Source organism: Strongylocentrotus purpuratus, unplaced genomic scaffold (genome assembly GCF_000002235.5).
Source record: "Strongylocentrotus purpuratus isolate Spur 01 unplaced genomic scaffold, Spur_5.0 spur5_scaffold_15, whole genome shotgun sequence".
In the NCBI taxonomy this organism is placed as follows: Eukaryota; Metazoa; Echinodermata; class Echinoidea; order Camarodonta; family Strongylocentrotidae; genus Strongylocentrotus; species Strongylocentrotus purpuratus.
The window spans coordinates 5,328,131-5,400,219 of record NW_022145600.1 but is presented as its reverse complement, the minus strand read 5'-3'; the positions used below and the strand labels follow the sequence as shown (position 1 = coordinate 5,400,219).

Below are 72,089 nucleotides of genomic sequence, written 5' to 3'. Positions count from 1 at the left end.
CCTAGTGTTAAGAATGCAGGTAATACAGAGTGTTTGTCAGGGTCTTTTCTTATTTGGTACATCGTTAAGTATTAGAATAGGCCTAAATCATTTATCGATTGCTGTAAGGCCTTTTTCATTCGTGATATACTCACAATTAACTAAAATCTTCTAAGAATTACCACTTTTTACCACAACAAAATTGGTAGAGGAATGATTTATAATAATGGTCATATGAGACATAAAAATTGACGGTAGTGGCCTATTTAGAATAGTGAAACCAATCCGCTAGTAACAGAAGGTTTGTATATTCACAATAAACAAATACTAACAAAAAATTACAATACAATAGTTATTACTTACAGACCGATATTCTAAAAATGAATATTAATCAAAATACAAGGCAAGGAGTACAAGTATCAATATATTTATCATTTTATGTGAAAAGATGTTATAATAGTGTAGGAAAATGCTAAGTTGAATTTTTGTTTATTTGAATTATCCAAGGGAAGCGCATCTTGAATATTATCATGTAATGAATTATTGTCATTAGCTCAGGCATCTTGTAAGAATGATCGTGGTGTTTAGTTTTGAGGGGAATTACATCCAGAGAATTAGCATTGCCTAATTGGATCCAGATATATTAAAATATCCATCTGTTACATAAGCAGGTAGAGGCAAGTAAGACGGATACTTATTAACCAAAAACAAAAAGTGATAATTATGCAGGGTAACCAAGGTAATTTTTCTGTAAATTGGAAGGTTTAAAACAAAATACAAATCAAGGCTATATGTGCGCTCGCAAGTTTAGTGACCTTAAAGCTATGGTCACATCTCAGAGCGGCGACCGACCAATTTGTAAACTGTTCGGTCGCCGCTGGGATTTTTTGAAAAGTCGAGTAGGTTGTAGAGCCCCAGCGATGCCTGGGCAGTGCATTGTCGATTTCTCGTCGGTCGCCGGTCGATTTTAGGTCAAAACTGCGCAAAATTGGGAAGCTTCTCCGTGCGGCGTCCCGAAAGTGACGGACTGGTTTACCCACCGAATCACCACCGGCTGATTTTAAAGAAATTGCCCGGCGGCCGGCCGGTGATCGGCGGGACACCAAAATACGCTCGGTGACCTAGCGGCTTCGATTTTTGACCTATATCGCTCGACGGCCAGCGCCGATTAGGTTGGTACCCAGGCAGCGACCGTACGGTCACCAAGCGTATTTCGGGCGTCGAGTGAAAAGTAAGCAGGCGCCGCCGAATTTTAACTCCGCGCTAAAACTTCAGCGGCGACCGGGCGATGCCTTAAAAACAAGCGGTGCTCGGGCGGCCGCCGTTCGGTGCCTGGGCAAAATTGGCTAAAAACTCGCCGCCCGGCCGCCGACCAGGTTACTTTATGGGGTTGTTACCATAGCTTAAGACGCTGTGCCTTTTTCGCCGCGATTAGCTCACGGTCAGTGAATACATTTAAAGATAGTCGGATGAGTTTACCTTCAATTTTCACTGATTCGTTTGATTAGATTTATTTGGAGATTTTGAGGAAACTTACTTGTGGAATGAAATATAAAGGAATGTCATGTAAGAACGAATTATGTTTTTCACTGCAGTCAGTGAAAGTGGATAGTGGATCTATTTAGGATTTTTCAGTGGATGACATTCATTAATTACGTTCTCTTAAAAATAATAGTAAAGGAATTATTGTAATTCGCTCGTAGCTTCTTACCTCATCTGTATCATCATCATAGCGAATCGGATGGGAGAAGGTAGTCGATGCACATGGCGTATTTTAATTATACCTCATAATTCTTTCAGTTTTGTGAACAAATGACCGCCAGATGACATTAATTTTCTTCTTCAGTTCATCGTTAATGGTAGGACACTGTTTCTAGTCGCAATATCAACATACATACAATTTCTTTTTCTATGTCAGAAATTGTTCAAATTATTTGTTTTTTAAGATGCATCATGTTTTACGTTTTTACACTTATTTGTCACTATGAAGGTTTGCAAAGTGTAAGTTATGAAATAAGTCACTAACATCACACCACAGTACAACCTTTGACGATGCAAATGACTACTAATAATCAAACTTCGAAATGCCTATATAAGGGACTTTGGGCTAGATCTTAGCCGGATATATAGTAGTTACTAAACTCTTTGAAGGTTACTCGTTCATGAATTTCCAAAGCGGGTAAACAAAATAAATAATAGGATATCATCTCTCGAGTGACATTGATAATGACAATGAAATTTATTCTTCTGTCACCCATAATCAATGTATTGGAGAATACAATCACATATGTACATGTACAAATAAATATTATTGTAAATAAATAAATAAATTACGTAGAATTTGAAGTACATCATTAGTGAACATGTACAAAGAAAAAATGAAACAAAGTCAAACAAGCAGATAGACAAACAGTCTATTATTAAATGATTGTGTAGTTTAAGAGAGAGAAAAAAGGATTGAATGAATGAATTAATAAAGAATTCATGAATAATTGAAGAAATGAATGAATCATGAACAAAATGAATAAATAAACAAATAAATTATTTAAAAAACAGCATCAATCAACCAAATAAATTAAAAATATTAAAAACAAGGTGAATAATGGCGTGAACATAATTTGCTGTTATATTGCAAGAAACTTTACTTATAATGGGTTTTTAAAAAAAATGCTTCGACTATAGTCTTTAAAAAATAATTTGAAAACGATGTTAATTTTCCTACGGATTTTTATAAGGACGGGGCGATTTGTTTAATCGTTGAAAGAGATAATTTATTTAAAGGGTATTTGGCCGTTCAGTGTAGTTTTTTAAAGATTGATTTTCTTTCTTTAGCAAGGAAGGGAGAAATTAAATAAATATTAAAACCCATCACCAATTTATTTTATGTTACATAATAAACAAGATCTCATTTTTCGTTCATATTGTTCAGATCTACCTGAGACTCTTGGTAGTCGATGAGTTCCACAACAACATTTACAAAAAGCAATTCGATCTTGTTTTATTTAAATTGAAAATATATATTTCTTGGCAAAGATTGTTTTTAAATATTCTATAATTATATTTATTGTGAGTAAATGTAACAAAGATATATGGTCAACTCATACAAGACCTTTGTGTGCACGTTTTTCATGTTCAGTGTTCCAAGAAAATAATTAATAATAAATTTTACTATAGGACTCAACATTCAGTTGAAAAAAAGGTATGTTTCTAACGAAAACGATTTTATAAAGATGATATATTCCTACATGAATCAGGCAAGAGCTCGCAATCCAAGCAGATCTTTTTTTATTGCATACAAATGGTTTGATTCGAAGACATAAATATTTTATCAGAATTGCGATTGAATGAAAAGGCATAACTTTACATGATGGTGAATTTCAATGATTTCTGTAGTGGCAAGGCGCGGGTCTAGACATTGTGGGGGACTGATACTGTATGCATATTGCTCCGATTGTCTCATTTTCGCTCGCTCGATCACTGCAGCACAAACATAGCTCGTTCGACGACACTACCAAACTAGCCGATCAGCTGTCAATGACGTCATATTGAATGCGGCGGCAAATGTATTTTGTGAAATTATCGAGAAATTGACTATTTCTAATTGCAAACTAGTTTTATTTTTGGATGGAAAAGCAGCCATTGTTATCTTGACATTCATTGAAGTAATCAGAATAGGGTAAGTTACTTCTCAGATGATTCAAGAGGTCCATTTTGTAGATAATTTTTTAATTTCTTAGAATGTTCCACTGTGTTGCAGGGTACCGGGTGTATGCCATTGGGTGTGATGTGTTCGCGCGCTATAAGTACAGGCCACCGCGCCGTCGGGTGTATTCTCGTACTGATGTAGGTGCAAAGCTAGAATGGCTACCACGCCCACTTCCCTCTCTATGCCTTTCTGAACATTCCTTTCCTTCTCAATACAATAACTTTCACCTGCCTAAGTTATTCAAACCATACCGCCTCGCCACTTCCATTACGTAATCATTAAAAGGATCCGCATATACAACATTTTCCTGCTTTAATACGTTGTACTGCAGGAAAACACAAATCTCTCTGGTATACCTTACAGTCCAAACGATAAATACGTGCCTTTAACGAAGCAGGCGACAATCGGCGTAGCAGACGACACTTGATAGTAATTTTGTATGTGAGATTGCTTTGCTAAATATAAATTACTTTGTTAATAAATATCAACTAAAATTTATTTTACATTTCTTTAAACCATCATTGATATTTAATAGTTCATGAGTGAGTAAAAGAAACATACCAAAACTATATAATTATATGAAATACTTGGTGGCAATTAGGGGAGTTTGACGTGATGACCGATTGCACCCCTTTGTTAATAACCGACTAGTCCATGGTGTGTCATGAATATTCATGTTTTTGCTTACCTCGGCTAAATGTTTGCTTTTACTAAATTGAAAAATTACGGTGGGGGTTGGATGAAATAGACATAATGAAATAGGCAGAAGCATGGGTGTCGACGTAATACCTATTCATCAGGGGGATGAATGAATAGATCATCCCCCCCTGATGAATAGGTATCAGTTACGGATCGACACCCATGGGCAGAAGTGATCTATGATAATTCATGCTTTTTATGTTTCGTGTGCTCGACCTATAATCTTCAAATCGCTTGGCAATCTGAGTCCAAAGTTAGACTTGTTTCACATGTGTATTATAGGCAATGACGAGCTTGCAACCTATTTCGAAAAATTACGGTGGGTGAACTTTCAAAAGTCAATGAGACATGAGGGCTCGAATGAAAGAGCTAGTGATAACGTACGTCGGGGAGGATGTGCTTTTCGTTTCAACAAAAATGAATTTTTAACGATTTTTTAAAAAAACGTCCATAGGCTAACATGTTAGGCTGCTAAATCTGACCATGCTCTGACGATAGGGGGCGTTGTGAAATAAGACTAAACGGAGCAATATGCGTATGTGGCACATGTGCGTATGTGTGCGTGTGTGTGTGTATGTGCATGTATGTTTGGTGTTGGGGAGGGGGCGACACCGGTCTTACTCGATGAATAAAATGCACATTTTAAAAGCCATTAATTGGCGAGAAGGAGTAGTAGGGGATCGTAACATTTTCTTTTCCTTTCCCTTTCCTTTGCCTCTCTTGTTCCTGCGCCCCTACTGTGTAAATCGTTTGCTAATGGCTCGGCGAAGATTCTATGAAGCTCTAACTTTACATGCAATGAACCCGACGCGCATTATATTTCCGGTCGCAGATTCATCCTACTGTGATATAATTGATTCATGGCTACCAATCTTGAAACGTCATAAATCGATCAGTTGGTAACAACTGATTTAGATTTAATTGACAAGTAGAATGACATTCAGAATCTATCATCTTCAAAAAGTCAACGAGTTTTAAAAAGTTCATGATAATCAATGTGGCAAAAAGAATAGAGATAATATAAATGCTGACTTGATCAACTGCATTTCCCAGTTGTTGTATCGGCTACTGATCACGTACATTTTCTGCGATTCCAAGCAATGTCCGAATAACATAAACTACGCTTTCTATCTCTAAAAGACGCCTTCAATATTTTGGACAACTCCAAGATAACACCATCAACCATCAAGCTAATAAGAAGTTTTAAACCGGAAAAATTGTCTAATAACAAATGGATATATTGAATTAATAACGTCAAAATCCCACAAGTCTTATTTTAATTCGCCAACGATGAAAGGAAGCACACAATCTCCTGTAGAAGCGCCAATTATAGCTTTCCATCATCGAGTTATAGCTGCATCAGTCCTAGCGGGATTAGCAATTATCGGCCTCTTTGGCAATGCTCTTGTTATCTTCACCGTCATCACCACGAAAGAGCTTCGTACGGTCACCAACATCTTAGTGGTCAATCTCGCGATCGCTGACATTTTTTTACATGTTCTAGCTTACCATTCCAGATCGCCGGTCTTCTAAGTCAAACGGGAAGGTACCCGATTCCCGAGATCATCTGTGCAATTGTGGCTGGAGTAACGTCCGTCAGCGTATAAGCCATCTCCTTCTCCACCATTTCGACCTTTCCATCAGACATACCACGCACGTTCCACCTGGCTACATTGATATGTTTCCTTAGAGGGGTGATGTTCCTTTCCATCATGGGACCTTCATGATCAGAACTTCCTACAAGAGGCTTTGATCCTGATCCGTCATCACCCGCAAGCGTACTACGAGCAGTAACAATAACCAATAACAAAATAAATAAATAAATACGAAATATCATAAAAGGTTTCCTCGGCATTAATGTTACAACTAATTCTGTACTATTTAACACAAGGAGAACAATGGCGTCTAATTAATGTTATAATGCATAGAAACTTTACTAGTAATTGGTTCAAAATGTAGAAATGTTTCGTATGTATAAAAAAAAGGGTTTAGAATGAAAATGGACAATCTTTTACATTATTTTACAAGGTTGTTTTTTCTTCTTTCCTTGTACATTTAAAGAGTGGATTCATGTTAGGGGTATCTGGCCGTTCACTGTACTTTTTTTGAAGATCTTGGTTCATTCCTTCAGCAAAGAAGGCACTAATTTATATACCTGTTTGAATTTATATACACCTGTCAGGGCATTGAATTCAGCCAGTGATCCTCTCTGTCTCACATATTCAGTTACCGCACATTGGCCGGTGATAGGACAATTACTGTATCTGCTTCAAAATACTGGAATGATCTACCACTTAGAATTAGGCAGTCTACATTACATTTTACCTTCAGAAAGGCATACAAAATACATCTCTTTTGATGTTTGTAGATGTAATAGTTCTTAATATAGGTATTTATGTAATAATAAATAATAATAATTTAATAAATCTTGAAATTCACCACCAATTGAATGTATGTCACATAGTGAATAAGGTTTCATGTTTCTTTCACGTGGTTCAGATCTACCTGAGACCACTGGTAGTCGAATAATTCCTCAACAAGATCCATAAAGAGAAAATCGATCTTTGTTATTTAAATCGGTAAAGTAACTTTGTTGGCAAAGAATTTTTTTTAATATTCTATAATTTATACATTCTGGTTATATGTGCCGAAGAAAAATGTTCAACTCATACAATAGGCTTGTAAAGCCATCGGTGCGCACGTTTTCATGTAAAGTGTTTCAATACAATGACTTTAAAAAATGTTACTATAGAACTGAACATTCAGTTGAAAAAGAATGTAAGTTTGAAAGGGAAAACGATTTTTAAATATAATATATTGCTACCTGAATCAGGCAAGAATTTCACAACCCAAAGAGATCTTGTTATTGAATACACGATGGTTTGATACGAAGACATAAAGAGTTTTTATCTGAATCGCGATTGAATAAAAGAATGTGTATGCCGGTTGCAATCATAATGGCACAGTTTTACATGATGCTTGACTTCACTGGTTTCTGTAGTGGCATAGCGCGGGTCTAGAATAAGTGGGGGCACTGGAAGTGTATGTGTGCGTTGTGTCTGTGTGCGTGTGTGAGTATGTGTGTTTTTGCGTGCGCGCGCGTGTGTGTGTGTGTGTATGTATGTGTGTGTCCACTTGCGTTCGTGTGTGTATATGTATGAGTGGTGATGGGGGGGGGGCGACACCGGCCTTACTCGATGAATAAAATGCACATTTTAAAAGCCATTAATTGGCGAGAGGGAGTAGCAGGGGGTCGAAGCATCTTCTTTTCCCTTCCCTTTCCTTTGCCCCTCTTGTTTCTGCGCCCCTATTGTGTATATTGTTTGCTAATGGCTCGGTGGAGATTCTATGAAGCTCTAACTTTACATGCAATGAACCCGACACACAACATATTTCCGGTCGCAGATTCATCCTACTGTGATATCATTGAATCATGTCTACCAATCTTAAAAAGTCATTAATCGATCAGTTGGTAACAACTGATTTAGATTTAATTGAAAAGTAGAATGACATTTAGAATCTACATCTTCAAAAAGTCAACGAGTTTTAAAAAGTTCATGATAATCAATGTGGCAAAAAGAATAAAGATAATATAAATGCTGACTTGATCAACTGCATTTCCCAGTTGTTGTATCGGCTACTGACCACGTACATTTTCTGCGATTCCCATCAATGTCCGAATGACATCAACTAAATCTATCAATACAAGACGCCTTCAATATTTTGGACAACTCCAAGATAACACCATCAGCCATCAAGCTAATAAGAAGTTTTAAACCGCAAAAATTGTCCAATAACAGATGGACATATTGAATTAATAACGTCAAAATCCCACAAGTCTCATTTTAATTCGCCAACGATGGAAGCAAGTCCGCAATCTCCTGTAGAAGCGCCAACTATAGCTTTCCATCATCGAGTTATCGTTGCATCAGTCCTAGCGGGATTAGCAATTATAGGCCTCTTTGGCAATGCTCTTGTTATCTTCTCCGTCATCACCACGAAAAAGCTTCGAACGGTCACTAACGTCTTGGTGGTCAATCTCGCTGTCGCTGACATTTTGACGTGTTCCAGCTTACCATTCCAGATGGCCGGTCTCCTACGTCAAACGGCAAGGTACCCGATTCCCGAGATCATCTGTGCAATTGTGGCTGGAGTTGGGTTCACCAGTGTATGCTGTAGCGCATCTACTTTAGTCGCTATCGGTTTCGTCCGCTGGTACGTCATCACCAGATCTATACGTGGTCATCAAGGTCTCAATACTCCGAAGAACATTGCGAAAGTCGTGCTGATCATCTGGATGGTGTCACTTGCACTCATGAACATACCACCTGCTCTAGGAGTAGGGACTTTCGGTTATTACAGATACTACGGCTTATGCACTTTGTCTGATTCAAATCCACTGGCCTACGTGTATGTCATGTTTCAGGGCACGGTCATCATTACTGCCATGGTACTCACCCTGACGTTTTACGGACTGATTTTGCGCCACGTTTTGCAACATAATAAGCAGTTCCGAGACAAGTTTGCAGATGATAAAGCTACCGGTTCTAGCTCAGCAGAGGCACAAAAGAATATGGCATCTCCATCTACATCCCAAGATTCTCGTTCACCCATGATCAAAGCCATCAACCAAAAGGAGATCGAGATCACAAAGAATGTTTTCATTGTTGTCTGCCTCTTCATGATTTGCTTTGTAGGGACAAGCGTGAACTTCGTAATTCCTGGTGCAAGCCTGTCCACCTTATATGGCTACATGATCTTGATGGCGAACAGCGTGGTCAATCCGATCATTTATGGTCTGAAGCATCCTAACTTTCAAGAGGGTTTCAAGAGAATCCTTTGCCGTCGTCGCAGACCTCTCGAGCATGTCTCAAACTGATTACAAAGAATTCCAATTGCAGGTAATACAGAGTGTTTGTCAGGGTCTTTTCTTATTTGGTACATCGTTAAGTATTAGCATAGGCCTAAATCATTTATCGATTGCTGTAAGGCCTTTCTTATTCGTAAATTCTTACAATTAACAAAACATTTCTAAGAAATACCACTATTTTAGATCAAAACTGTACAGGATGGAGTTGTACCTTTGGTGATCTTCATGCAATCGTTATCATACACTTTCGATTTTTTTCAATCGATTATTAATTAAACACTTTAGGACAAATCACATGGAATTTATTGATTTTTCTTTTGTCACAATAGGAACGATCAAATAAGAACTAGGCAAACAGGCTTTAAATATATGATCGGGTAATTGAAGAAAAAAGGATTGGATGAATGAATTAATATAGACATTCATAATGAATAGATAACTCAATAAATTACTTTCCAAAAATGAACAAAAACCAATGTCTGAAAAAGAAAAAAAAGTATCATAAAAGTTTTCATCTGCATTAATGATACAACTAATTCTGTAGTATTTAAAACAAGGAGAACAATGGCGTCCAAGTAATGTTATATTGCACAGAAACTTTATTAGTAATTTGTTTAAAATAAAATGCTGCGAATGCGGAAAATGGGTTTAAAAGAAAAGGGACAATTTTCTTACATAATTTTCCAAGGTGGGAACGAGTGTTCTAGTGTTTTTTTCTCTTCTTGTACATTTAAAGAGTCGTTCAGTGTAGTTGTTTTGAAGATCGTATGTTCTTTCTTTAGCAAAGAAGGCACTAAGTGAATAAACCTTGAAATTCATCACCAATTGATAGTATGTCACATAGTGAATAAGGTTTCATGTTTCTTTCACGAGGTTCAGATCTACCTAAGACTACTGGTAGTCGATGAATTCCTCAACAAAATATATAAAGAGAAAGTCGATCTTTTTTTATTGAAATCGGTAAGGTAACTTTGTTGGCAAAGAATGTTTTTGAATATTCTATAATTCATACATTCTGGGTATGTGTGCCGAAGAAAAATGTTCAACTCCGAGTCAAAAAATAGGTTTGTAAAGCCCTCGGTGCGCACTTTTTCAAAGGAAACCTAAACCCAAAGAATAAGTGTAGGTATTCTGAAAAATGAGATGTATTCCTGCCCTTTGATGTACACTATTCCTTACGAAAATGTACAAGATATGTATTAATGAAGATATTCCTGGCATGATGTGATACCTTTCAGCATGATATAGGCGCAGCCATTTTCTTAAAATGTGACGTACCTGTTGAAGTTGTACAGGTATCATGCAACATGCACCCAGCTTTAGTTGGAAAGAATTTTTAAATCAAAAACGAAACCTTTACTTTTCACTAAAAAAAAAAATAACTGAGACGATAGAAATGATATTAGGTGAAAAATAAATAATAGGAGCACAATTGTAACAAAATTCATTTATAAATACTACACTATAGCAGTTGACAAATCTATTTCATTTATGAGAAACCTTCACCCCAGAAGTGCACTAACTTATTTATGTAATTTGCGTTCTGGTAATTATAGTACAAAGAATAATAGCAGGTGAATGAAATGCTTCATCACTACACACGTCTGGGAAAGAAGCATCCATAAATGTGGTACATTTAATTAATAAACGACTTCGCATAGTACGTCACATTATCAAGAAAATGGCGATGCCCATGTCGTGCTGAGAAACTGTACTTTATTTCTGCTTTATACCTCCCTAATACACTTTGGTGGGGAATCTTTTAGATTTATGGGCAATAATATAATAAATCTCTCAGAATAAGTAAAGTTATAACTTTGGGGTCGGTTTACTCTGTTTCAATACAATGACTTTGAAAAAATTTTACTATAGAACTGAACACTCAGTTGAAAGAGAAAGTATGTTTGAAAGGGAAAAACGATTTTAGAAATATAATATATTCCTACCTGAATCAGGCATAATTTCCCAATCCAAATAGATCTTTTTTATTGAACACACGATGGTTTGATTCGAAGCCATAAATATTTTGATCTGAATCGCGATTGAACAAAGAAAAATGTCTTGCGGATGTAATCATAATGGCACAGCTTTACATGATGCTTGATTTCACTGGTTTCTGTAGTGGCATAGCGCGGGTCTAGACATTGTGGGGGCACTGGTACTGTATTTTTGTGGGGCGTGAGTGCGTGTGTGTGTGTGTGTGTGGTGTCGGGGGAACGACACCAGTCTTACTCGGTAGATGAGATGCAAATTTTAAAAGCCATTGATTGGCGAGAGGGAGTAGGAGGGGGTCATAACATCTTCTTTTCCCCTCCTTTTCCTTCCCCTCTCTTGTTTCTGCGCCACTATATATGTGCATATTGTTTGATAATGGCTTGGTGGAAGTTTAATGAAGCTCTAACTTTCCATCAAATTAACCCCACACACAATATCTTTTCGGTCGCAGATTCATCCTACCATGATCTTTAATTCATGGCAGTAAATCTTAAAAATCATAGAACCGAACAGTTGGCAACAACTGATTTAGATTTAATTGAAACGTAGAATGTCATTCAGAATCTATTATCTACGATAAGTCAATAATTTTTGGCGCATAACGAATTTTAAAAATGTCATGATTATAGATGTGGCAAAAATAATAAAAATAATATAAATGCTGACTTCATCAGATGCAATTCCCATTTTCTGTGTCAGCTGCTGATCACCTACATTCTTGCGATTCATATCAATGTCTGAATGACATCAACTGTGTTATCTACCACTGGAAGACGCCTTCAATTTTTTGGACACTCACAAAATAACACCATCAGTCATCTAGCTAGTAAGAATTTTTAAAGCCCAAAATCGCCTACAAGACAGATAGACATATTGATTTGATAACGTAAACATCCCATTAGTCTTATTTCAATTCGCCAACGATGGAAGCAAGTCCACAATCTCCTGTAGAAGCACCAACTATAGCTTTCCATCACCGAGTTATCGTTGCATCGGTACTAGCAGTTTTTACAATAATTGGTCTCTTTGGCAATACTCTTGTCATCGTCGCCGTCATCACCACAAAGAAGCTTCGTACGGTCACCAACATCTTGGTGGTCAATCTCGCTTTCGCTGACAATTTGGCGTGTTCCAGCTTACCGTTCCAGATCGCCGGTCTCCTAAGTCAAACGGGAAGGTACCCGATTCCCGAGATCGTCTGTGCAATTGTGGGTGGAGTTGGGTTCACCAGCGTATGCTGTAGCGCATCTACTTTAGTCGCTATCGGTTTCGTCCGATGGTACGTCATCACCAGATCTATTCGTGGTCAACAAGGTCTCAATACTCCGAAGAATATTGCGAAAGTCGTGCTGATCATCTGGATGGAGTCAGTTGCACTCATGATCATACCTCCTGTTCTAGGGGTCGGGACTCTCGGTTATTACAAATACTACGGATTATGTACTTTGACCGATACAAACCCATTGGCCTACGTTAATGTCGTGTTTCAGAGCGCTGTCATCATTACAGCCCTGGTACTCACCTTTACGTTTTACGGACTTATTTTGCGCCACATTTTGCAACACAATAAGCAGTTCCGAGACAAGTTTGCAGATGATAAAGCTACCGGTTCAAGCTCAGCAGAGGCACAAAAGAAAAATGCTTCTTCATCTACATCTCAAGATTCTAGTCCACCCATGATCAAAGCCATCAACCAAAAGGAGATCGAGATCACAAAGAATGTATTCATTGTTGTCTGCCTCTTCATGATTTGCTATGTAGGGTCAAGCGTGAACTTCGTAATTCCCGGTGCAAGCCTGTCCACCCTCTATGGCTACGTGATCACGATGTCGAACAGCGTGGTCAATCCGATCATCTATGGTCTGAAGCATCCCAACTTTCGAGAGGCTTTCAAGAGAATCCTTTGCCGTCGTCGCAGACCGCTCGAGCGTGTCTCAAACTGATTACAAAACAGTCCGATTACAGGTAATACATAGTGTTAAGAATGCAGGTAATACAGAGTGTTTGTCAGGGTCTTTTCTTATTTGGTATTAGAATAAGCCTAAATCATTTATCGATTGCTGTTAGGCCTTTTTTATTCGTGATATACTCACAATTAACAAAAATCTTCTAAGAATTACCACTTCTTACCACAACAAAATTTGTAGAGGAATGATTTATAATAATGGTCCTGTGAGACACAAAAATTGACGATAGTGGCCCATTTAGAATAGTGAAACCAATCCGCTAGTAACAGAAGGTTTGTATATTCACAATAAACAAATCCTAACAAAAAATTACGATACAATAGTTATTACTTACAAACCCATATTCTAAAATGAATACTAATCAAAATACAAGGCAAGGAGTACAAGTATCAATATATTAATCATCCTATGAGAAAAGATATTATAATAGTGTTGGATAATGCGAAATGAAATTTTGGTTTATTAAACATATACTTATTTGAATTATCCAAGGAAACCGCATCTTGAATGTTATTCTGTAATGAATTCTAGTCATTAGGTCAGGCGTCTTGTAAGAATGACCGTGGTGTTTAATTTTGAGGAAATTACATTCAGAGAATTAGCATTGCCTAATTGGATCCAGATCTATTAAAATACCCATCTGTTACATAAGCAGGCAGAGGCAAGTAAGACGGATACTAATTAACCAAAAATAAAAAGTGATAATTATGCAGGGTAACAAAGGTAATTTTTCTGTAAATTGGAAGGTTTAAAACAAAATACAAATCAAGGCTATATGTGCGCTCGCAAGTTTAGTGACCTTAAAGCTATGGTCACATCTCAGAGCGGCGACCGACCAATTTGTAGCCTGTTCGGTCGCCGCTGGGATTTTTTGGGAAGTCGAATAGGTTGTAGAGCCCCTTCGATGCCTGGGCAGTGCCTTGTCGAATTCTCGTCGGTCGCCGGTCGATTTTAGGTCAAAACTGCGCAAAATCGGGAAGCTTCTCCGTGCGGCGTCCCGACAGTGACGGACTGGTTTACCTACCGAATCACCACCGGCTGATTTTAAAGAAATTGCCCGGCGGCCGACCGGTGACCCAGCGGCATCGATTTTTGACCTATATCGCTCGACGGCCAGCGCCGATTAGGTCGGTACCTAGTCGGCGACCGCACGGTCACCAAGCGTATTTCGGGCGTCGAGTGAAAAGTAAGCAAGCGCCGCCGAATTTTAAGCGACCGAGCGATGCCTTAAAAACAAGCGGTGCTCGGGCGGCCGCCGTTCGGTGCCTGGGCAAAATTGGCTAAAAACTCGCCGCCCGCCCGCCGACCAGGTTACTTTATGGGGTTGTTACCATAGCTTAAGACGCAGTGCCTTTTTCCCCGTGATTAACCCACGGTCAGTGAATACATTTAAAGATAGTCGGATGAGTTTACCTTCAATTTTCACTGATTCGTTTGATTAGATTTATTTGGAGATTTTGAGGAAACTTACTTGTGGAATGAAATATAAAGGAATGTCATGTAAGAGAGAATTATGTTTTTCACTGCAGTCAATGAAAAAGGATAGTGGATCTTTAGGATTTTTCAGTGGATGACATTCATTATTTACGTTCTCTTAAAAATAAAGTAAAGGAATTATTGTAATTCTCATCGTAGCTTCTTACCTCATCTGTATCATTATCACAGCGAATCGGATGGGAGAAGGTAGTCGATGCACATGGCGTATTTTAATTATACCTCATAATTCTTTCAGTTTTGTAAAAAAATGACCGCCAGATGACATTAATTTTCTTCTTCAGTTCATCGTTAATGGTAGGTCACTGTTTCTAGTCGCAATATCAACATACATACAATTTCTTTTTCTATGTCAGAAATTGTTCAGATTATTTGTTTTTTAAGATGCATCATGTTTTACGTTTTTACACTTATTTGTCACTATGAAGGTTTGCAAAGTGTAAGTTATGAAATAAGTCACTAACATCACACCACAGTACAACCTTTGATAATGCAAATGACTACTAATAATCAAACTTCGAAATGCCTATATAAGGGACTTTGGGCTAGATCTTAGCCGGATATATAGTAGTTACTAAACTCTTCGAAGGTTACTCGTTCATGAACTTCCAAAGCGGGTAAACAAAATAAATAATAGGATATCGTCTCTCGAGTGACATTGATAATGACAATGAAATTTTTTCTTCTGTCACCCATAATGAATGTATTGGAGAATACAATCACATATACAAGTACAAATAAATATTATTGTAAATAAATAAATAAATTACGTAGAATTTGAAGTACATCATTAGTGAACATGTACAAACAAAAAAATGAAATAAAGTCAAACAAGCAGATAGACAAACAGTCTATTATTAAATGATTTTGTAGTTTAAGGGAGAGACAAAAGGATTGAATGAATGAATTAATAAAGAATTCATGAATAATTGAAGAAATGAATGAATCATGAACAAAATGAATAAATAAACAAATAAATTATTTAAAAAAACAGCATCAATCAACCAAATAAATAAAAAATATTAAAAACAAGGTTAATAATGGCGTGAACATAATTTGCTGTTATATTGCAAAGAAACTTTACTTATAATGGGTTCAAAAGAAAAATGCTTCGACTATGGCCTTTAAAAAATAATTTAAAAACGAATGTTAATTGTCCTACGGATTTTTATAAGGACGGAGCGATTTGTTTAATCGTTGAAAGTACTTTACTAGTAATTGGTTCAAAATGTAGAAATGTTTCGAATGTAGAAAAAAGGGTTTAAAAGAAAAAATGGACAATCTTTTACATTATTTTACAAGGTTTTTTCTTTTCTTGTACATTTAAAGAGTGGATTCATGTTAGGGGTATCTAGCCGTTCAGTGTAGTTGTTTTGAAGATCGTGGTTTATTCCTTCAGCAAAGAAGGTACTAATTTATTTACCTGTTCGAATTTATATACACCTGTCAGGACATTGAAATCAGCCAGTGATCCTCTCTGTCTCACATATTCAGTTACCGCACATTGGCCGGTGATAGGACAATTACTGTATCTGTTTCAAAATACTGGAATGATCTACCACTTAAAATTAGGCAGTCTACATCACCTTTTACCTTCAAAAAGGCATTAAAAATACATCTCTTTTGATGTTTGTAGATGTAATAGTTCTTAATATAGGTATTTATGTAATAATAAATAATAATAATTTAATAAATCTTGAAATTCACCACCAATTGAATGTATATCACATAGTGAATAAGGTTTCATGTTTCTTTCACGTGGTTCAGATCTACCTGACACCACTGGTAGTCGAATAATTCCTCAACCAGATCCATAAAGAGAAAATCGATCTTTGTTATTTAAATCGGTAAGGTAACTTTGTTGGCAAAGAATGTTTTTTAATATTCTATAATTTATACATTCTGGTTATGTGTGCCGAAGAAAAATGTTCAACTCTTACAATAGGTTTGTAAAGCCATCGGGGCGCACGTTTTCATGTAAAGTGTTTCAATACAATGACTTTGAAAAATGTTGCTATAAAACTGAACATTCAGTTGAAAAAGAATGTATGTTTGAAAAAGAAAACGATTTTTAAATATAATATATTGCTACCTGAATCAGGCAAAAATTGAACAACCCAAACAGATCTTTTTTATCGAATACACGATGGTTTGATACGAAGACATAAAGATCTTTTATCTGAATAAAGGAATGTGTATGCCAGTTGCAATCATAATGGCACAGTTTTACATGATGCTTGATTTCACTGGTTTCTGTAGTGGCATATCGGGGGTCTAGAATTTGTGGGGGCACTGGAACTGTATGTGTCCGTTGTGGGTGTGCGTGTGTGTGCATGTGTGTGTGTGTATTTCATTTTTATAGAGCAAACGTATGATTTGCAGGTAAGGGATGGGCAAAATGATTATGATTTTATAGATAAAGAATGAAAAGAAATATTTGTTAGACCAAAAATTACTATACTCATTAGAAAACAACGAGCATTTCAAATTAAATTATTGCATGGAGCCATATATACTAATGAGCATCTTCATAGATTTGGTTTTGTTGGTGATAATTTATGTTCGTTTTGTAAGCAGGAAATAGAAACATACAAACATTTATTTTTATCTTGCGGGAGCGTTCAAAGGATATGGCAGGCTTTAGTACAACTTTTTGAGATAGATGAAATTAAAGATTTAGAATGGCGAGATATATTTGTTGGGTTGGCAGGAAGTTCATATAGAATAAAAATGTGTAATACTATCATTTTCATGGTGAAGTATGTTACATTTATGTCAAGATCGGGGGGGGGGGCAAGTACCAACTTTATGAAAGGATGAAAACAAGCATTTTTAAGCATAGGGATGAGGAAAAGAAAATACTCGATGAATGAAATGCACATTTTAAAAGCCATTAATTGGCGAGAGGGAGTAGCAGGGGGTCGAAGCATCTTCTCTTCCCTTCCCTTTCCTTTGCCCCTCTTGTTTCTGCGCCCCTATTGTGTATATTGTTTGCTAATGGCTCGGTGGAGATTCTATGAAGCTCTAACTTTACAAGCAATGAACCTGAGACACAATATATTACCGGTCGCAGATTCATCCTACTGTGATATCATTGAATCATGGCTACCAATCTTGAAACGTCATAAATCGATCAGTTTGTAACAACTGATTTAGATTTAATTGAAAATTCGAATGACATTAAGAATCTATCATCTTCAAAAAGTCAACGAGTTTTAAAAAGTTCATGATATTCAATGTGGCAAAAAGAATAGAGATAATATAAATGCTGACTTGATCAACTGCATTTCACAGTTGTTGTATCGGCTACTGATTACGTACATTTTCTGCGATTCCCATTAACGTCCGAATGACATAAACTACGCTATCTATCACTAATAGACGCCTTCAATATTTTGGACAACTCCAAGATAACACCATCAGCCATCAAGCTAATAAGAAGTTTTAAACCGCAAAAATCGTCTAATAACAGATGGATATATTGAATTAATAACGTCAAAATCCCACAAGTCTTATTTTAATTCGCCAACGATGGAAGCAAGCACAAAATCTCCTGTAGAAGCGCCAACTATAGCTTTCCTCCATCGAGTTATCGTTGCATCAGTCCTAGCGGTATTAACAATTGTCGGCCTCTTTGGCAATGCTCTTGTTATCTTCTCCGTCATCACTACGAAAAAGCTTCGTACCGTCACCAACATGTTGGTTGTCAATCTCGCTTTCGCTGACATTTTGACATGTTTTAGCTTAGCATTCCAGATCGCCGGCCTCCTAAGTCAAACGGGAAGGTACCCGATTCCCGAGTTCATCTGTGCAATTGTGGCTGGAGTAACGGCGACCAGCGTATGCTGTAGTGTATCTAATTTAGTCGCTATCGGTTTCGTCCGCTGGTACGTCATCACCAGATCTATTCGTGGTCATCAAGGTCTCAATACCCCGAGGAATATTGCGAAAGTCGTGCTCATTATCTGGATGGAGTCAATTGCACTCATGATCATACCTCCTGCTCTAGGAGTAGGAACTTTCGGTTATTACAGATACTACGGCTTATGCAGTTTGTCCGAAACAAACCCACTGGCCTTCGTTAATTTCATCTTTCAGGGCGCTGTCATCATTACTGCCCTGATACTCACCTTGGTGTTTTACGGACTGATCTTGCGACACGTTTTGCAACATAATAAGCAGTTCCGAGACAAGTTTGCAGATGATAAAGCTACCGGTTCAAGCTCAGCAGAGGCACAAAAGAAAAATGCTTCTTCATCTACATCTCAAGATTCTAGTCAACCCATGATCAAAGCCATCAACCAAAAGGAGATCGAGATAACAAAGAATGTATTCATTGTTGTCTGCATCTTCATGATTTGCTTTGTAGCACAAGGCGTAAACTCCATAGACACCGGGGCAGGCCTGTCCACCCTCTATGGCGTCATGATCATGATGGCGAACAGCGTGGTTAATCCGATCATCTATGGTCTGAAGCATCCTAACTTTCAAGAGGCTTTCAAGAGTATCCTATGCCGTCGTCACAGACCGCTCGAGCGTGTCTCAAACTGATCACAAAGAATTGCGATTAAAAGTAATACAGAGAGTGTTTGTCAAGGTCTGTTCTTATTTCGTACGTCATTTAGTAGTAAAATAGGCCTAAATCATTAATCGATTGCTGTGAGGCCCTTTCCATTCGTGATATACTCACAATTAACAAAAAATCTTTTAAGAAATACCACTATTTTAGATCTAATAAGAAAAAGGCAAAAATGGCTAGTATTTATAATAAATAATAATAATAATAATAATAGGGTAAAGATAAAGAGGATTGAATAAAGGAATTAATAAAGAATTTATGATTAATAGATTCATGATTTCATAGATAACTCAATAAATAAGTTCCCTAAAATAAATAAACAAACAAAATGGTAACTTTGTTGTCAAAGAATATCTTTAAATATTCTATAATTCATACATTCTGTGTATGTGTGCCGAAGGAAAATGTTCATCTCATACAATAGGTTTGTAAAGCCCTCGGTGCGCACGTTTTCATGTTAAGTGAGTCAATACAATGACTTTGATATTTTTTTACTACAGAACTGAACATTCAGTTGAAAGAGAAGGTATGTTAGAAAGGGAAAAATGACTTTACAAATATAATATACTACTTCCTGAATCAGGCATAATTTCCCAATCCACGAAGATCTTCTTTTATTGAATACACGATGGTTTGATTCGGAGACATAAATATTTTGATCTGAATCGCGATTGAATAAGAAAAAAAGGCACAGCACATGATGTTGAATTTCAATGGTTTCTGTTGGGGCATGGCGCGCGTCTAGACATTGTGGGGGCACTAATACTGTATGTATGTAGGGTATGTGTGTGTGTGTGTGTGTGTGTGTGTGTCGGGGGGAACGACACTACTCGGTGGATGAAATGAAAAATTTAAAAGCCATTAATTGGCGAGAGGGAGTAGGAGGGGGTCGTAACTTTCTTTTTTCCCCTTCCGTTTCCTTCGCATCTCTTCTTACTGCGCCACTATGTAGGCTATGTGTATGTTTGCTAATGGCTCGGTTCAAGTTCAATGAAGCTCCGAAATTTAAATCTGATGAACCCGACACACAATATATTTCCGGTCGCAGATTCATCCTTCTGTGATATCATTGAATCATGGCTGTCAATCTTGAAAAGTCATAAAACCGAGCAGTTGGTAACAACTGATTTAGATTTAATTGAAAAGTAGAATGGCATTCAGAATCTATCATCTTCAAAAAGTCAATAGCTTTTCGCACATGATTACCAATGTGGCAAAAAGGATAGAGATAATATAAATGCTGATTTGATCAACTGCAATTCCCAGTTGTAGTATCGGCTACTGATCACGTACATTTTCTGCGATTCCCACCAATGTCCGAGTGGCATCTATCACTAGAAAACGCCTTCGATATTGTGTTCACTTACAAACTAACACCATCAGCCATCAAGCTAATACAAAGTGTTAAAGCGCAAAGTCATCTAAAAAACAGATAGACACATTGATTTGATGACGTAAAAGTATATTTCAATTCGCCAATGATGGAAGCGAGCCCACAATCTCCTGTAGAAGCGCCAACTATAGCTTTCCATCATCGAGTTATCGTTGCATCAGTCCTAGCAGGATTTGCGATTATTGGTCTCTTTGGCAATACTCTTGTTATCGTCTCCGTCATCACCACGAAGAAGCTTCGCACGGTCACCAACATCTTGGTGATCAATCTCGCTTTCGCTGACAATTTGACGTGTTTCGTCTTACCGTTCCAGATCGCCGGTATCCTAAGTCAAACGGGAAGGTACCCGATTCCCGAGATCGTCTGTGCTATTGTGGCTGGGGTTGGGTTCACCAGCGTATGCTGTAGCGCATTTACTTTAGTCGCTATCGGTTTCGTCCGCTGGTACGTCATCACCAGATCTATTCGTGGTCATCAAGGTCTCAATACTCCGAGGAATATTGCGATAGTCGTGCTGATCATCTGGATGGTGTCAATTGCACTCATGATCATACCTCCTGTTCTTGGAGTCGGGACTCTCGGTTATTTCAGATACTACGGCATATGCAGTTTGTCCGAAACAAATCCACTGGTCTTTGTTAATTTCATCTTTCAGGGCGCTGTCATCATTTCTGCCCTGATACTCACCTTGGTGTTTTACGGACTGATATTGCGCCACGTTTTGCAACATAATAAGCAGTTCCGAGACAAGTTTGCAGATGATAAAGCTTCCGATTCACGCTCAGCAGAGACACAACTGAATAAGGCTTCCTCATCTACATCTCAAGATTCTCGTCCACCCATGATCAAAGCCATCAACCAAAAGGAGATCGAGATCACAAAGAATGTTTTCACGGTTGTCTGTCTCTTCATGGTTTGCTTTGTAGGGTCAAGCGTGAACTTCTTCATTCCCGGTGTAAGCCGATTCACCCTCTATGGCTACATGATATTGATGGCGAACAGCGTGGTCAATCCGATCATTTATGGTATGAAGCATCCTAACTTTCAAGAGGCTTTCAAGAGAATCCTATGCCGTCGTCGCAGACCGCTCGAGCGTGTCTCGATCTGATTACAAAGAATTCCGTTTAAAGGTAATACAGAGTGTTTTTTCAAGGTTTGTTCTTAGTTGGTACGTCGTTTAGTATTAAAACAGGCCCAAATCATTTATCGATTGCTGTGAGGCTTTTTCCATTCGTGATATACTCACAATAAACAAATATCTTCAAAGAATTACCACTATTTTAGATCAAAATTGTACGGGAAGGAGTTGTAACTCCATAGGTATTTAGGGAATATTAGGAAGATATTTTCCTCTTTTTTTGCAATTCCTTCAACTTGTACCAACATAGTGTTTTAGTTTTTTATGTAACAAATCATGAGGTTAATAGATTTGATTAATAATTGATTAACTAATTTGTTATTTATTCACTCTTTCATATATATTTATATATCTTCTATGTATTTCTACTTATTTACTTAAAACGTATTTTAAGAAAACAACCAACATTAGTAGAGGAATGATTCATACTATGGGTCTGTAAGACATAAAAATGTACAGCACTGAATTATTAAAATTATGGAACTAATCTGCTAGTAACAGACAGTTTGTATATTTTCAATAAACTAATACTTTCGAAAATTTACAATACAATAGTGAGTACTTACAGACCGAAATTCTAAAGTGAATCTTAAACAAAATACAAGGCCAGAAGTACAGATATCAATATATTCATCAACTTATGGGAAAAGATATTAAAACAGCGTTGGATAATGCAAAATTGAATTCTGGTTTCTTAAACATATACTTATCCAAGGAAAGCGCATCTTGAATGTTTTCATTAAACAGATTCCAGTCGTTAACTTAGGCACTTTGTAAAAATAATTGTGGTGTTTAGTTTTGAGGGAATTATATTCAGACAACTAGCATTACCTTTTGGGTCCACATCTATCAAAATCCCCATCTGTAACATGAGTGGGTAGAGGCAAGTAAGACGTACACTGTTTTAAAAAAGAAGTGATCATTATGCAGGGTAACCAACGTATTTTTTTCGGTTACTTGGAAGGTTTAAAACAAAAAATATAAATCAAGGATATATGTGCCCTTTGACAATACGCGGTGCCCTTTTCCCTGTTCAATATTAGCTCACGATCTGTGTATACATTTAAGGAAATTCGGATGAGTTTACTTTCCATTATAATGGATTCGTTGATTGTGGCTTTATTGGGAGATATTTGGAGATATTATTAAAAGGTAACATGCACATTGTCGCGAATGACACAGATAATTACGGCACGATGGATCAAGACATTCAAATACATCGTTATTGATCAAGGAAAATATGATGGGGGCGAGGAGACTTCCTTGTGGGTTGAAATAAAAAGGAATGTCATGTAAGAACGAACAGTGTTTTTCAGTGCAGTACGTTATGGTGGATAGTGGATCTAATTAGGATTTTTCAGTGGATGACATTCATTATTTACGTCCTCAAAAAATAATAGTAAAAGAATAATTGTCATTCGCATCGTAGCTTCTTACCTGATCTGTATCATCACAGCGAATCGGATGGGAGAAGGAAGTCGATGCACTTGGCGTATTTTAATTATTCCTCATAGTTCTTTCAGTTTTGTGACAACAATATACGCAAGATGATATTATTTTTATTTTTCAGTTCATTAATAATGGTAGGTCACTGTTCCTAGTCACAATATTAACATACATACAATTTCGTTAACTATGTTAGAAATTGTTTAAAATTAATAAAGAATTTATGAATAATTGAAATAATGAATGAATCAAGAACAAGTTTAATAAACAAACAAATAAATATAATTTATCAAAACAGCATCAGTTAACCAAATAAATCTAAAATATTAAAAACAAGGTGAATAATGGCATGAACATAATTTGCTGTTATATTGCAAAGAAACTTTAATTTTAATGGGTTCAAAATAAAGTGCTTCGAATATGGACTTTAGAAAATAGTTTATAAGCGAATATTTATTTTCCTACAGATTTGTATAAGGACGGAGCGATTTTTGTAATCGTTTAAAGAGATAATTTATTTCAAGAGTATTTGGTCGTTCAGTGTAGTCTTTTTAAAAGTTTGATTGTTCTTTCTTTAACAAAGAAGGGACAAATTAAATAGATATTAAAATCATCACTAATTGATCGTATGTCACAAAATGAACAAGGTCTCATGATTCTTTCACGTTGTTTATACAAAACTGAGACTACTGGTAGTCGATGAGTTCCATAACAATATTTAACAAAACGCAATTTGATCTTGTTTTATCTAAACCGGTAAGATATCTTTCTTGGCAGAATTTTTAAAAAGATATTTTAAAATATTTATTGTGAGTATTATATCTACCAGAGAAATATGGCAAACTCATACAATAGCGTTTTTAAGCCCTTTGTGCGCACGTTTTCATATTCACTGTTTCAAGAATATATTTCTTAATAAATTTTACTATAGGACTCAACATTCAGTTGAAAAAGATGTTTCAAAATAGAAAACGATTTTACTAACATGATACATTCCTACATGAATCAGGCAAGAGTTCGCTATCCAAGCAGATCTTATTTTATTGAATACACGATGGTTTGATTCGAAGACATAAATATATTTTATCAGAATAGCGATTGAATGAAAAGGCACAACTTTACATAAAGGTGAATTTCAATGGTTTCTGTAGGGGCATAGCGCGGGTCTAGACATTGTGGGGGCACTGATACTGTATGTATGTGGAGCGTGTGTGTGTGTGTGCGCGCGCGTGTTAGCGTGTGGGCGTGTATGTGTGTGCGTGCATGCTCTCGCGACGGGTGTAAATCGGGGACAATCGTGCGTAACACACCTTCCAATCGGGGATATTTGGTAAATCGGGGATATCCCCGATTTCCAAATCGTTTGAAATGCTTTTAGAAACGCTTAAAAATAATTAAATAATACTGCCATCTCTTGTTCTGGTCTTTTGGAAAAAGTCCCCCATTTCTATTTCTGATACGCATTGCCTTAACACTTTTGTGTAAGGGTACCTTTGCTAAAAAAATTACGCACATATTTGATATCCCCGATTACGTGGTAAAGTTCTCGCACATGTTTGATATCCCCGATTACGTGGTAAAGTTCTCGCACATGTTTGATATCCCCGATAACGTGGTAAAGTTCTCGCACATGTTTGATATCCCCGATTACGTGGTAAAGTTCTCGCACATGTTTGATATCCCCGATTACGTGGTAAAGTTCTCGCACATATGTTTGATATCCCCGATTACACGGTAAAGTCCTCGCACATCTTTGATATCCCTGATTACGTGGTAAAGTTCTCGCACATGTTTGATATCCCCGATTACTTGGTAAAGTTCTCACACATGTTTAATATCCCCGATTACACGGTAAAGTTCTCACACATGTTTAATATCCCAGATTACACGGTAAAGTTCTCGCACATAAGATATCCCCGTTTCCACCGTAAAATCTTCACACAATATTTTGATATCCCCAATTTTACGGGGAAATACTCTGCAACTTAAGGTTCATTGAACAAAACCAGGGCGGCTCTACATGGGAGGGGCAGGGCGCGACCGCCCCTTATATGTGCTCAAAAATATAAAATAAAAAACTACAGAAGAGAAAAGAAGAAAAAGATGAGGGAGAAGGAAGAAGAGTATGAGAAAAGAGAGGACTGGGTCATACAACCACTGGCGTACTGGTGGGGGGGGGGGGCGCCAGCCCCCCAAAATAAAATTGAACCATGACTTATTCTCACAAGTAATGTATAAATGTTCGTGATATCACATGATTTTCAACAAAATGCTAATTTCTCCATTATTTCTTGCAAACTGACCTATTCCCAAATAGCATATGTTTTTTTATAGTCACTAAGTGCCTTATAGTGGCCACGAACAGTAACACTAATTCCTTTCCAGAAGCTACTGTGCAAAGCACTGCCGGGAGATAACATGCTACCCACCACTCGGGCTGAGAATGGACAGATTTGCGAACGAGCGTTCCATACTTACATCATGTAACACTGCACATATACCGTTAAGGGGCCCATTGGGGGAAATTGAATTCAGACAAGATTAAGAGTAGAGAACGGTACAACGAATCGTCTTCTTTCTCTAATAATTAAATGAAACGGCAAAGCTTCCGCGCTTAGCGGGAGGGGCAACTAATTTCAGACTAGGATTAAGAGTCGAGAACGGTACAACGAATCGTCTTAATCTTTCTCTAATAATTAATGAAACGCGAAAATGATTTCAGACATAGGATTAAGAGTAATAATTAAATGAAACGAAAAAGCTTCCGCGCTTCGCCTGGGAGGGGGGGGGAACTGAATTCAGACAAAGACACAATAAAACGATTTGTCTTCTTTCTCTAATAATTTAATGAAACTTGAAAGCTTCCGCGCGTTTCGCGCGGGAAGGGCGAAAATGAATTCAGATAAGGACTAATAGTAATAATTTATTGAAACGTCAAAGCTTCCGCGCTTTGCGCGAAGGGGGGGGGACGGAATTCAGACAAGGATTAAGAGTCGAGAACGGTTCAACAGTAGGCTAAAATGAATCGTCTTCTTTCTCTATGAATTTAATGAAACGCGAAACTGATTTCAGACATAGGATTAAGAGTAATAATTAAATGAAACGAAATAGCTTCCGCGCTTCGCGTGGGGGGGGGGGGGGAACTGAATTCAGACAAAGACACAATAAAACGATTCGTCTTCTTTCCCTAATAATTTAATGAAACTTGAAAGCTTCCGCGTGTTTCGCGCGGGATGGGCGAAAATGAATTCAGACAAGAACTAATAGTAATAATTTATTGAAACGTCAAAGCTTCCACATTTCGCGCGGGCGTGGGAGGGGGACTGAATTCAGACAAGGATTAAGAGTCGATACCGGTATAATGAATCGTAATATTTCTATAATAATTAAATGAAACGTCATAGCTTCCGCGCTTCGCGCGGGAGGGGCGAAACAAGAATTAAGAATCGAGAACGGTACAACGGATCGTCTTCTTTCTTTAATAGTTTAATGAAGTGTCAAGGCTTCCGCGCCTTGCGCGGGAGGGGGGCAAACTTAATTTAGACAAGAACACGATACAACGAATCGTCTTCTTTCTCTAATAATTTAATGACACATGAAAGCTTCAGCGCTTCACGCGGGATGAGCGAAAAATGAGCGAAAAACAAGGATTAAGAGTAATAATGTATTGAAACGTCAAAGCTTCCGCGCTTAGCGCGGGAAGGGGGAACTGAATTCAGACAAGGATTAAGAGTCGGGACCGGTACAATGAATCGTCTTCTTTCTCTAATAATTAAATGAAACGTCTTAGCTTCCGCACTTTGCGCGGGAGGGGCGAAACAAGCTTTAAGAGTCAAGAACAGTACAACGGATCGTCTTCTTTTTCTAATAATTTAATGAAGTGTCAAAGCTTCCGCGCTTCGCCGGGAGGGAGAAAAAATGAAAAATAACTTAGTTCCTGGCTCCGGGTTTATAGGGTTAAATTTGTAGACATTTGGACATTGGCATTTTTATATTTGTCGGTAATAATATTGGTGGCTCGTTTTGTCGGTAATCGGCGGCCTCTAAACCCTCCCCCCCCCCCACCTCCCCCACTGAAAAAGATCTAGCGACGCCCCTGATGACGACACAGTTTATACACTCGAGATAATTTTTGCAAGTACTACTGGTGAAGTACCGGACCACCGTCTTTGTGCATTGTGCGGCATCAAAGCATAATTTATTCAACGTTTCATGACGTGACAGATCACTTTTCTCTAACTTCCAATCAGAAGGCCTCTTTTTTTTCCATGAAGGGCCGGTGGACATTAATGCGCCAAATGTGGTTCTCCGAATTGCAAAAGACCCCTACTCTTTGAAGGGGTAGGAGAAAGCAATCTTACGTCATATTACTCCAGGAAGTGCCTGAAAATGCGTCTAATTTGGTTCTACACTGTCGCTCATAAAGTTGGAATATTTTTTTCTTATTCCAATTTATGGAATTATTTTAAAAATAATTTAAAAATAATAGATCTAGATAATAGTATACATTCTCAGATTTTATTGAAAAATAATTTGCCAATGCGTTTTTTGCGTGACTGCTAAAGCATGTGTATGCTACTATGCTTATCAACTAGGGGACCTATGCCCTTAAGTCATAAATGACAGTAATGAGGATTAATGCCACACAAAAGGGCACTAATAAAGCACATCGACACGGTTTTGATCCTGGGGCCTCACAGTTACGAGGCTATTGCTTTGTCACTGAACCATGACTGTACGCAGCGGGGGCTAGGGTAGGGGGCAGTTTCCATAAATTAAAAAAAACAACAGAAAATGCAATGCATTTTCAATAATTTATTGCATTTAACCCCGGTGCCTAACATAAAAAAAAATTCTGTGTGCCCATGCCTTGAGCCATAAGGGGTCGGGTTTGGCGGTTTCAGCGGCACACCCCCGTCGGAACCAAATCTGAGTTCCCCTCCCCCCCCCCCCCTCCCCGGATGTCATAATAAGGATATATTGACTGCTTTGAGAGGCATAGTGGTTTCTATAGGGTCAAGGGAAACTCACAACCTGCTATGACCCCAAGGCGCTTGCGCCGCGGGGTCATAGCAGGTTGTGAGTTTCCCGAGACCCTATAGAAACAACTATGCCTCGAATATTAAAAGCAGTCAATATATATTTTATATACCGAAAAAAAGGAAAATGTTGACTCACCCATTTAGGTTTCCATCTCTTTGAAGTCATGAATATTAACACCAACAATAACTTGTGTACAGTTTGAAATCCAACCCCAGTATTTTGCGATCGAGACTAGTACACAAAATGGCGATCGGTCGTCTGCGCTGCGTGGATTGGTAGATTCGTCGCCTGAATGCAGCGACCAAAATCGAATTGCACTCAAACACCGTTAACGGTATTGCGCATCGGTCATCGCACAAAAGAAACTTATACGGTAACACGTAAACCGAAATGGGGATCGCAGCAAAATGACGTCACGTTTCACAGCCATGGAAAAAGTGCTATGAAAAATGGATATAAACCGGTAGAGCCGGGAAAAATGACTATGAATTTCAATTAGCGGGCATGGTTAAGAACATGACTGCATTTTCAACCAATCAGAAGACAGGATTAGTAAAGAATCTTAAAATGAGGTATATAAAGTATTTTATATCACTTTGGTAGATACAAATAGGTTTCATTGAATTTGATATTTCAATAGCTTTTACTATTTAAAATTTAATTTGAACCACCAATACAACAGATTATGGAGATTCAACCAAGGACATTCTCAGATGAATGGTCTCTACATTTAATTGTAGTTTACTTCATTGTAAGTTTACATGTTTTCCTAACGTGTAGCATGCATGGTTCTACCCAAGGTCCTGCTATTCTACCAGAATTGACATGATTGAAACACTATGTTTATCAACTCAGCCAAATTTCTATCGCTATTAATAAACATTTAAATCATAACATGGTGTAGGGTGGCCTATACGGTTAAGGTACGGCGCGGCGGGGCTCTAATTTGCAGAGAACAACAAACACATCTTCACTCCATGCTTGCATGTGGGGATCTGCCTGGGATTATGCATGCTTGCAACCTCATGGGTTTATTTGCATATATCTACTTAGATTTACATGTACATTGTATGGCAACTGTAACTAATAAATATTCAAATAACAGAGCATACATGAATATCCATAGATTTCCGTGCATATCAATGAGCTGCTATGAATATTCAATACATTCATACTGTAAAGAACAATAAACCAAAGGATGAACATGAAAGGATAAACGTGGAAGGAGTAATAAAAGAGACTAAAATTGGGGAGAGTGAATATAGCACAAGAGCATGTAGAGGGAATGGTGACGGTGATTAAATGTGATGGAAAGAGCAAAATGGAGTTTGATGATAGAAGAATGCAAATAGACATATTGGAAGATAGGATGCTTTCATACATGCTACAGTACAATGTCCTGTTCAAAATATAGCTCTACAATGGGAAACCAAAATTAATTCGAAACTACAATAAGGTGTATTCTTTACAATTTTGATGACAAGTATACAGGATCGAGGCAAACATGCCTTGCATTTTCCTCTTAACTCATGGGGATACTGGATAGTATACGGTGGACCGCTCTGGTTGGCATGGGTCATGCGCGGATCCAGGGGGCTGAGGGAGCTTCCCCCCCCCCCCCGCCAAAAGAGAGAGAGAGGGAGAGAGAGAGTGAAGGAAAAGAAGGGAAAGGGAAAGACGACAGAAAGGGAAGGAAAGAAGAGGAAGAAGAAGAAAAGAAAAGAGGGGGAAGATCAGTTGCGATTTTTTTCCCCCGCCAACAAGGTGCGCTGGTGCGGATCGGGGGGGGGGGGCGAGTGGTCATTACCCCTCCCCCCCCCTCGCCACTAACAAAAAAGAGAGAAAAGGAAGGGAAAGGAAAGGGAAGTGAAGAAAAGAAAAAAAGAGAGAGAAAAAAGTGATAGAAAACAGAGGAAGAAGACAGGCCCGGAAGAAGAAAGGGAATAGGGAGAAAGTTGAGTTGCGATATATATATTTTTTTTAAGGAAATGTTGTTGCATATTTCTTATACCGTAATATAGAATTTACACATTGAATGTATCAAACATTTAGATGATCATGAATGATTCTGTTAACTATTAATGACGGTTATGACCTGTTCATGACACTGTTAATAAATATCATGAATGAATCAAAATAACGTTTAGATACTGTTAATAAAAGGGCTCCCTATTTTCAACAGAGAGGGGAAATTCAAATTCTAGCATCTCTTCAAAATATCCATGTTACCAATAAACTTTAGCATGGATATTAGTTTTTTGCAGGCAGAAAGAAACGCAAAAATTATCATGCATTGGTATGTTAGTGTATCATTAGAATTATTCATATTTAGGTGGTCTGTCAACGACAGATCACCTATTGTTTTCGTCAGAATTTTCTTTCTTCTTTATTATTTATTTATTTATTATTCTTTATTTTTATTTATTGTTCCCACTTTTTTGTTCCGACGATAACTCAAGATCAATTATGTCAATTTCGTTCAATTTTGGCACAGTCATAGGTCATTGTTATAAGAAGTGACAGAAACATTTTCAAGGTCATCAAGTCTTCATGACGTCATCCAGGCGCCATTTTGTGTTTTTTGGGGTACTTTTTACTCATGATCATATCTTCATAACGGAAAGGCATTTCTCATTTATATTTATCATGATTAGGGTCAATATCCGTCCGGTCAGTTTAAGGTCAGAAAACGCGCGCGCATGCGTACGTCCGCGCGTTAGCGCGCACGCAAAAAATAAAAATGCTTCAAATCGTCTCAAATTAATTTTGCATACGTTTCAGGCCATTTTAAGCATTTTGCAAAAAAACGCGCACACGCGCATGGGTGCGCGTTTTCGCGTGTCCTGGCATTTAGCAACATAAAATCGCCAATTTTTCTCCGTCATCATATTTGAATCATTTTGCCAAGCATTTTGATACATTGTTCACCCGTTTCTGCCCATTAATAACGGAATGAGCGTCCGTTTAAGATAATGTCCGTGCGTGCGAGCTATTGTAATACATAGCATATATGGGCAAAAACATGCCATTTTAAAAAATCGAAATAGCTCTTCAGATAGTCCGTCGACCCCCAATTTTTATATCATGGTTGGAGAAAACATGAGTTGGAGATATGATTTCATACCACCCTGACTCGTTCAAAGTGAAACAAAGTCATCATATTGGCATCTAAACTCAAACAAATGTATTTTGTTGATGACGTCATTTTTGTCTTTGTTTATTTGAGATTATCTCACTTATCTGTGATCGATTTTCTTCCAGATTTTGATATGTTGTAGCTGAGATAATTCTCTATCAAAATTATGCCATTTATTTTCATTTAGATGACTTCATTATAGTGAAATATTCGATTAATGGCGACAATGCATAATTTGTCATATTTGCGTGTTATGTCTATAGGTCACTTTTTTCAAAATATGAATCTGCATGACAATATGTTTTGACCAGTATCTCGGTTGTTATTCTACAGTTTCCTTCCAAATTTTAGTATGTTGTAGCTGAGACTATATGTTATCTAATTCACCCCTCATTTTTTCGATAAGATGTCAGGATCATGCTCATGATCATCAATATCATTAACATTATCATTATCATCGTCATCATCGTCATCACCATTACTATCAAGATCATCATTTTTTTCACTTCTTCACTTTCTTTCTTTTTCCCTCTCTTGCTCCCTGTTCTTGTCTATTCAAGTTTATGTTGTTTCCCCCTTTTTCTTGTAATGATTTATTTGTAATATGATATACCTGAATGATTTGTAATGTTTTTTGTATTAATGATCTACATGTATTTCTATTCATAATTTATCACTTTCATTGTACTGAATTTAATAATGTTCATAATTATGTTGAAAATGTATGTATTATTATCAATCCAACCCTTGGTTGCTATGAATGAATAAAATAAATTGAATTAAAAAAAAAAAAAAAATTAAATCATCATCATCATCATTGTTTACATGTCTATATAACTTCTACCTTTTCTCAATGTAGTAAATAGTATTATCTACCATCAGACATGAAGACAGACCACCTTATTCGTCCTCGTGACGAATTAAATTTCTAGTGTTTTATTACATCTCGTTAAATATTATGCATTCAAGCTTTTGGAACTGTTTTTGTATTTGTATGAAAGAAAGCGTTTGGAACTTATAATGCACATGATGTAATTTTGGTAACCCGACACATGCTCCGCCGACAATTGCTCCGCATGAAGCGACATTTGCTCCGGTGACATTTGCTCCGACGACATTTGCTCCGCCCAAAAAGTGCCCCGTAAAATACAAATGCTACTACGACAATTATTGCTCCCCCAAAAGTACCCCGTTGAAGACAAATGCTCCGCCGACGTATCAGGAGTGCCCCGTAAAAGACAAATGCTACGACAATAAAATTGCTCTCTGATCCAAATGTGCCTCGTGGAAGACATGAATACTCCTCTGGCAATTAGTACAATAAATTGCTCTGCCGTCATTTGTTTTGCCTAAAAAGTGCCTTACAGAAGACAAACGGTCAGCCGTTTATTGCTCTACTCCATAATGTTTATTAAAAAAAAATCAAGTTATAGCTCCTTATGCAAGTTCTTCACCGAAAGATAATTACTCCGCTAAAAGTCTGTTTCATGTATTGCACATTAGCTGATTCAAAGCTCAAAACTCTCTCTCTCTCTTCTCTCTCTCTCTTGCTCCTCCTTTTCCCTTTTACACCCTTTTCTTGTCTTCCTAGCTCTTTTCTTTCCTCTCATGCTATTAGTCTTCTTTCATTTTCCTCACTTTTTCTCTTCTCCTCCACTCGAGTTCTATTTCTCTCATGAAATTGTAACATAATGTAGTACATGTAGTACATTCTTGTTTAGATTGGATTTTTCAATAATATCCAGTCCGTTCTCTAAAGATTTATTTTCTTCATTTAAGTGTTTGTAGCTTTACTATGTATATATATATATATATAATTATATATATATATATTAGTGAGTAAAGCACCCCGTCTCATTCGAGTACTTTGTTTTCAATGACTTTAAGGGATGAAGAACTAACATCAAACTGCAACAAAATGATTTGTGAAAATGGGAATAAGCAGTAAGGTTAAGAACTAAACCATGAAGATAATAAAATAACAGTGTTATTCATTTTCTTTATTCTTACCTTTTCAAATAATAATTACAAAAAATGACATCATATATTCAACCAAAAAATCCATGATGCAAATATATTATATCATAAGTTACCATCCTTTTCTGAAAGAACTGTTTTCACAGTTATCTTCATTATGTTTCAACCTAATTCTTTTACAAACTGTATAGGCGTAATTTCCATGATGCTAATATCATTTTCTACAGATATAACTAACCACCTTCTCTTGACTTGTAAGAAGGTTTCGCTTTTTTGGAAGATTGTATCCAAATTAATTGATACTTTGTTTAATTTAAGATTTTTTTTGAACGAAAAATTCTTTTAAAGGTAAAGACCAGTATTGGCAACGCCCCAATTTCAAAAAATGAAATGGAAGCTCTCATTACCAATCATGTGAAAGAATATGTTTTGACTAATACATGATGATAAAAAATTTGCCGGGAAACCGCCTACTATTTCATATATTTGGTAAATTTATTTCTCTCATGGTCTGGTGAGAGAGATAGGGTAGTCCCATATATACATCTTTCTCTGTATAGTGCTTGTAACTTTACGAAGAATGAGCCAAATTTCTTATCATTTTGATGATTCCAGAACCTTGCAGATGCTAGATGCTAGATGATCGACCTTTTCTGATCGATTCCACAACGTTTCTTTCACAATGCAATCGCATGACCATTACTGGTCTTTACCTTTAATAGGTTATGAAATAGAGAAAACAGAAAGGAATCTTATCAATCTTATTTTAAACTTTGCTCAGTTTATTATCCATAGAAACTATATTAGAGAATGTTTTGGAAGTGAAAAGCACAGGATACATGCTGTATATTTGATAAAAGAAGCCCCGCCGTTCCGCAGGCCATGACATGTAGGCCTCTAGATAAGCATATTTCTTGCCTGACTGTAAATTTAGGAATTTGTCATTTTCCAAAAAACGCATAAAAAAGTACAATTTACTAAAAAGTGAGGAAAAATCTCGGAAAATTATGTCAATTCAGCAACATTTGTAAATCAACGGTATCGAATTACAGAAATAAATCACTTTCGAATCATATTGGGGGGGGGTAACTGCCCCCATCAGTACGCCAGTGCCCCCCCCCCCCCCCCCCCTCCCCGATCTACTACTTGTTGGCGGGAAAAATCGCAACTGATCTCCCCTACCTTTCTTCTTTCTCTTTTTTTTTCCCCTTTCTCACCTCTTTCCCTTTCCCTTCCCTTCCTTCTCTCTCTTTTAGGTTTTCGGGGGGGGGGGGGGAGGGGGAGGCGAGGGCCTTTCGGCTCCCCCCGATTCACACATTGTTGGCTGTATTAATCGCAGCTGATCTCCCCTTCTTTTTACCCTTTTCTTTTCTTCTTCCTCTTTTTTCCTTCCCTTTATCTCCTCTTTTACTTTTTTCTTTCCCTTTCCTTCCTTCTCTCTTATTTGTTTTGATGGGGGGGGGGGGTAACAGCATGGGAGGCAAGGCCTTTTCGGCCCCCTCCCGATCTCCTTCTTCCCCCCTTTCTTTTTTCTTCCTCTTCTTTTTTCCCCTTTCTCTCCTCTTTCCCTTTCCCTTCTTTTCCTGCTCTCTCTCTCTTTTTTTTGCAGGTGGGGGGGGGGCAAGGCCCGCTCGGCCCCCTCCCCTGGATCCGCGACTGCTTGCGCTGCATGCAGAAACGAGTAGTAGTATATGGGACCAAACTCAATTAATTCTGGCATGAATGTTCAGCCCGAACACTTCAGCTATTTCTTGTCATTACTAATATAAATTATAAAGGCCTTTGACGAGCAACACCTTTCAGGGAACCTTTTAAAAAGTTATAACATTCTTCGTAACTGAGAAGGGAAAAAATACGAAAACACACACAAAAAATACTTTTCCCAGGACTTAAGGTTGTCTTTAACCAGTTTGTGGATATGCATAATCATGCAAGTACAAAGTAGGCCTATTTATGCGTCATTCAGAATAGTCTCAAAAACTAGGCAACACACAAAAAGAACATACATCCGAGATATTGATCAAAGAATCTTTTAAAAACCAAACTCGAAAACAATAGGATTGAGCACCATACAATTATTAACATATCAAAGAATCTATGCTGATATTGCAAAATATGTATAAAAAGGATTGGAAACCATTCTCTTACTCCTGCTAACCGAACAATAGTTAAAACACTCTCAAATGGTGATGCAACAGGCAGCATTATAACATAAAAACAATCCTACTTATCAATTGTTGGATGTTAAATATCCTTAATAACAATACAAATCTAGAAAGCAATTACAGCTTAAACAGGAAACGTATGATACATGTGTCAAACTGCTCTGAAATAGAAAGATTGAAAAATAAGCTTTACAAATAAATAGGCACCGTTGAACGGGGTGGATGAGAAAACAAATTGGAAAGATGTTTTGGGTAATTTGTTTACAAAGTAAGAATGCATACCCATTTCATTTTTCTTGATTATTCCCCACATATTTCCAGCTTCCTGGCTTTGACTATCATGCTGTGAATCATCAATCAAGTAATATCTCCTCCCGGAGGGAATATGTACATTACTTTAATGTTCTGAAACATGTCTAAATTTTCTTTCTCTTGACCTTCTAGATAATGATCTGATTTACATGAAGGCCTCACAAATATGGTGTTTCATAACGTTCCTAAGGAAGAAAATGATTGCATTTTGAAAGTGTTATAATTTGTTTCCCTTTAAAGAATCTTATTTCTGTTATTTTTGTTTAAAAAAACCGAGGTGAATTGGATCAGGCAAGCATGCAATTATGAATTATACAAAAGAGCTTACATGCAAAAGGCCCTAAATCCATTAAAAAAAAAAATCATTTTGAATTTTTTTACACTGCTAAATAGACTTGCACCATGTGTATCAAACTGACTATTCAATCCAAAAAAAGTTTCAGGAAGTTTGGACAAAATATATATGAAATTAATGTTCTTTCAAAAGGCCCTAATTCTCCAAGTTGTGTTTAGTATTGGATAGAGTTCACAGCTGTTTGGGTGTTTGGGGGTGGTGGTGGGGGGAGGGCTCGGGGCAAGGTGGGCAGGGATAAAATTAACCAAAGAAGGGGGTAGATGGTGGATTACCCTAAAGGGGGCAAGGAGCTCAAAAATCCACAGGAGGGGTACAGTGCACGGGGCAGGGTGTACTATCCCGCAAAGAGGGGCAGAAGGTGACAAGTGGATTTACTCCAAAATAGCTAAAGTGGATTTAGGTCCTTTTGCAACAAAACTCTTCATATTTTGGGGGTATAACATACCTACAGCAAGGGATTATACAGCATCACATGCACTACTATAGTACAAATATACTGATATTGCAAATGGCTATATGGAGGTATTAAACAACTGGTTAGCCAGATAACATTACTGAACGGCATCTCCAGAACAGACATTTTCAGGCATCTTAAGAAAGCTTTTGAAATATCCGGCAAACAATATGTCATATCTTCTCTTAAAAAATCAATTCAAAGAGAGCATAGGCATGTTCCGAGTAAGAATATCCAGTGAACTTTTTGGGCGGAGCAACTGTCGGCGGAGCAAATGTCGGCGGAGCATATGACGTCGGAGCAAATGTCGCGGAGCAAATGTCGCGGAGCAATTGTCGCGTTTTGCGGAGTAAATGTCGGCGGAGCAATCGTCAGCGGAGCATGTGTCATGGATTCGTAATTTCAGGTGCAATTTACTGTGTTGACCGCTTGTCGAATACTCGAATACTCGTTTATTTTTGCTTAACCTTTTATACAGTAATACAGATATGTCCAAGCCGACCAGTTTTGTTTTTAATCATGTCAACCACAACCTTTCTAAACATGATCAAAATAATATGGGACACGCACGGCCAGGCACTAGTGTAGGAAATCTTCAAATGTTAATCAGTTATAATTATGACAAAATAACTTATCGGTTGCCTTACGAAAACGTAGGCCTATATACATTTAGTCAGGCCTGAGTGGCAAAACAATTATTGTCTTAAAAGAAGAAAAAAACATATTTGATGACATTCCAAATTCCCCAATAACCAACACGATTTGAGAGTGAGTACTTGTTTTTGTTCTTCTTCAAAACTTACTCAATAAAATAGTATTAATAGCTGGCCCGGATACTTCAGCCTCTCACGAAACGAACGTAGGTGTCTCAGGCCAAGGCCTGAGGTGTCTTTCCATTTTCATGTTGTTGTTCTTTGCAGGCTATATTTTGTATGAGAGGGTGGATCGAGTATCCGCCTATACAACTTTAATAGTACAAAAACTACAAGCTGTCTTTATTGGCATGTTTGTTTCAAAGAACCTGCTACGTATAAATCTGTAAAAGTGATATAAGTAAAACAATCTTTTCACTCTGGTTCTGAAGGGTATAAAACACAACTTGTAATCACATTATAGTTATCATATTACAGGTCGATAAAGTCTACTTCTTGGAACTTAATACCGAGTCCGACATCTTTATTATCACGTACGACAATGACTGGTTTTCACGCATAAAATATTTAGGCTGATTCTATTGAAAATGGTTATTGATTGTATTAAAAATGGTTATTGGTTTACAGTATCTAGCCTTCTCAGATAAATAACTATTTGATATGATCGCCGAGGAATAATGAGCCCTATACGGCTCTTGCAAGAGCCGACGTATGCTGATAAGGATTCACAAAACTCAGTGTTTAGGGTGGGTTTCGAGGGAGTTAGCGTACATGACCATGATGACACCCACAGAAACCTTATTATTACCGAACAAAACATGAAGAAGGAGCCCCTCGACACCATAGGTGTAAATATACATTTTCTTTCGGAATTTAGAAACTTTAGCCATTATGGCTTGTAATGCTTTGTATGGACTTAAAAATCTCAGAATGTTCTTCCGGCGGGAGTGAAAGCCTGGTGAAAGCCCTCCCCTTCCCACGTTCTAAACCAGATGTCGATGTTATGGTTCGATATGACAGGCGTGGGATATGATTTTGCGCCGCCCCCCCCCCCCCAAACGAGACCAAGTGCCAGATACGCCACTGGTCACCATTACGTACCAATTTTGACTCGCATGATTTCAAATTTGCCACCCCCCCCCCCCCCTTAAAATCCTGGATCCGCGCCTGGTCTGGGTTGCCTGTTTATGATTCATAGCGCATTATTAGGCTTGATACTTTTGATAATGATTTATAAATAAGCAAATACATGCATGTCTGCATTACGAACGTCTATTGTGATGTTGTCCTTGACAAATACAGCCTCTGTTAAAGACGTTACTCCACCACCAAATTTGGAACACCTCTCCACAATGAAGTATCGTGAATGCGGCACTCTGAGCGGCCGTTTTTTAAAAGTGTTTTTACCAATATTAGTGTTCTTAAAAGTTCGCTATGTCGTTTGATCAAAGCGGTACTAGGCAAGCTTGCCTAGTAATTATTTCGTTTGATACATGCCTATATGTGTATGGCTACACATAATGAAGAGCCGGGAAAATATGAACTTTGTTGATTTGACCTTTAATTTTATTTGAGGTAGGCAAGATGTTGTAAATATAAATTATTCTTTTTTTTTTAACCTTCTTTTTTCTTCCATTTCCATCTTTCCTTATTTTATTTTTTTGTTTTAAACCTCCTTTCATCATTGTGTTATAACTTTCTTTATGTTATACAGTAGATTTACGGTTACAACATGTGGGAGCGGGGAGATTGGGGAGTCCTGGAAAGGACTGGTGATAATCTTTCTTGAGTGTGTGTTGTCCTGAAAAGGACTGTTGGTTATCTTTCTTGTTCCCGTAGTTCTAAAACAGATAACTTTAGCGCCGGAGGGGGGGGGGGGCTCGACGTTTCGAATAGGTTGATTATCCGTCGTCAGGAGATGTCTTTATGTTATTCTTTATTTGTTGTATCCCCAGGGTTTGTATCTATCTTTCCGGTTCTCATTTCTCATATATTTCTTTATATGTTTCTCTCTCAATCTCTGTGATGGGCGAAAATGATCATTGCATCGACTAATGTTTATCCGAATACCTTCTCCGTCTAGCGTTCACATCAACAGTTTCTCCGGAATTATCTTTGTACAGTCCAGAGTTGGAGGAGTTCTCCGAATAAGTTTTCTGCCTTTCTCCCGATAAAGTTTCTCCATCCCCTTTCAAAACAAGAATTTCTCCGGGAAATAACTTTAGATTTGAAAGGTATATCATTCTCTCTTCTACTTTTGTTTTCTCCCCCCCCCCCCTCTCTCTCTCTCTCTACCGCTTTCTATTCACATATCCTTCGAACTTCTTCTCCCGCTTTCTCTCTATCCCTCTGTTTCCCTCCTTTTTTATCTCCCTCTATACGATTTCGTCATGAAATGGTTTAAATTGTGTTTATTTCATTGTACTCTATATTGCTGTTGGTAACTAAATCAATGAAACAAATTGAATCCACATGGTACCAATTTGATTGCTACTGTTTCATAACTTTCTCTATTAGTCATCTGATTGTCCTCGAACTTTTTTTTATTGGTCGTTGGTAAGTTTCTAAGAAATACCTGCTTTTATTAAAAATCAGAATATATTCTTAGGCCAGAGATGAACTTTAATTCAGTAGGACCTTAAGATATGGTCGTTTCTTACTCCTTGATGATAATTTATGATGACGATGATGATGTATAATGATAGTGAATGAATAGCATGTACATTGCAACCTGTAGCATTCCATTGCAAAGCACATCAATGTTCTCTTCTATACGTAAAAGAAAATTAACTAGTACTGTCTTGCTAAAAACAATAACAAGTGAGACTTTAGACACACTGAATTGTATGTCTCAGTACTCCAGTATAAGTATAGGTGTAGTCTGTAATGAGAAGACTATGAATCTGGACTGAGCATGTCGAGATATCCCAGTAACGTACTAGGCTGTGATGAACCACTGTCTGTCACCCCATTGACCCTACTGGTATAATTCCTTTATCAGTGGTCAGTGCTCTATTTATCTCCTTATCAGATCATGGTAGAACCAGGAAAAGTGGCGAACTGGTGAGCTGAGCTCAAATGAGATGGTCTCCTAATGAGTTCAAATGTGAAATTCTTTCCTAATGCCTATATCATTTCCTTAAAGGTAAAGAACAGTTTTGGAAACGCCCCTCTCTCAAAAAATGAAATGGAAGCTCTCATTACCAGTCATGTGAAAGAATATGTTTTGAATAATACGTGATGATACAAATTTTGCCGGGAAACCGCCTACTAATTGATATATTTGGTAAATTATTATATCTATTGGGACCAAATAGATATCGCGCACGTGGTCGCGTAGTCCCATATACATCTTTCTGTGTTCAGTGCTTGTAACTTTACCAAGACTGGGCCAAATTTCTTATCATGTTGATGATTCCAGAACCTTGCAGTACGCACCAATACTTATATATGCTAGATGATCAACCTTTTCTGATCGATTTCACAACGTTTCTTTCACAATGCAATCGCATGACCAGAACTGGTCTTTATCTTTAACGTCCACATGACTGACGCACCTGTGTATTCCCCAGTTGGAATAGTCTATATCTCCCAGTCCAAACGTTTTCTCCATTTAATAATGAAACGCTAACGCAACCGACATGCTATGCCTGCGTATTCATGTGATCCCCAGTTCGAATGTGAAATTTTCTCTTAGTCCATTTATACACATGTCCTCTATTTATAAGTAACATGTTCACACGATCGATACACCTGTGTATTCTTTGGAGCCCCAGTTGGAATGTGAAATTCTCTCCTAGTCCATGCATACACATTTCCCCTATTTATCGGTAAAACGTTCACACGACCGACACACCTGTGTATTCTTTGTGGCCCCAATTGGGATGTAAAGTACTCTCTTCAAAATAAATCCCCTTATCAAACTTTCGGTTCACTTTATGAATGGAGGCAATAAATGAAGTATAAATAACAACGAGTCATTGTTGTCAGGGCGTTTATTATAATGTCCCCATTTTACGGTATAAAACACCTGTCCCCGATTTCCACCCAATGTAAGTATGCATGTGTGTGTATATGTATATGTGGTGTTTGGGGGGGGGGGCGACACCGGTCTTATTCGATGAATGAAATGCACATTTTAAAAGCCATTAATTGGCGAGAGGGAGTAGCAGGGGGTCGTAACATCTTCTCTTCCCTTCCCTTTCCTTCGCCCCTCTTGTTTCTGCGCCCCTATTGTGTATATTGTTTGCTAATGGCTCGGTGGAGATTCTATGAAGCTCTAACTTTACAAGCAATGAACTCGACACACAATATATTTTCGGTCGCAAATTCATCCTACTGTGATATCATTTAGTCATGGCTACCAATCTTGAAAAGTCATAAATCGATCAGTTAGTAACAACTGATTTAGATTTAATTGAAAAATAGAATGACATTCATAATCGATTATCTTCAACAAGGTCAACGAGTTTTAAACATTTTCATAATAATCAATGTGGCAAAAAGAATAGAGATACTATAAATGCTGACTTGATCAACTGCATTTCCCAGTTGTTGTATCGGCTACTGATCACGTACATTTTCTGCGATTCCCATCAATGTACGAATGACATAAACTACGCTATCTATCACTAAAAGACGCCTTCAATATTTTGGACAACTCCAAGATAACACCATCAGCCATCAAGCTAATAAGAAGTTTTAAACCGCAAAAATCGTCTAATAACAGATGGACATATTGAATTAATAACGTCAAAATCCCACAAGTCTTATTTTAGTTCGCCAACGATGGAAGCAAGTCCGCAATCTCCTGTAGAAGCACCAACTTTAGCTTTCCATCATCGAGTTATCGCTGTATTAGTCCTAGCAGGATTAGCGATTATCGGCCTCTTTGGCAATACTCTTGTTATCTTCTCCGTCATCACCACGAAAAAGCTTCGAACGGTCACTAACGTCTTGGTGGTCAATCTCGCTGTCGCTGACATTTTGACGTGTTCTAGCTTACCATTCCAGATCGCCGGTCTCCTAAGTCAAACGGGAAAGTACCCGATTCCCGAGATCATCTGTGCAATTATAGCTGGAGTTACGTCCACCAGCGTATGCTGTAGTGTATCTAATTTAGTCGCTATCGGTTTCGTCCGCTGGTACGTCATCACCAGATCTATTCGTGGTCATCAAGGTATCAATACTCCGAGGAATATTGCGAAAGTCGTGCTGATCATCTGGATGGAGTCAATTGCACTCATTATCATACCTCCTGTTCTAGGAGTCGGGACTCTCGGTTATTCCAGATACTACGGCTTATGCACTTTGTCCGATACAAACCCACTGGCCTTCGTGTATGTCATGTTTCAGGGCGCTGTCATCATTACTGCCCTGATACTCACCTTAACGTTTTACGGGCTGATTTTGCGACATGTTTTGCAACATAATAAGCAGTTCCGAGACAAGTTTGCAGATGATAAAGCTTCCGATTCAAGCTCAGCAGAGACACAACAGAATAAGACTTCCTCATCTACATCTCAAGATTCTCGTCCACCCATGATCAAAGCCATCAACCAAAAAGAGATCGAGATCACAAAGAATGTTTTCACGGTTGTCTGTCTCTTCATGATTTGCTTTGTAGCGCAAAGTGTGAACTTTTTAATACCCGGTTTAAGCCTATCCACCCTCTATGGCTACATGATATTGATGGCGAACAGCATGGTCAATCCGATCATTTATGGTCTGAAGCATCCTAACTTTCAAGAGGCTTTCAAGAGAATCCTTTGCCGTCGTCGCAGACCGCTCGAGCGTGTCTCGAACTGATAACAAAGAATTCCGTTTAAAGGTAATACAAAGTGTTTTTCAAGGTTTGTTCTTAGTTGGTACGTCGTTTAGTATTAAAACAGGCCCAAATCATTTATCGATTGCTGTGAGGCTTTTTCCATTCGTGATATACTCACAATAAACAAATATCTTCAAAGAATTACCACTATTTTAGATCAAAATTGTACGGGAAGTAGTTGTAACTCCATAGGTATTTAGGAAATATTAGGAAGATATTTTCCCTTTTTTTTGCAATTCCTTCAACTTGTACCAACATAGTGTTTTAGTTTTTTATGTAACAAATCATGAGGTTAGTAGATTTGATTAATAATTGATTAACTAATTTGTTATTTATTCACTCTTTCATATATATTCGTTTTTACTAAAAACGTATTTTATAAACACAATCAAAATTGGTATAATTTTTAATATGGTCCTGTAGGCATAAACATGTACAGCACTGAATTCTTACCTTATCTGTATCATCATCACAACGAATAGGATGGGAGAAGGTAGTCGATGCTCTTGGCGTATTTTAATTATTCCTCATACTTCCTTCAGTTTTGTGAAAAAAAATATACGCCAGACGCCATTATTTTTCTCTTTCAGTTCAACGATAATGGTAGGTCACTGTTACCAGTCACAATATTAACATACATACAATTTCGTTAACTATGTCAGAAATTAATAAAGAATTTATGAATAATTGAAAAAAATGAATGAATCAAGAAAAAACTGAATAAACGAACAAATAAATATTATTTATCAAAACAGCATCAATCAACCAAATAAATCTAAAATATTAAAAACAAGGTGAACAATGGCATGAACATAATTTGCTGTTATATTGCCAAGAAAATTTGATTATAATGGGTTCAAAATAAAGTGCTTCGAATATGGACTTTAGAAAGTAGTTTATAAGCGAATATTAATTTTCCTACAGCTTTGTATAAGGATGGAGCGATTTTTGTAATAGTTTAAAGAGATGATTTATTTCAAGAGTATTTGGTCGTTAAATGTAGTTTTTAAAAGTTTGATTGTTCTTTCTTTAACAAAGAAGGAACAAATTAAAAAGATATTAAAATCATCATTAATTGATCGTATGTCACACAGTGAACAAGGTCTCATGATTCTTTCACGTTGTTCATATTTAACTGAGACTAATGGTAGTCGATGAGTTTCATACAATATTTAACAAAACGCAATTTGATCTTGTTTTATCTAAACCGGTAAGATATCTTTCTTGGCAGAATTTTTAAAAAGATATTTTAAAATATTTATTGTGAGTATTATATCTACCAGAGAAATATGGCAAACTCATACAATAGCGTTTTTAAGCCCTTTGTGCGCACGTTTTTCATGTTCACTGTTTCAAGAATATATTTCTTAATAAATTTTACTATAGGACTCAACATTCAGTTGAAAAAGATGTTTCAAAATAGAAAACGATTTTACTAACATGATACATTCCTACATGAATCAGGCAAGAGTTCGCTATCCAAGCAGATCTTATTTTATTTTTTTTATTTTTTTTATTTATTTCTAATATTTTGACATATATATTTGCTATTGAATACAAATGGTTTGATTCGAAGACATAAATATTTGTATCAGAATAGCGATTGAATGAAAAGGCACAACTTTACATAAAGGTGAATTTCGATGGTTTATATAGGGGCATAGCGCGGGTCTAGACATTGTGGGGGCACTGATACTGTATGTATGTGGGGCGTGTGTGTGTGTGTGTGTGCGTGAATGTGTGTGTATATGTAAATGTGGTGTTTGGGGGGGGGGGCAACACCGGTCTTACTCGATGAATGAAATGCACATTTTAAAAGCCATTAATTGGCGAGAGGGAGTAGCAGGGGGTCGAAGCATCTTCTCTTCCCTTCCCTTTCCTTTGCCCCTCTTGTTTCTGCGCCCCTATTGTGTATATTGTTTGCTAATGGCTCGGTGGAGATTCTATGAAGCTCTAACTTTACATGCAATGAACCCGACACACAACATATTTCCGGTCGCGGATTCATCGTACTGTGATATCATTGAATCATGTCTACCAATCTTGAAAAGTCATAAATCGATCAGTTGGTAAAAACTGATTTAGATTTAATTGAAAAGTAGAATGACATTCAGAATCTATCATCTTCAAAAAGGCAACGAGTTTTATAAAGTTCATGATAATCAATGTGGCAAAAAGAATAGAGATACTATAAAAGGCTGACTTGATCAACTGCATATCCCAGTTGTTGTATCGGCTACAGATCACGTACATTTTCTGCGATTCCCATCAATGTCCGAATGACATAAACTACGTTTTCTATCTCTAAAAGACGCCTTCAATATTTTGGACAACTCCAAGATAATACCATCAGCAATCAAGCTAATAAGAAGTTTTAAACCGCAAAAATCATCTAATAACAAATGGACATATTGAATTAATAACGTAAAAATCCACAAGTCTTATTTTCATTCGCCAACGATGGAAGCAAGTCCGCAATCTCCTGTAGAAGCACCAACTTTAGCTTTCCATCATCGAGTTATCGCTGCATCAGTCCTAGCAGGATTAGCAATTATCGGCCTCTTTGGCAATACTCTTGTTATCTTCTCCGTCATCATCACGAAAAAGCTTCGAACGGTCACTAACGTCTTGGTGGTCAATCTCGCTGTCGCTGACATTTTGACGTGTTCTAGCTTATTATTCCAGATGGCCGGTCTCCTAAGTCAAACGGGAAAGTACCCGATTCCCGAGATCATCTGTGCTATTATATCTGGAGTAACGTCCACCAGCGTATGCTGTAGTGTATCTAATTTGGTCGCTATCGGTTTCGTCCGCTGGTACGTCATCACCAGATCTATTCGTGGTCATCAAGGTCTCAATACTCCGAGGAATATTGCGAAAGTCGTGCTGATCATCTGGATGGAGTCAATTGCACTCATGATCATACCTCCTGCTCTAGGAGTAGGGACTTTCGGTTATTTCAGATACTACGGCTTATGCACTTTGTCCGATTCAAATCCACTGGCCTTCGTGTATATCATGTTTCAGGGCGCTGTCATCATTACTGCCCTGGTACTCACCTTAACGTTTTACGGGCTGATATTGCGACACGTTTTGCAACATAATAAGCAGTTCCGAGACAAGTTTGCAGATGATAAAGCTACCGGTTCAAGCTCAGCAGAGGCACAAAAGAAAAAGGGGTCTTCATCTACATCCCAAGATTCTCGTCCACCCATGATCAAAGCCATCAACCAAAAGGAGATCGAGATCACAAAGAATGTTTTCATTGTTGTCTGCCTCTTCATAATTTGCTTTTTAGCGCAAGGCGTGAACTCCGTAATTCCCGGGGCAAGTCTGCCCACCCTTTATAACTACATGATCATGATGGCGAACAGCGTAGTCAATCCAATCATCTATGGTCTAAAGCATCCTAACTTTCAGGAGGCTTTCAAGAGAATCCTTTGCTGTCGTCGCAGACCGCTCGAGCGTGTCTCAAACTGATTACAAAGAATTTCAATTGCACGTAATACAGAGTGTTTGTCAGGGTCTTTTCTTATTTGGTACATCGTTAAGTATATATTAGAATAAGCCTAAATCATTTATTGATTGCTGTAAGGCATTTATTCGTGATATACTTACACTTAACAAAAATCTTCTAAGAATTTCCACTTCTTACCACAACAAAATTGGTAGAGGAATAATTTATAATAATGGTCCTGTGAGACATAAAAATTGACGATAGTGGCCTATTTAGAATAGTGAAACCCATCCGCTAGTAACAGAAGGTTTGTATATTCACAATAAACAAATACTAACAAAAAATTACGATACAATAGTTATTACTTACAAACCCATATTCTAAAATGAATATTAATCAAAATACAAGGCAAGGAGTACAAGTATCAATATATTTATCATCTTATGAGAAAAGATATTATAATAGTGTTGGATAATGCGAAATGAAATTTTGGTTTATTAAACATATACTTATTTGAATTATCCAAGGAAAGCGCATCTTGAATGTTATCATGTAATGAATTCTAGTCATTAGGTCAGACGTCTTGTAAGAATGGCCGTGGTGTTTAATTTTGAGGTAATTACATTCAGAGAATTAGCATTGCCTAATTAGATACCGATCTATTAAAATACCCATCTGTTACATAAGCGAGTAGATGTAAGTAAGACGGACACTAATTAACCAAAAACAAAAAGAAATAATTATGCAGGGGAACCGAGGTAATTTTTCTGTTACTTGGAAGGTTTAAAACAAAAATACAAAATGAGGCTATATGTGCGCTCGCAAGTTTAGTGACCTTAAAGCTATGGTCACATCTCAGAGCGGCGACCGACCAATTTGTATCCTGTTCGGTCGCCGCTGGGATTTTTTGGGAAGTCGAGTAGGCTGTAGGGCCCCAGCAATACCTGGGCAGTGCCTTGTCGATTTCTCGTCGGTCGACGGTCAAAACTGTGCAAAATCGGGAAGCTCCTCCGTGCGGCGTCCCGGCAGTGACGGACTGGTCTACCCACCGAATCACCACCGGCTGATTTTAAAGAAATTGCCCGGCGGCCGGCCGGTGATCGGCGGGACACCAAAATACGCTCGGTCACCTAGCTGCTTCGATTTTTGACCTATTTCGCTCGACGGCGAGCGCTCGATTAGGTCGATACCTCGGCGGCGACCGCACGGTCATCGAGCGTATTTCGGGCGTCGAGTGAAAAGTGAGCAGGCGCCGCCGAATTTTAACTCCGCGTTGAAACTTCAGCGGCGACCGAGCGATGCCTTATGGAGCTCTCACACTCTGCCGTGTAGGCCTACCGTCCACCTGCCGGGCTATTAAAAAACAACAGAGTCCAGAACGTTGGGTTTTGAGCGAACTTGTCCCCGGCCGCAAAAAAAAAAATCATAAAATTAATCTTTTCACCGTTTCGTTGCCATCTTCTGGCCGTTTCCATACCGGACCCATACCGGGTCTCGAACGTGTGCACCGGGTTTGTAGCAGCCACCTACCAGTCACTTAGCGTCCCCTCACCGCTCGGAGCGTCCTGTGAGCGAGTCCCCGGACTGCTGACGTCATGACAAGAAAAAGTAAAGCTCATCTGACGAAACCCCTCTATATATACCCAATAATTAGTGACAAACGGTGGCACACGGTGACAAAAGTAAATTTGTTGGTAATGGCACGTTCATATGACGCTACTGTGAAGGTAAGGACACGTTATGGACCCGTTATAGGACGTTATGGGGACGTCAAGGCGTTAACAGGATGTTACCCATGCATTAGGGAGGCGGCGCCGTCAGAATCATGCGGTACCGCTTTGGAAACACCCGTTGGCAGTCCGGTATGAACACTGTAATGAGGACGGTATGAATACGTTATGAAGACGGTGGCACGGTATCAACACGTTCATGACACGTTCACAACCCGCTTACAACCCGTTGCAGAAGGTGGATTTTTTTTGCCCGTTCATCACCGTTCTGTAACGGGTTATGAGCGTGTTGTGAACGTGTTCATACAGTGTGACCGTTTTCATAACCTATTCATACCGTCCTCATACCGTTCAACACCGTCCTCTTGCCGCTTACTTGCGGCCGGTGCCAGCCGGCCAAAGTTTTGAACATGCCCAAAACTTTCGCCGGGTCCCACCGGGTGTAAATAAGCGCCAACGCCCTATTAACGTGTTGCCCGCTTTGATAACGAACCACCGTGTGCCCTCGCCGTTCTCCACCGTCCGCAGACATTTTCGCGCACGGTGGCACACGGTAGGCCTACACGGCAGAGTGTGAGAGTCACTTTAAAATCAAGCGGTGCCCGGGCGGCCGCCGTTCGGTGCCTGGGCAAAATTGGCTAAAAACTCGCCGCCCGGCCGCCGACCAGGTTACTTTATGGGGTTGTGACCATAGCTTAAGACGCGGTGCCTTTTTCCCCGTGATTAACCAACGGTCAGTGAATACATTTAAATATAGTCGGATGAGTTTACCTTCAATTTTCACTGATTCGTTTGATTAGATTTATTTGGAGATTTTGAGGAAACTTACTTGTGGAATGAAATGAAAAGGAATGTCATGTAAGAGAGAATTATGTTTTTCACTGCAGTCAGTGAAAGTGGATAGTGGATCTATTTAGGATTTTTCAGTGGATGACATTCATTAATTACGTTCTCTTAAACATAATAGTAAAGGAATTATTGTAATTCGCATCGTAGCTTCTTACCTCATCTGTATCATTATCACAGCGAATCGGATGGGAGAAGGTAGTCGATGCACATGGCGTATTTTAATTATACCTCATAATTCTTTCAGTTTTGTGAACAAATGACCGCCAGATGACATTAATTTTCTTCTTCAGTTCATCGTTAATGGTAGGTCACTGTTTCTAGTCGCAATATCAACATACATACAATTTCTTTTTCTATGTCAGAAATTGTTCAAATTATTTGTTTTTTAAGATGGATCATGTTTAACGTTTTTACACTTATTTGTCACTATGAAGGTTTGCAAAGTGTAAGTTATGAAATAAGTCACTAACATCACACCACAGTACAACCTTTGACAATGCAAATGACTACTAATAATCAAACTTCGAAATGCCTATATAAGGGACTTTGGGCTAGATCTTAGCCGGATATATAGTAGTTACTAAACTCTTTGAAGGTTACTCGTTCATGAACTTCCAAAGCGGGTAAACTAAATGAATAATAGGATTTCGTCTGTCGAGTGACATTGACAATGACAATGAAACTTATTCTTCTGTCACACATAATCAGGGTATTGGAGAATACAATCACAAATATACAAATAAATATTATTGTAAATAAAAAAATACATTACGTAGAATTTGAAGTACATAATTTGTGAACATGTACAAACAAAAAAAAGGAAATAAAAGCAAACAAACAGATACGCAAACAGTCTATTATTAACCCTAATAAGGCCGGGGGCATTATGGCCCCCCCCCCCCTCCACGATTTTTCCGATTGCTCGAAACGCATATGGATGGCGCCCGCCGCTCGCTGACTTTTTTCTTTCGAGTCTTGCGCGACTTTTAAAATAATTTTTTTGAAAATCGGACTTACGGTTACAAGGTCACGTGACCTTTTGCATTTGCATGTCAGCCCGAAAATCGCTCATTTTCGTGATTTGTGTACAAAACATATGGAAAAGTCAGTTTTCCTAAAAACAGATCAAACATGGGTTATTGGGTCTTGTTTAAAGTTTAGGTGGTTGTTTTGGGAGTCAAAATAGTTGAATTGTAGTGAGAAATGAAATAAAACAACAAAAACAATGAAAAACATAAGTTAAAAAAACAATGAAATACATAAGAAATTATCAAAACAAGGGATAACATAAGGAATAAGCTGGCTCTTCCAAATTTTTTTGTCGTATTATTATTCAGAATGATCTAATGAATATATGTAGTGAAAAAGAATACTTAAATATGAATAATATATGATTTATGGGTAAAAATGTGATTTTTATGACTTTATTTGCATAGATTACCATAAATATGCAAATGAGTAAATTTTTCAAAAAATTGAAATTATCATATTGTTCTATACACTTCACTTGACATGCGTGCAAATTTTTGCGGCAATCGGCCGCTTCGCGGCCGAGATCTTAAGGGGGGCCCATCATGGCCCCCCCCCCCCCCGGCCCTACTAAGACCTCAAATAGCCCGGCCTTTTTAGGGTTAAATGAGTGGGTAATTGAAGAAGAAAAAAAGGATTGGTTGAATGAATTCATAAAGAATTTAAGATTAATAGATAACTCAATAAATAACCTTCCAAAAATGAATAAGCCAATGACTAAACAAAATATAAAAAGATGTCATGAAAGTTTTCATCTACATTAATGATACAACTAATTCTGTACAATTTAACACAAGGTGAATAATGGCGTTTAATTAAGGTTATACTGCACGGAAACTTTACTAGTGATTTGTTTAAAATGAAAAGCTGCGAACGCGGAAAAATGGGTTTAACAGAAAAAGGTCAATTTCTTACATAATTTTACAAGGTTGGAACGAGTTTTCTGGGTTTTTTCTTCTTCTTTTCTTATAATTTTAAAGAGTTGATTTATTTTCAGGGTATCTTCTTGTTTAGTGTAGTTGTTTTGAAGATATATATTTTTTTTTAGCAAAGAAGGCACTTAGTGATTAAACCTTGAACTTTGTCACCAATCGAATGTTTGTTACATAGTGAATAAGGTTTCATGTTTCCTTCACGTGGTTCAGATCTACCAAAGACTACTGGTAGTCGATGAATTCCTCAACAAAATCTTTAAAGAGAAAGTCGATATTTGTTATTCAAATCGGTAAGGTAACTTTGTTGGCAAATAATTTTTTTTAATATTCTATAATTCATACATTCTGGGTATGTGTGCCGAAGAAAAATATTCATCTCATACAATTGGTTTGTAAAGCCCTCGGTGCGCACGTTTTCATGTTAAGTGTTTCAATACAATGACTTTGATAAATTTTACTATAGGACCGAACATTCAGTTGAAAAAGAAAGTATGCTCGAAAGGGAAAAACGAATTTTAAAATATACTATATTGCTACCTGAATTAGGTGAGAATTTCACAATCCAACAGATCTTTTTTATCGAATACACGATGGTTTAATACGACGACATAAAGATCTTTTATCTGAATCGCGATTGAATAAAGAAAAATGTATGCCGGTTGCAATCATAATGGCACAGTTTTACATGATGCTTGACTTCACTGGTTTCTGTAGTGGCATAGCGCGGGTCTAGAATTTGTGGGGGCACAGGAACTGTATGTGTGCGTTGTGTCTGTGTGCGTGTGTGAGTGTGTGTATGTGTGTGCGCGTGCGTGTGTGCGTGTGTGTGTGTGCGTATGTGTGTGCGCGTGCGTGTGTGCGTGTGTGCGTGTGTGTATGTGTGTGTGCGTGTGTGCACGTGCACGTGCGCGTTCGTGTGTGTATATGTATGAGTAGAGATGGGGGGGGGGGCGACATCGGTCTTACTCGATGAATGAAATGCACATTTTAAAAACCATTAATTGGCGAGAGGGAGAAGCAGGGGGTCGAAGCATCTTCTCTTCCCAACCCTTTCCTTTGCCCCTCTTGTTTCTGCGCCCCTATTGTGTATATTGTTTGCTAATGGCTCGGTGGAGATTCTATGAAGCTTTAACTTTACATGCAATGAACCCGACACACAATATATTTCCGGTCGCAGATTCATCCTACTGTGATATCATTGATTCATGGCTATCAATCTTGAAAAGTCATTAATCGTTCAGTTGGTAGCAACAGATTTAGATTTAATTGAAAAAAGTAGAATGGCATTCAGAATCTGTCATCTTCAAAAAGTCAATAGCTTTTCGCACATAACGAGTTTTTAAAAAGTCATGATTATCAATGTGGCAAATAGAATAGAGATAATATAAATGCTGATTTGATCAACTGCATTTCCCAGTTGTTGTATCGGCTACTGATCACGTACATTTTCTGCGATTCCCATCAATACGCCTTCAATATTTTGGACAACTCCAATATAACACCATCAGCCATCAAGCTAATAAGAAGTTTTAAATCGCAAAAAACGTCTAATAACAGATGGACATATTGATTTAACGACGCAAAATTCCCACAAGTCTAATATCCATTGGCCAACGATGGAAGCAAGTCCACAATCTCCTGTAGAAACACCAACTATAGCTTTCCATCATCGAGTAATCGTTGCATCAGTCCTAGCAGTTTTTACAATAATTGGTCTCTTTGGCAATACTCTTGTTATCGTCTCCGTTATCACCACGAAAAAGCTTCGCACGGTCACCAACATCTTGGTGATCAATCTCGCTTTCGCTGACAATTTGACGTGTTTCGTCTTACCGTTCCAGATCACCGGTCTCCTAAGTCAAACGGGAAGGTACCCGATTCCCGAGATCATCTGTGCAATTGTGGCTGGTGTTGGGTTCACCAGCGTATGCTGTAGCGCATCTACTTTAGTCGCTATCGGTTTCGTCCGCTGGTACGTCATCACCAGATCTATTCGTGGTCATCAAGGTCTCAATACTCCGAGGAATATTGCGATAGTCGTGTTGATCATCTGGATGGTGTCACTTGCACTCGCGAACATACCCCCTGTTCTAGGAGTCGGGACTCTCTGTTATTTCAAATACTACGGCATATGCAGTTTGACCGATACAAACCCACTGGTCTTTGTTAATTTCACCTTTCAGGGCGCTGTCATCATTACTGCCCTGATACTCACCTTGACGTTTTACGGACTGATATTGCGCCACGTTTTGCAACATAATAAGCAGTTCCGAGACAAGTTTGCAGCTGATAAAGCTTCCGATTCAAGCTCAGCAGAAACACAACAGAATAAGGCTTCCTCATCTACATCTCAAGATTTTCGTCCACCCATGATCAAAGCCATCAACCAAAAGGAGATCGAAATCACAAAGAATGTTTTCACGGTTGTCTGTCTCTTCATGATTTGCTTTGTAGCGCAAAGTGTGAACTTTTTAATTCCCGGTGTAAGCCTATTCGCCCTCTATGGCTACATGATATTGATGGCGAACAGCGTGGTCAATCCGATCATTTATGGTCTGAAGCATCCTACCTTTCAAGAGGCTTTCAAGAGAATCCTATGCCGTCGTCGCAGACCGCTCGAGCGTGTCTCGAACTGATTACAAAGAATTCCGTTTAAAGGTAATACAAAGTGTTTTTCAAGGTTTGTTCTTAGTTGTACGTCGTTTAGTATTAAAACAGGCCCAAATCATTTATCGATTGCTGTGAGGCTTTTTCCGTTCGTGATATACTCACAATAAACAAAAATCTTCAAAAAATTACCACTATTTTAGATCAAAATTGTACGGGAAGGAGTTGTAACTCCATAGGTAATTGGGGGAATATTAGGAAGATATTTTCCCTTTTTTTTTGCAACTCCTTCAACTTGTACCAACATAGTGTTTTAGTTTTTTATGTAACAAATCATGAGGTTAGTAGATTTGATTAATAATTGATTAACTAATTTGTTATTTATTCACTCTTTCATATATATTCGTATTTACTAAAAACGTATTTTATAAACACAAACAAAATTGGTATAATTTTTAATATGTCCTGTAAGACATGAACATGTACAGCACTGACTTCTTACCTTATCTGTATCATCATCACAGCGAATCGGATGGGAGAAGGTAGTCGATGCTCTTGGCGTATTTTAATTATTCCTCATACTTCCTTCAGTTTTGTGGAAAAAAAATATACGCTAGATGCCATTATTTTTATTTTTCAGTTCATCGATAATGGTAGGTCACTGTTCCCATTCACAATATTAACATACATACAATTTCGTTAACTATGTCAGAAATTAATAAAGAATTTATGAATAATTGAAAAAATGAATGAATCAAGAACAAACTGAATAAACGAACAAAAAAATATAATTTATCAAAACAGCATCAATCAACCAAATAAATCTAAAATATTAAAATCAAGGTGAATAATGGCATGAACATAATTTGCTGTTATATTGCCAAGAAACTTTAATTATAATGGGTTCAAAATAAAGTGCTTCGAATATGGACTTTAGAAAATAGTTTATAAGCGAATATTAATTTTCCTACAGATTTGTATAAGGATGGAGCGATTTTTGTAATCGTTTAAAGAGATGATTTATTTCAAGAGTATTTGGTCGTTCAGTGTAGTTTTTTTAAAAGTTTGATTGTTCTTTCTTTAACAAAGAGGGGACAAATTAAATAGATATTAAAATCATCACAATTTGATCGTATGTCACACAGTGAACAAGGTCTCATGATTCTTTCACGTTGTTCATATTCAAATGAGACTACTGGTGGTCGATGAGTTCCATAACAATATTTAACAAAACGCAATTTGATCTTGTTTTAATCTAAATCGGTAAGATATCTTTCTTGGCAGAATTTTTGTATAGATATTTAAAAATATTTATTGTGAGTATATATATATCTACCAAAGAAATATGGCAAACTCATACAATAGCGTTTTTAAGCCCTTTGTGCGCACGTGTTTCATGTTCACTGTTTCAAGAATATATGTCTTATTAAATGTTACTATAGGACTCAACATTCAGTTGAAAAAGATGTTTCAAAAGAGAAAACGATTTTACAAACATGATATATTCCTACATGAATCAGGCAAGAGTTCGCTATCCAAGCAGATTTTGTTTATTGAATACACGATGGTTTGATTCGTAGACATAAATATTAGTATCAGAATAGCGATTGAATGAAAAGGCACAACTTTACATAAAGGTGAATTTCGATGGTTTCTGTTGGGGCATAGCGCGGGTCTAGACATTGTGGGGACACTGATACTGTATGTATGTGGACATGTGTGGGTGTGTGTGTGTGTGTGTATGTGTGCGTGTGTGTGTGTGTGTCGGGGTGGCAATACTCGATGGATGAAATACAAATGTGTAAAGCCATCAATTGGCGAGAGGGAGTAGAAGGGGTTCGTAACATCTTCTTACCCCTTTCCTTCGCATCTCTTGTTTCTGCGCCCCTATGTAGGCTATGTGTTTATTGTTTGCTAATGGCTCGGTGGAAGATCAATGAAGCTCTAACTTTACATCTAATGAACCCGACATACAATATATTTCCGGTCGCAGATTCGTCCTAATGTGATATTGATTTATTCATGGCTATCACTCATGGAAAGTCATAAAACTGCACAGTTGGCAACAACTGATTTAAATTGAATTGAAAAGTATTATATCATTCAGAATCTCTTATCTTCAATAAGTCAGGAGCTTTTCGCTCATAACGATATTTAAAATGTCCTGACTATAAATGTGGCAAAGAGAATAGAGATGATATAAATGCTGACTTGATCATCTGTAATTCCCACTTTTTGGATAAGCTACTGATCACGTACATTCCTGCGATCTATCACTGGAAGACGCCTTTAATATTTCGGTCACTTAGAAAATAATACCAGGAGCCATCATGCTAATAGGAAGTTTTAAAGCACAAAGTCATTTAAAAAAAACAGATTGACATATTGATTTGATATACTAAAAAGTCTAATTTCAATTCACCAACGATGGAAGCAAGCACACAATCTTCTGTAGAAGCGCCAACTATAGCTTTCCATCATCGAGTTATCGTTGCATCAGTCCTAGCGGGTTTAGCAATTATCGGCCTCTTTGGCAATACTCTTGTTATCGTCTCCGTCATCACCACGAAGAATCTCCGTACGGTCACCAACATCTTGGTGGTCAATCTCGCTTTCGCTGACATTTTGACGTGTTGCAGCATTCCGTTTCAGATCGCCGGTCTCTTGAGTCAAACGGGAAGGTACCCGATTCCCGAGATCCTCTGTGCAACTGTGGCTGGAGTTGGATACACCAGCGTATGCAGTAGTGTATCTAATTTAGTCGCTATCGGTTTCGTCCGCTGGTACGTCATCACCAGATCTATTCGTGGTCACCAAGGTCTCAATACTCCGAAGAATATCGCGAAAGTCGTGCTGTTTATCTGGATGGAGTCAGTTGCACTCATGATCATACCTCCTGTTCTAGGAGTCGGGACTCTCGGTTATTCAAGATACTACGGCATTTGCACTTTGACGGATACAAACCCACGGGCCTTCGATAATGTCATCTTTCAGGGCGCTGTCATCATTACTGCCCTGATACTCACCTTGGTGTTTTACGGACTGATATTGCGCCACGTTTTGCAACATAATAAGCAGTTCCGAGACAAGTTTGCAGATGATAGAGTTTCCGATTCAAGCTCAGCAGACACACAACAGAAAAAGGCTTCTTTATCTTCCTCTCAAGATTCTCGTCCACCTATGATCAAAGCTATCAACCAAAAGGAGATCGAGATCACAAAGAATGTTTTCACGGTTGTCTGCCTCTTCATGATTTGCTTTGTAGCGCTAGGCGTGAACTCCGTAATTCCCCGGGCAAGCCTGACCATCCTTTATGGCTACATGATCATGATAGCGAACAGCGTGGTCAATCCGATCATCTATGGTCTAAAGCATCCCAACTTTCAAGAGGCTTTCAAGAGAATCATATGCTGTCGTCGCCGACCGCTCGAGCGTGTCTCAAACTGATTACAAAGAAGCCCGATTGCAGGTAATAGTTACAGCGTATTGGCCAAGCTCTTTGAATGTCTTATTAATATGACCACATCAATCACTTTTCCTCATTTAGCTGTAGAATCTAAATGTATTCAAAGGCATCGTTTAACAAATGTTAAATCTGCGATGCATGGCCCTACGTGTTATCAGTGACTGTGGTATATGCCGTTATATTGAAGCCCTAAAAAATTGCGCTTCAAAATGATCATGAAGTGCCTCACAAAAGTAAAAATCTTTGAGTGACCGGTTTTACCATACTCAATTTCCCCCAAGAGACTGTAGTGTTATAAAAAAACGATTTCCAATCTTAAATATCTTGATAATCAGACAGGCGATCGGCTTGTAAAATTCATGGGATTCCTGACTTAAATGATTATAATTATGATTGCAGTATGAACTAAAGCCAGGATTTTCATTCAGACTCTGAGGCAACGTTACCGAGTCACTTTAAAGGCCCACTGCACTACTTGTAGCTACTTGCGCCCTCTGTATAACAAACAATACCCAATCGGTGACCATTGGTCCCCCATGATCCTTTTTTTCTTATATTATTTGAGAGCTGAGTTGATGAGATAACCACCTATCCAGTGACCTTGCAGCGTGGTCTAATCCCTCCTTTACACAAGTACTGATGGGCTTAAGATAGGTGGTGGTTATCTCTCACGCACATATCCCTTTTTATTTTCTTCAAGTTGGCAACATTCCGTTATGATTGATGACTTGGTGTACATAACACCGTAGAACCAATGGAACGACTAAAAGAGGGACCTCAATCCATAGGCGTTTGAAAAAAGGTTTGGCATTAGCGGTTCTTAAAGAGTAATCTTTGGGGTTGCTTGGGATGTTTTGGGGCTTAGAGGTTTAGCGCTCGTTTTCTAAATGTGCCTCGCGAAAATTTTGAGGACTTGAGGAATATTTTTTCTAGAGGGGATTGACCCCTCCCCGTAAACCCATGTTGCAGTGAGGAATGAACCTGTCATCTGCTGTTCACTAAGCTCTGGATGACAGTCTGGATGATTCAAGGAGGGGTTAATAATTATTAGTCCAGATTTAGTTATCTTAAATTTACAAACTATAGTAAATTTCGTCTTGTAACTGTTAGACAAAAAACAGTAGTTATGGACATTTAGAATCGATCAGACCATTAAACATAATTCTGTGTTCATGATATGACGCTTAATACATCTACCATGTCGCTTTATAAAAATATAAACCCGGTCTTCGAACTCCGGCTAGCCCGCACACAATGTGTGCACATTCTCCAGTCCCTGTGGAGCATTCCACCCTGCCCCATTTTAAGACGCTCCCAATAAAGATTAAACTACCGGGTACACATTCAACACTTGGGTGGAGAGAAGCAAATTTCATAAAATGCCTTGCTTCAGTACATAAGTGCCATAGCGGGGATCGAACCCTTGACCTTCGCATCTCCAGTGACTGTTCAAACCACTCGGATAATACTCGTGTACAATAAAAGAAGAAGAAGAAGAATATTATATAACAATGAAGGATATGGGCCGTTTTACTATTCGTTCTTGATATCTATTTATTTTTCCACATTTTCCAAATACAATAACTGAATAATAAAAAACATTTCAAATTAAGATATAAAACAAACAAAAATATGCGAACAATAATAACTTCATGTAAACACGTGATTTATATATTTTTATCGCGATGTTATTATCTTAGCGATGTTATAATGATAGGTAAGCAACATCCAATTTTTAGAAAAGTCACCTCGTATGAGCTCTGATATAGATAGGCCATTAGACGTAGAGAGAACACAGAATTAGCATTAAAGAAACATATGAATGTATATGAGGAAAGGGGAGATACTAATTTAAAAACGGAGAGACAGATACACTATATGAGTGAGACATATTGAGAATAATTTCTGTTCTGTAAGAAAAAAAAGAGGAGAAAATTTAATTTGATGACTAGAATTTTGTATTTCACGAGCCTCACTTCCGTGCATAATTCTAATATTTGTAAAATATTCCTCGTAGTGTTCGCTTATGGCATAGGAGGAAGAGTTATGGCTTTAACTTCATTATTTAATCTTGTTGATCAAATGCGTTACTAAAAGGCGCATTCATTTGGTGTATAATGACTCCGTTTCAATATTAACTTCATATTGCGACAATACTTGCTATTGGTCTTGAGAGATCATTATATTGTAAAAAGCATCAGTCGCGTTCTATTGATATTTTATTTTCATAATTATATGGCTCGTGAAAACCGAAAGGTTTCAAAGAGGTTAATACGATATAAAAAGGGAAATCTATTTGTTTCAAACATCTTCACTTCGTACTGATAACATCCACTACTGACTGTATGTGCGTCTGTTCATGGTTCCATCCGCTGTGGCCAAATCGACGAACATGTACGTGAACAGTTTGTGGAATTACATAGGGAACATTGGTCTTTTTCTAAGAAACGACTTGATTGCCAAAATTGATTGTCAAAACTAGATATGACCAATGGATTTGGATGTTTAGAAAGGATACCAAAATAAGTTTATTTTCATTTTTAGAAATGTGATTCACTTATGCTTTCGAAGTGACGAAATATGATTCAGAGATAAGTAATGACTTTTCATGCTTATTAAAAAAGCAAAGATGGAAACAAGTCCTGAAACCCCCGTCGAATCGTCAACTTTACTATTAGCTTTTCATCATCGAGCTATTGCTTCATTAATCTTGATTGGTCTGGCAATGATGGGTCTTTTTGGTAATGGCCTCGTCATCATTTCGGTCATCATCACGAAGAAGCATCGTACGATCACTAACATCTTGGTGGTCAATCTCGCTTTCGCTGACATTTTGACGTGTTCCAGCTTACCATTCCAAGTCGCTGGTCTCCTAAGTCAAACAGGAAGTATATACCCTCTCGACGAGGCTGTCTGCGCAGTCGATATGCTGCAGTAGGAAACATCACAGTGTGCTGCAGTGTATGTACCCTCGTTGATATTACATTCGTCCGCTGGTACGTCATCACCAGGCCTATATGTGGTCATCGAGATCTCCATACTCCGAAGAAAATCGCCACCGTAGCGGTGATCATCTGGATAGGGTCAGTCGCACTCATGGTCGTACCTCCTCTTCTAGGCATCGGGACACTCGGTTATTCCACATACTACGGCACATGTTCTTTGGCAGATGCAAACGAACTAAACTCGTATTATTCCAGGCTTCAGGGGGTTTTCATTGCTATTGCTCTGGTGCTAACCCTGATGTTTTACACCATGCTTTTGCGCTTTATTTTGCGACACAATAAGCAGTTTCGAGACAAGTACGCGGTTGATGAAGATACCGGTTCAAGCTCAAAAGAGGCACATCCGAAAAGGGCTTCTTCGTCCGTTTCTGTAGGTTCATGTCCACCCATGATCAAGGCCATCAACCAAAAGGAAATTGAGATCACCAAGAATCTCTTCATGGTCGTCTGTGTGTTCATGCTCTGTTTCCTACCCACCCTTGTGAATTACGTCATACCCGGTTCCAGTATATCCACACTGTATACTACGGTGATCCTTATGGCTAACGGCGTAGTCAATCCGATAATCTACGGACTGAAGCATCCTAAATTTCAAAAAGCCTTCAAGAGGAATCCTGCTGCTGACGCAAACATAACATTAACGACTACTCAAAAATCACCGTGTCGCCGCTGAAGCATAGTAGAATACCTCTGAGATTTCACCGATAAGTGACATAAAGATCATAATGCTGTTGCTTGTTGTCTTTTGTTGATGGGTATCTTTGACACCCAATTGTCTCCGCGATGATCTCCTGGTAGCTTTTTCTGTAGGTACACTAACATGTTGGGCCCGCAGTCCATGAGGCAAAAAGTGTTGGTGGCGTTGACACCTTGAAAAATTATCAGAAGGTTCACCCGACCGCCAGCAAACGGAACACTGGTATCTGGCAACATTTTTAATAATAATGAAATAATAATGAAAATAATGTTGAATGTGTATACAGCGCTCATATCCACCATGTAAGGTGCTCAAGACAAGAATACCGTTTTAGTGCTCGCAGCATTCAAGGAATTCCTTCCTGCCGTTACCCGTTTAACACCTGGGTGAAGTGTGACAAATGTAGATTAAAGTCTTGACAAAGGACATTAGTGCCGCGGCGAACCCTGTGGTCGTCAATGCGACGACGTCGCCACTAGTCCAAGACACATCTACCATTTGTGTGTTTCCATCTCCTTGGCTGTCGTTCTACTGGGCTAGCTGTCTCAAAACGATCGAAAAGGGTATACGAATTAATTCATGGCGGCTAGAAGTTGATGGTGGCCATTGTAATAAAGCATATACAAGCTTTTGTTATGATCGACTTCATCTTCGTGGACAGCTGAGGGTAAACGGTTAGAAATGGAATGAAAGGTCTCAAGGACGAAATGGTGTTTTAATTTCCTGGTACTCTCTATTTTAATGGTCTGTTTCGTCTGCTTTCTCTTTGTAGAGTGAGGAGCATTTAAATGCGTGTTCTACTGTCTCCCCGTCCCCGAGTCCGCTGGTTGGTGGAAGATATACATGAGGGGTGCCCTTGTCTCTGTCACTGTTGTTGAGCTTTGCTTGCCCAATTACGATAAATTTGCTCATCCTTTTAACCTAAAGTGTGTCCCATGAAGTCTTTAGAACTAACCGTCAGCCCTATAAGATCATCTAGTCATTCCGATATTATGAAATGGATTTTAAGATACCAAATTTTATTTAGAAACAATATTCGCCTATACGCCCGTTGCACACGAGATGTCATTTGGCTGACGTAGGATGCCGTCAGCTACCCGTTGCTGTCGGAGGCGTCATAATAAGAGTGTTATTGGATGCAAAATGAAAATTGCAGTAATGGCGTTGAATCACTGTCATATTGGCTAATTGTCTTCACGGGTTCAATTAGCGCAGGTTATAACGTAATCGAAATGACGCTTCGTGTGAAGGGCCATTTGTCACTGAGGGGCGCGAAATTGTATCGTCTGACCCAACTGGACTAAGTTGAGGATGATGCTGATTTGTAAAGATTTCAAACATGAGGGACCAAAGACGAATTTGATCAAGGCATAATTGTATTCCAGGAAATATAGTTTCGAGGGGAAATTGAAGTGAACAATTAAAGAAAATCTTTTGAACGAATTAAGAAATCTAAATTGTGCCGGTTAAAATTTTAGGTCTATATCTTGATTTGGCCATACTACAAATAATCGCCTTGGTTGTCAGGCTAGTACAGAATTGTTGTGTATTATCATAGGAACACTTAGATCTTTCTCCTCGGGAATCTGGATTTTGGCGAGGCCGAAAAACTATTCGAATTTAGGGATGGGGAAGTACAGACAGATGAAAAAGAGAAAAGAGAGAATTGAAATTGAAAGAGAATGATATCCTGCTCGTTATAACAGAAGCGTCGCAAGAGGGGATGTTTGGGTTAAGAAATCGAAATCTGTAAAGGCTCTCGGTAAACACATAACTTATGACCTTTTTCCATATTAGTAAACATAAACATCTGATTTTAAATATACCCTGTCGGCAAATACATTTTTGGTCTGACACCCTTTTACTCAAAATAGTCAAGCACCGCAAAGATCAGTTTTAACTTATTTTCTGAAAACATGCACTTTTATGCTTTTCATCACTATTCATTAGCTTTTTTTTGTACATTGTTAGGTTTTTTAAATAATTAACTTGACTTGAATAGATAATTTCTAGGATGAAGAATGTTGTGAACTTTTTATATGTCGAATAGATTCAGTTGAATGCAATATATGGTTCATATAATGCTCGTAGGTTATGGGTTACTATCAGAAAAAAAGAGAGAGTTGTATTATGATTAATGGAGCCTACCGAAATCATGATGCTAGCAAATGTTTAAAAATAGCAAGCATTTCAAAACAACGATTTGCTTTATTGCAGTTAAGTGCCTCACCGGGATAACTGGCAATTCAGTGACTAAAATGAATGATTTTGCTTTCATCAAGTATTTCTTTGATTTTTTTTTTCTTTCAAGACCCTCTTGTAATCTTTCGGATATTTTCTGTACTTAATTTTTCTGATTTTTTTTTTGGCGGCGACGTCGCTAGAGGAATGAGGTGTTGTGGGGAGGTGGTAAAATCCCCCTTACGTTTTCTGTAGGAAAATTTTATGTATGATAGGTCGTCATCAAATTTTAATAATTGCCTGCCGTTCCTTTCTTCTTGCTTTTTTTTCTTGTTGGGTCAAAAATATGAATATTCTTAGGCAAATAATTGTCAAACATCACCCACTCCCTATTCCAAATGGTCTAGCGACTTCACATTTGTATATTTCGCAACATATCAATAGCAGCACTAAAAAGGTCACTGAATCGTACTTTTCTTTCGTTTTGTTCCTAATGTATGTTAGAAAATTTCAGGCAAGATGGGAAAGAGTATTTCATGTAATATAGGCTTATTATGTGCATATATTGAAAGAGGAATTACATCTATGGCCGTTTATGTTTACTGGCTGCATTTCAAACAATGGCAAAACTACATTTAAAATAAAAATGTTACAAGGTTATCTTGATATCCTAACGTCTATGGTCGAAGACCATTTTTTTTTTAAACGTGGCACACAAACAAAAGTAAGGAAAAACACAAAATTACTTAATATACATGTATTCTTATCCAAATAAATGTAGTGCACAAATAGAGCTTTTAATATTAAAAATATCACGAATTATATAAACAACTTTTCTTTTCTTTGAGATGAATTTGCTTTGATATAATTCAAAAACCCTAAATATATATATTACTTGTGTCATCTAGTTATTGATTGCATACATATTGTAAATGTATGTGACTATGTTTCTTTTGTGTCGATGAATATTGATTATCAACATTAAATTATTTATTCTATATATATTTTATGGCGACTTCAAATCTTTACTAAAAAACGCACCACTTTGGCCTTAAAGATTAAACTGTATTTTGTCCTTACTTACATTATTTTTTTTGACCATGTTAGTTATATTTCTACAATGTCAGTTACTATGTTAAAGTTAGTCATTTTAGTAGTTATAAGATTTGTATACTTCTCTTCGTTGATTTCTTTGTGTGATTATATTTCTCTTGTCATTCATGCTTGTACATCAAATAGAGAAAGTTTGATTATTATGCGCTCTATAAATATTTAATATTATCATGATATCACTTGGGTATTCTAGTTGCTGTTCAGCTCATATAATTCAACATTTGGAAATATAGATAGGGTATTTGTTAGAGAATATCCTATTGGCTGAAAAGGTGTCATGTGACAATGAAAAAAAATTATATGCACAAGCATTTATTGTAACAGAAACCTTTTTTTGCACGGTTAAAGACGCACAAAAAATTAATTAGACTGCGCATCCATTCTTTGCATTATCTTAGCTGTGCGTATCTGATGCAAAGGCAACATAAATTTAATTGGGAAGGCCTTCCTCCAAAGGATCAAAAATACCTTATATTTTACTTAACAAATATTGAATGTATTTCGTTGTTCAATATATCATATATTCACCTCCAAAGTTCTGAATGTATCGGTTCACATATTTTGTTAATATAGAACGCCAGGGCATGCAATATTTGTATAATATACAATATGTATATTAGAGTGATTGTGATAAAGTCTGTCAAAATGTATTATGCACTGGTTCAATTCAGTATGCTGCAATGTAACACACTTTCAATAAATGGTATTTTGATCACTATGAAGAAGATCGAGTTGATCCTTATTTTGTTCATTGTATGTCATTCATGTTTAATCTTTAATTATCAAAGTACATATACTCTCTAAATGCCCTCATATTCAACATATGACAAGAAGTATGATAACAAAAATTTATTTCAAAGGCATGAACAGAGCATTTACATTTATTACAATAATTGATAGTATGACCATTTGCTCATCGTAACATCCAGGTTTCAGGATCACACATAATTCGCTCAATATCAATGATATAAGCAGAACAAGCATTCAAAAACCTGGGCAGACGTGTGAATCTGACATGTTTTGGGAAGAGATCAATGCTCCATCTTACTAATATACATTTGCTTCACTTATCATAATTATTAAATGGAAATTCATAACGTTTCACACCAGAATATAACATATCAGACATTTTAAATGGTCCCCAAGATATTTTCTTTTTACAGACTCAAACTGAGAGTAAAATTTGTTAGCATGATCTGCATGTCTGAGAGTGGATGGAAACCTCAATGAATTCTCCCTATCACATATATAGCCGATATTAACCAATATTTGCTCCTGATTCTGATATTTGAATCGAATTGAATTTTATTCACCGTTTTCATTTAAAAAAATGCAAAACCACTTTCATAAACACATATCAAAGATGAAGACTCTGGGACAACTTCTGAGGAGTGTTTCACAAAGACTCTGGCAGATCGACTAAAGTTGGACTTGAACTATGACAGGCTACTCACGCCACTCACGCCACTGTATACTCTCACCATTTATTGCCATTGGTCTTTCAAGGGACGTACAAATCGTGGTAAAAAAATGTAGATTCTGTAGATTTGTGACGTCCCTTGAGAGACCGATGGTAAGAGCAAGCAGTGGCATGAATGGCCTGTCATAGTTCAAGTCCAACTTAAGTTTATCTTAGTCTTTGTGAAACACCCCCTGGTCTACCTTCATCACTTGTAATCCTTTCCTTCTTAATTATTTTGCCAAGTTTTGACTTTCAATTTTCGTTGATTTTTAATACTTCTTTGTCACAGATTGTCCTCATGACCAACTTCAAGAATGTCCATCTAGCATAAGGAAGACTTTCTTTTTGATAGGATGAATGCCTCTCTTGATATATAGTCCATGGCCACCAATATAAAAGGTGTGCATGGAGGATTATAATCATGAGAACCCTTCCCAGCAACTTAGCTGATTTCCATTTTAAAAAATAGAGCATCACAATTGGTGGAATTCAGAGAGCTATATGCATTATGAAGAATTACCAGGAGTACATCACAGTTCAACAACAAATTCATCAAACTTTGTTTTTGTCACCATGACCAGAATGTCCTGCTGCAAGTCTCAAACGATGCGATTCCTGATAGTTCCGATCTCATCGATTTCACATTCAACGACATCACCACGCTGTGAATAAAAGAGAAGAGGAATAATGATAAGAATTTCACATATTCTGATTTATCCATCTGTAATTTGTCTTCTTATAATGTGTACAAATGTTTTGCCATTGCCAAATTTCCTTTTCTTTCTTTGAAACGTCTTAATACTCTTACAAATTTTCATACTGGTACATTTTATTTATATTTGCTGTATTTCGACTGAAACAAAATCTACAAATTTACCTGAACAAACAGGCTACCAAAAATTAAATCAGCAATACCAGCTTTTTAAGAATAGCAGATAATAGACAGAAATGGAGGGCCATGACCTGTCCTGGCACTTGATGACATAATAGGAGATTCCAAACTGGTTTTTGAAGGGGGCATAGGCAGACCATGTCTTTCACCCCCCCCCCCCCCCCATAAGTTCAGCTATTTAAATTCATTTCATCTTTATCATTATCTCATCAGATTAAACCTCTATAATCATCACTTTCATAACTGTTGTATCTGTAATCAAACTAGAATGGTTCAGGGAAAGGAATTGTCCATTTTCCTCTTCAGAATTTCCTACTTACAAATCAAAGAATATTTCCCCCACTAATCAAGATTCAAGTTTGTCTGTCCATATGTAATGAAAAGAATTGTTTCCATTGATGCTACATGCAAATTTGAAATTTGAAACAAAATATGGTATTGTGTGCACAGAGTCTGAACGGCATTAAAATTGTGTTGCAGTACGACAACAACAAAATTTAGTGTCCAAAAATTAGACACCAACCGTGAATACCACTGTCATTATCAGGAGAGTTTGGCCAATTCGGTTTTGGTTGGACAAGCACCAAACATAAGAATATAAGCCATGTTGTGAACAAATGCAACCAGGTTGGCCAAACTCTGTGTATAGATGGCTTTGGTGGTGGTAACCAGAGCCATCTATACACAGAGTTTGGCCAACCCAGTTCAAGTTGGACACAATATAGCGACTATTGCTTTATTGGACAAGCATAAAACAAAAGAATATACGCCATGTTGTGACCAACTGAAACCAAATTAGCCAAACTCTATGTATAAATGGCTCTGGTGGTAACTGCAGTGCAGCGCCCTCTCAGAGCTCAAAATGCCAATTGGCTGATTCTAAGGTACCTTTAGATAGACAGGGTCTGGCTTCCTGAAGACACCCACACCTGGGGGCGTTCCCGTTAAGATGATGTCACCAGGAGTCAATGTTATAAATCTAAAAGGGGGGGGGAATGAATGAAATGAGCAAGTGACATAAAAATGTGGAAGAAGGATAAGACCATCTCTCTTGAATCTTGGTTAAAAAAAACCTCATAAAAGCTCATTCACATCTGCCACGATTAACCACTGAGGCTTACCACAGGGGTTTTTGAAAAACATTATGTTTCCCACTTTCAAATCTTCTGCCAAATAGATAAATGAGAACACATGTAAGGTTACCAAAGGACCTTGGCTGCACACAGCTATTTTTTTCCTTCTAATTTGCCATTCCTGACTTGCACAAAAAATCAAGACATTTTACTCTGGCATATGACAATGAGAATAAAACTCAAGTGGACCTTTTCATTTGCCATATATCTTTGATTGAAATAATTGTATAAAATAAGAAATGTGATGAAGCAGTTCTATCTACCGGTACACGATTCCCGCACTTTCAATTAGACTGAATATCTAACCGTGATAAATGTAACCATGTAGTATAAAGATATTTTCCCTTGTCACCCTTCGAATGAAACCAAAATAAACTAAAATAAATAATCAGACTTGCAGTTTTATACATCAGTCACATCGCTCAAATCTACACCAACTCTTGGACATTCCTGGTAATTTTTAAGTTTTGTTCATTCATTCATTTTTTTTGTCAGTCTGGTGTTGTTCTTATTGGAGTGACTGTAGTATTAAATATCATTTCATGTATGTAAAATATACTTTCTTCTGACTTACTGTGAAATAAATTGTATGAGGGAAGCAGTCTTGAAGATCAATTGCTCTGTGTTACTCTCCTGCATGGTTTCTCCATTGACTCTGCATCTCAGTCCTAGCTTGTGAGGGTCTGTCAAGAGAGAGAGAAAGAGAGAGAAGGAGAGACAAAGAGAAAACAAGTAGATCTAGGGCCATTTCATAAGGTTGAGACGAAAATATAAAATATGGTACGAGTTACTCTAACCCCTTAGCAGTTCAGTTTTGCCTTGTAGTGATAATTTACAGTATATTTGGATCCAGAATGCCATAAATTACACAAAGGACATGCACAGAAAGACAACAATATCACACAAATATGCGAGTCCATTTTTAATGTTCTAGTGTACCTTATAGCATTCATAGATAACGATTCAAATTTAAAATATGCATTCAAGTCTCTAAATTACTTCTACCACATATTTTTAAAGTTTATTCAAGATACTGATTCACCATTTCTTTAACCAATGTTTATTGTTATGGTAACTTGTTATTGTATGTAGACACCTAAAAGAAATAAATATTTCCGGTCATATGAATACAAATTTAGATGTTTTGGGAATTTGGGATATTAGTACATAACACATACATTTTTTTACACACTTCCCCATCAACATCTAGGAGATTGAAAATAGCAACCCCCCCCCCCCCCCCCCCAACCTGAACCTCCCAAATCTACATGTATTTATTCTATGAAAATATCACTATGGGCACGATCTCGGGGGAAAATGGTTATACCTGAAAGAGCGTCAGGTGTGACAATGGCAGGACCAAGAGGACAGAAGTCATCCATCGTTTTACCCAGAAGCCATTGCTTTCCGTTCTTTTGCATCTGCCAATCCCTAGCGCTGACGTCGTGTGCAACGGTGTATCCAAATACATGGTTCATGGCATCTGCCTCCTAAACAGTGGAGGAAAAAAATACATGAAAATAATAATTAGCTACAAACATTTTCAGATTTCCAGAATCTATAATCAGTGCCTTTTTTAGTTTGTGGAGCTTGAGCTCCCCCCCCCCCCCCAAAAAAAACAACAACAAAAGGAATAGTGTAGGACACATGTTGAAAATCAATACAAGCTCTCCACACCAAAGAAATAATAATAATAATGATAATAATAATGGTATAAAACAATGAACAATAATACTAATAATGCTACGATTTAATAAATAAATAAATAGAAACAAAATATTCTTCTAGGACAATTACTGATGTGAATGATAAAATTATGACAGTGCATGGACTAATATGTAAAGCTGAATTCTGGTCATTCTACTGAATAGTTAAGGAAATTGTTGTATTTAGAAAGGTTGATAACAAATGTTCCCAAGAATTAATGTTTTGAGAGGTTCTCTGACAAGCAACAAAAAAAAACTTCTTCAAATTAAATGTGAATTTAAAGATATTAAAGCATGCCACCTTGGTTTTTGCCATAGGAGGTCAATGCCCCCCCCCCCCCAACCATTCATAGAAGGCTTACGTGACAACCATATTATATCATAATAAAATGCCGATTGCCTACCTTTATGTTCTTGCCGCCCTTCCCGATAACCACCGTCAACTCGACCTCCCAGTCGAGAGCCTCTGTGAGCTCAGGATAGGCGACATCATCGTTAGGACCTATGATAGCGCTGGCAAACTTGCTGAAGATGACTGGCTCGGTAGGGATGGGGTAGTTCTGTTCTGTGCAGTGGTCTCGATAGTTCATGCCGATACAAAGCACTTTCTGAGGGTTCGTGATGGGGGACAAGAGTTTAACGTCTGCCCTCTTCACAACGCGCCGATCTGAAGACTCAACGACACTGTGAATCATGCATAAAGTGACAGACAGGCAGAATTTTGAGGATCAGGTATACATGTATATATATATATGAGAGATGAATATTGGCCTAAATGGTTAGACCAAGTAGAAAAAATGATTATCAGACAATGTGAATAGTAGATGTACAGTATATGGGAATAGACGAAATGGGAAGCAGACTATTTGTAGACCAAACAGCAATAAATCCCAGAAACATTCTTTTAATGTACAATCTCCCTCTACACAGGCATACAGTCTACAGAAAAGGAAAATTAACACTTAAATAAAATCTTGATGGTATGCAGAGCTGGGGAGTTCTTCTTGGAGGAAGATTTTTGTTCTTTTAGGGGCGATAGTGATAATAAAGTCTTTTTTTGTTTGTTTACTCAACATCCCCCCCCCCCCTTGGGCAAAATCTGTTTTTACTCAACATCCACATAACCCCCCCCCCCCCCTTGAGGAACTTTTTTTTTTACTTAACACCACCCGTACCCCCCCCCCCCCCCCATGACCAAAATAATAACAATATTTGATACAAGTACATGGAGTGGTTAAGGCCTTACAGTCAAATACGGCCTCATTATTTATTGGCCAAAAATTGGTAGAATGGAATGGATTTCTCAGGCCATGGCATGTTGGCCAAAAAATGATATGAGAAACGATCAGGTCATCGTGGGTTTTGGGGTCATATAAAAAGATGATTATCTTCACGTCAATACGATAAATCCACTGTAAAATAATAAGAGTTCAGCAATTACTTGTGTGCCTTTTGTAAGAGATCCGCCCCGCCTTCAATCAGCTTCAAAGTGGTGTCTGGAATCGTCTGATCAGAGCCGCAGAGATCTACAAATTCACCACCGGCTTCTACCTCCACTCCCACCCTGGACTTGCCCGACTCCTCGAACTGGACGAACCGCATACTGGCTAAGAATCTGCGACAAATAGTGATGGGTTGGTTCTGGAGTGTCGAAGTCAAACTATGGTTTGGAATGGATTTTAACGCTGACGTAACTTGCCGAAGTTGGTTAAACATTTAGGGAGGCGTGTGCTGCACGAGCAAGTTGTAAACAGTTTAGAGTCAGTCAGCGGACCTCGATCCCCGACTCAGCTGATCACCTGATATATTATATTTGTAAGAGTCTACAAATATAGTCTTCCTTCCAGTCCTCATGTTTAATACATGGCGACTGGAATGTAGACTAGATTCTATATACTAGGAGTCGGTGTAGTGGGGGTGGGGGGAGGGAGGGTCGCCTTTCGAATACTTTTCAAAAGTTGTTAGAATTTATACTTATATTTTATTCTAAGCTATATATGTAGAGTTTGTACTAATAAAAATATGATTACAACTGTGAGAATAATTTTACAATGTAATTCCGATGGGAGGGGGGAGGGGTAAAAAGATGTTTTAAATGCATTTTTGTATTTATCTTTCTTTACTTTATTTTGTTCTGTTTTTTTAAACATATTTACTTATTAATTAATTTATTTATTCATTTTCTATATCTGAAAAGATATATAATCTTGCCTTTAAATCAATAAAACAAATAAAATAAAATGTTATAAATATGTTTCAATAATTTCCTCAAGTCAAACGAGAGATTGAACCATTTGGCATCGGGTAACAGGAGAGTTGGGGAGGGTATTATATAGGCGAGAGGAAGGCGGCATGTAAGATCTCTCCTTACTTTTTGGCCGAGGTAAGACAGAAATAGGCCGCTGAAGATGTTCATAACTACTTGGTATGACACTAGTATCACATACTTTATTAAATAGTTTTGCTATATACCTCTGGCAGCAGTCACCTTTTCACAGTTTAAGCACATTACGTATGTGGTTGTACGCCATTTGTGTATTGTGGTAATTATCCCCACCCCGCCGCCCCCCTCCCCCCCGGCCCCCCCCCCCCCCTCCATAATGAAAGGGACAAAAACGCTCACAGAGAATATTATTTTT

At 37.8% G+C, this 72,089-nt stretch overlaps 10 protein-coding genes across 10 annotated transcripts; 9 read left to right on the top strand and 1 right to left on the bottom strand.

Moving 5' to 3' along the window:
• Positions 1–8,243: 8,243 nt before the first annotated feature.
• LOC100888103 (mu-type opioid receptor-like) lies at positions 8,244–9,263 on the top strand. The gene has a single exon (XM_030986423.1). It carries the CDS (start codon positions 8,244–8,246, stop codon positions 9,261–9,263), a length of 1,020 nt encoding a protein of 339 aa, XP_030842283.1.
• Positions 9,264–11,544: 2,281 nt separating this feature from the next.
• On the top strand, positions 11,545–13,192 carry LOC763385 (mu-type opioid receptor-like). Its single transcript, XM_001199335.2, has one exon. It carries the CDS (start codon positions 12,173–12,175, stop codon positions 13,190–13,192), a length of 1,020 nt encoding a protein of 339 aa, XP_001199335.1. The 5' UTR covers positions 11,545–12,172.
• A 5,049-nt stretch (positions 13,193–18,241) lies between these two features.
• LOC584689 (opsin-1-like) lies at positions 18,242–19,261 on the top strand. The gene has a single exon (XM_784542.2). It carries the CDS (start codon positions 18,242–18,244, stop codon positions 19,259–19,261), a length of 1,020 nt encoding a protein of 339 aa, XP_789635.2.
• Positions 19,262–20,770: 1,509 nt separating this feature from the next.
• LOC584660 (mu-type opioid receptor-like) lies at positions 20,771–21,790 on the top strand. Its single transcript, XM_784515.1, has one exon. The coding sequence runs from the start codon at positions 20,771–20,773 to the stop codon at positions 21,788–21,790; it is 1,020 nt and encodes a 339-aa protein (XP_789608.1).
• A 20,359-nt stretch (positions 21,791–42,149) lies between these two features.
• Positions 42,150–43,169, top strand: LOC763420 (rhodopsin, GQ-coupled-like). Its single transcript, XM_001199383.2, has one exon. The coding sequence runs from the start codon at positions 42,150–42,152 to the stop codon at positions 43,167–43,169; it is 1,020 nt and encodes a 339-aa protein (XP_001199383.2).
• A 2,479-nt stretch (positions 43,170–45,648) lies between these two features.
• LOC582148 (rhodopsin, GQ-coupled-like) lies at positions 45,649–46,668 on the top strand. Its single transcript, XM_782115.3, has one exon. The coding sequence runs from the start codon at positions 45,649–45,651 to the stop codon at positions 46,666–46,668; it is 1,020 nt and encodes a 339-aa protein (XP_787208.3).
• Positions 46,669–52,804: 6,136 nt separating this feature from the next.
• On the top strand, positions 52,805–53,824 carry LOC105445362 (rhodopsin, GQ-coupled-like). Its single transcript, XM_011680833.2, has one exon. It carries the CDS (start codon positions 52,805–52,807, stop codon positions 53,822–53,824), a length of 1,020 nt encoding a protein of 339 aa, XP_011679135.2.
• A 2,398-nt stretch (positions 53,825–56,222) lies between these two features.
• On the top strand, positions 56,223–57,242 carry LOC582234 (rhodopsin, GQ-coupled-like). The gene has a single exon (XM_782194.2). The coding sequence runs from the start codon at positions 56,223–56,225 to the stop codon at positions 57,240–57,242; it is 1,020 nt and encodes a 339-aa protein (XP_787287.2).
• A 2,747-nt stretch (positions 57,243–59,989) lies between these two features.
• Positions 59,990–60,939, top strand: LOC763451 (rhodopsin, GQ-coupled-like). The gene is made up of 2 exons (XM_001199434.2): positions 59,990–60,070; positions 60,109–60,939. The coding sequence occupies exons 1-2, from the start codon at positions 59,990–59,992 to the stop codon at positions 60,937–60,939; spliced, it is 912 nt and encodes a 303-aa protein (XP_001199434.2).
• Positions 60,940–63,904: 2,965 nt separating this feature from the next.
• On the bottom strand, positions 63,905–71,266 carry LOC763463 (fumarylacetoacetate hydrolase domain-containing protein 2). The gene is made up of 6 exons (XM_001199448.4): positions 70,892–71,266; positions 69,855–70,134; positions 69,072–69,234; positions 68,319–68,427; positions 67,500–67,590; positions 63,905–66,381 (listed from the first exon to the last, which is right to left on the bottom strand). The coding sequence occupies exons 1-6, from the start codon at positions 71,164–71,166 to the stop codon at positions 66,319–66,321; spliced, it is 981 nt and encodes a 326-aa protein (XP_001199448.3). The 5' UTR covers positions 71,167–71,266; the 3' UTR covers positions 63,905–66,318.
• Between the last annotated feature and the right edge of the window lie 823 nt (positions 71,267–72,089).

Bases quoted from the DNA above. Each gene is read 5' to 3' on its own strand.
- LOC582148 (XM_782115.3), top strand. From the start codon at position 45,649: ATGGAAGCAAGTCCGCAATCTCCTGTAGAAGCACCAACTTTAGCTTTC.
- LOC763451 (XM_001199434.2), top strand. From the start codon at position 59,990: ATGGGTCTTTTTGGTAATGGCCTCGTCATCATTTCGGTCATCATCACG. The intron at 60,071-60,108 runs GTCAATCTCGCT...GACGTGTTCCAG, and splicing joins CGATCACTAACATCTTGGTG to CTTACCATTCCAAGTCGCTG.
- LOC763463 (XM_001199448.4), bottom strand. From the start codon at position 71,166: ATGTTTAACCAACTTCGGCAAGTTACGTCAGCGTTAAAATCCATTCCA. The intron at 68,428-69,071 runs GTATAACCATTT...CTCTCTTGACAG, and splicing joins CACACCTGACGCTCTTTCAG to ACCCTCACAAGCTAGGACTG. The intron at 67,591-68,318 runs GTAAGTCAGAAG...CCCCCCTTTTAG, and splicing joins CTCATACAATTTATTTCACA to ATTTATAACATTGACTCCTG.
- LOC105445362 (XM_011680833.2), top strand. From the start codon at position 52,805: ATGGAAGCAAGTCCACAATCTCCTGTAGAAACACCAACTATAGCTTTC.
- LOC763420 (XM_001199383.2), top strand. From the start codon at position 42,150: ATGGAAGCAAGTCCGCAATCTCCTGTAGAAGCACCAACTTTAGCTTTC.
- LOC584660 (XM_784515.1), top strand. From the start codon at position 20,771: ATGGAAGCGAGCCCACAATCTCCTGTAGAAGCGCCAACTATAGCTTTC.
- LOC582234 (XM_782194.2), top strand. From the start codon at position 56,223: ATGGAAGCAAGCACACAATCTTCTGTAGAAGCGCCAACTATAGCTTTC.
- LOC584689 (XM_784542.2), top strand. From the start codon at position 18,242: ATGGAAGCAAGCACAAAATCTCCTGTAGAAGCGCCAACTATAGCTTTC.
- LOC100888103 (XM_030986423.1), top strand. From the start codon at position 8,244: ATGGAAGCAAGTCCGCAATCTCCTGTAGAAGCGCCAACTATAGCTTTC.
- LOC763385 (XM_001199335.2), top strand. From the start codon at position 12,173: ATGGAAGCAAGTCCACAATCTCCTGTAGAAGCACCAACTATAGCTTTC.